Source organism: Chlorocebus sabaeus, chromosome X, assembly GCF_047675955.1.
Source record: "Chlorocebus sabaeus isolate Y175 chromosome X, mChlSab1.0.hap1, whole genome shotgun sequence".
NCBI classification, from domain to species: Eukaryota; Metazoa; Chordata; class Mammalia; order Primates; family Cercopithecidae; genus Chlorocebus; species Chlorocebus sabaeus.
Window position 1 is genome coordinate 91,118,927 of NC_132933.1, and position 70,655 is coordinate 91,189,581.

The following is a 70,655-nucleotide window of genomic DNA, read 5'->3' on the forward strand; positions in this document are numbered from 1 at the left end:
TTTCTGAGAAACTTCTCTGTGTTCTGTTAATTCGCCTCACACAGTTACATCTTTCCTTCAAGAAGCCTTTCGCTAAGGCTGTTCTTGTGGAATTAGCAAAGGGATATTTGGAAGCCCATAGAGGGCTATGGTGAAAAAGGAAGTATCTTCCGTTCAAAACTGTAAAGAAGCTTTCTGAGAAGCTGCCCTGTGTTCTGTTAATTCAACTCACAGAGTTACATCTTTCCCTTCATGAATCCTTTCGCTGAGGCTGTTCTTGTGGAATTGGCAAAGGGATATTTGGAAGCCCATAGAGATCTATGGTGAAAAAGGAAATATCTTCCGTTCAAAACTGGAAAGAAGCTTTCTGAGAAACTGCTCTGCGTTCTGTTAATTCATCTCATAGAGTTACATCTTTCCCTTCATGAATCCTTTCGCTAATGTTGTTCTTGTGGAATTGGCAAAGTGATATTTGGAAGCCCATAGAGGGCTATTGTGAAAAAGGAAATATATTCCGTGCAAAACTGGAAAGAAGCTTTCTGAGAAACTGCTCTGTGTTCTGTTAATTCATCTCACAGAGTTACATCTTTCCCTTCAAGAAGCCTTTCTCTAAGGCTGTTATTGTGGTATTGGCAAAGGGATATTTGGAAGCCCATAGAGGGCTATAGTGAAAAAGGAAATATCTTCCGTTCAAAACTGGAAAAAAGCTTTCTGAGAAACTGCTCTGTGTTCTCTTAATTCATCTCACAGAGTTACATATTTCCCTTCAATAAGCCCTTCCCTAAGGCTGTTCTTGTGGAATTGGCAAAGGGATATTTGGAAGACCATAGAGGACTATGGTGAAAAACGAAATATCTTCCGTTCAAAACTGGAAAGAAGCTTTCTGAGAAACTGCTCTGTGTTCTGTTAATTCAACTCACAGACTTACAGCTTTCCCTTCAAGAAGTCTTTCGCTAAGGCTGTTCTTGTGGAATTGGCAAAGTGATAATTTGACGTCCATGGAGGGATACTGAAAAAATTAAATATCTGGCGTTCAATACTGGAAAGAAGCTGTCTGAGAAACTGCTCTGTGTTCTGTTAATTCATCTCACCGAGTTACATCTTTCCCTTCAAGAAGCCTTTCGCTAAGGCTGTTCTTGTGGAATTGGCAAAGTGATATTTGGAAGCCCATAGAGGGCTATGGTTAAAAAATAATTATCTTCCGTTCAAAACTGGAAAGAAGCTTTCTGAGAAACTGCTCTGTGATCTGTTAATTCATCTCACAGAGTTACATCTTTCCCTTCAAGAAGCCTTTCGCTAAGGCTGTTCTTGTGTAGTTGGCAAAGTGATATTTGGAAGCCCATAGAGGGCTAAGGTGAAAAAGGAAATATCTTCCGTTCAAAACTGGAAAGAAGCTTTCTGAGAAACTGCTCTGTGTTCTGTTAATTCATCTCACAGAGTTACATCTTTCCCTTCAAGAAGCCTTTCGCCAAGGCTGTTCTTGTGGAAATGGCAAAGGGATTTTTGGAAGCCCATAGAGGGCTATGGTGAAAAAGGAAATATCTTCCGTTCAAAACTGGAAAGAAGCTTTCTGAGAAACTGCTCTGCGTTCTGTTAATACATCTCACAGAGTTACATCTTTCCCTTCATGAAACCTTTCGCTAATGTTGTTCTTGTGGAATTGCAAAATGTTATTTGGAAGCCCATAGAGGGCTATGGTGAAAAAAGAAATATCTTCCGTTCAAAACTGGAAAGAAGCTTTCTGAGAAACTGCTCTGTGTTCTGTTAATTCATCTCACAGAGTTACATCTTTCCCTTCAAGAAGCCTTTCGCTAAGGCTGTTATTGTGCTATTGGCAAAGGGATATTTGGAAGCCCATAGAGGGCTATGGTGAAAAAGGAAGTATCTTCCTTTCAAAACTGGAAAGAAGTTTTCTGGGAAACTGCTCTGTGTTCTGTTAATTCAACTCACAGAGTTACATCTTTCCCTTCAAGAAGCCTTTCGCTAAGGCTGTTCTTGTGGAATTGGCAAAGTGATATTTGGAAGTCCTTGGAGGGCTACTGTGAAAAAGGAAATATCTTGCGTTCAACATTGGAAAGAAGCTTTCTGAGAAACTGCTCTGTGTTCTGTTAATTCATCTCACAGAGTTACATCTTTCCCTTCAAGAAGCCTTTCGCTAAGGCTGTTCTTGTTGAATTGGCAAAGTGATATTTGGAAGCCCATATAGGGCTATGGTGAAAAAGGAATTATCTTCCGTTCAAAACTGGAAAGAAGCTTTCTGAGAAAATGCTCTGTGTTCTGTTAATACATCTCACAGAGTTACATCTTTCCCTTCATGAATCCTTTCGCTAATGTTGTTCTTGTGGAACTGGCCAAGTGATATTTGGAAGCCCATAGAGGGCTATGGTGAAAAAGGAAATATCTTCCGTTAAAAACTGGAAAGAGGCTTTCTGAGAAACTGCTCTGTGTTCTGTTAATTCATCTCACTGAGTTACATCTTTCCCTTCAAGAAGCCTTTCGCTAAGGCTGTTCTTGTGGAATTCGCAAAGTGATATTTGGAAGCCCATAGAGAGCTAAGGTGAAAAAGGAAATATCTTCCGTTCAAAACTGGAAAGAAGCTTTCTGAGAAACTGCTCTGTGTTCTGCTAATTCATCTCACAGAGTTACATCTTTCCCTTCTTGAAGCCTTTCGCTAAGGCTGTTCTTGTGGAATTGGCAAAGTGATATTTGGAAGCCCATAGAGGGCTATGGTTAAAAAATAAGTGTCTTCCGTTCAAAACTGGAAAGAAGCTTTCTGAGAAACTGCTCTGTGATCTGTTAATTCATCTCACAGAGTTACATCTTTCCCTTCAAGAAGCCTTTCGCTAAGGCTGTTCTTGTGGAGTTGGCAAAGTGATATTTGGAAGCCCATAGAGGGCTATGGTGAAAAAGGAAATATCTTCCGTTCAAAACTGGAAAGAAGCTTTCTGAGAAACTGCTCTGTGTTCTGTTAATTCATCTCACAGAGTTACATCTTTCCCTTCAAGAAGCCTTTCGCTAAGGCTGTTATTGTGCTATTGGCAAAGGGATATTTGGAAGCCCATAGAGGTCTATGGTGAAAAAGGAAATATCTTCCGTTCAAAACTGGAAAGAAGCTTTCTGAGAAACTGCTCTGTGTTCTGTTAATTCATCTCACAGAGTTACATCTTTCCCTTCAAGAAAACTTTCGCTAAGGCTGTTCTTGTGGAATTGGCAAAGGGATATTTGGAAGCCCATAGAGGGCTATGGTGAAAAAGGAAGTATCTTCCTTTCAAAACTGGAAAGAAGTTTTCTGGGAAACTGCTCTGTGTTCTGTTAATTCAACTCACAGAGTTACATCTTTCCCTTCAAGAAGCCTTTCGCTAAGGCTGTTCTTGTGGAATTGGCAAAGTGATATTTGGAATTCCTTGGAGGGCTACTGTGAAAAAGGAAATATCTTGCGTTCAACATTGGAAATAAGCTTTCTGAGAAACTGCTCTGTGTTCTGTTAATTCATCTCACAGAGTTACATCTTTCCCTTCAAGAAGCCTTTCGCTAAGGCTGTTCTTGTTGAATTGGCAAAGTGATATTTGGAAGCCCATATAGGGCTATGGTGAAAAAGGAATTATCTTCCGTTCAAAACTGGAAAGAAGCTTTCTGAGACGCTGCTCTGTGTTCTGTTAATTCATCTCACAGAGTTACATCTTTCCCTTCAAGAAGCCTTTCGCTAAGGCTGTTCTTGTGGAATTAGCAAAGGGATATTTGGAAGCCCATAGAGGGCTATGGTGAAAAAGGAAATATCTTACGTTCAAAACTGGAAAGACGCTTTCTGAGAAACTGCTCTGCGTTCTGTTAATACATCTCACAGAGTTACATCTTTTCCTTCATGAATCCTTTCGCTAATGTTGTTCTTGTGGAATTGGCAATGTGATATTTGGAAGCCCATAGAGGGCTATGGTGAAAAAGGAAATATCTTCCGTTTAAAACTGGAAAGAATCTTTCTGAGAAACTGCTCTCTGTTCTGTTAATTCATCTCACAGAGTTACATCTTTCCCTTCAAGAAGCCTTTCGCTAAGGCTGTACTTGTGGAATTGTCAAAGTGATATTTGGAAGCCCATAGAGAGCTAAGGTGAAAAACGAAATATCTTCCGTTCAAAATTGGAAAGAAGCTTTCTGAGAAACTGCTCTGTGTTCTCTTAATTCATCTCACAGAGTTACATCTTTCCCTTCAAGAAGCCTTTCGCTAAGGCTGTTCTTGTGGAATTGGCAAAGGGATATTTGAAAGCCCATAGAGGGCTATGGTGAAAAAGGAAATATCTTCCGTTCAAAACTGGAAAGAAGCTTTCTGAGAAACTGCTCTGTGTTCTGTTAATTCATCTCACTGAGTTACATCTTTCCCCTCAAGAAGCCTTTCGCTAAGGCTCTTCTTGTGGAATTGGCAAAGGGATATTTGGAAGCCCATTGAGGGCTATGGAGAAAAAGGAAGTATCTTCCTTTCAAAACTAGAAATAAGTTTTCTGAGAAACTGCTCTGTGTTCCGTTAATTCATCTCACAGAGTTACATCTTTCCCTTCAAGAAGCCTTTCGCTAAGGCTGTTCTTGTGGAATTGGCAAAGTGATATTTGGAAGCCCATAGAGGGCTATGGTGAAAAAGGAAATATCTTCCATTCAAAACTGGAAAGAAGCTTTCAGAGAAACTGCTCTGTGTTCTGTTAATTCATCTCACAGAGTTACATCTTTCCCTTCAAGAAGCCTTTCGCTAACTCTCTTCTTGTGGAGTTGGCAAAGTGATATTTGGAAGCCCATAGAGGGCTATGGTGAAAAAGGAAAAATCTTCCGTTCAAAACTGGAAAGAAGCTTTCTGAGAAACTGCTCTGTGTTCTCTTAATTCATCTCACAGGGTTACATCTTTCCCTTCAAGAAGCCTTTCGCTAATGCTGTTCTTGTGGAATTGGCAAAGAGATATTTGGAAGCCCATAGAGGGCTATGGTTAAAAAATAATTATCTTCCGTTCAAAACTGGAAAGAAGCTTTCTGAGAAACTGCTCTGCGTTCTGTTAATACATCTCACAGAGTTACATCTTTCCATTCATGAATCCTTTCGCTAATGTTGTTCTTGTGGAATTGGCAAAGTGATATTTGGAAACCCATAGAGGGCTATGGTGAAAAAGGAAATATCTTCCGTTCAAAACTGGAAAGAAGCTTTCTGAGAAACTGCTCTGTGTTCTGTTAATTCATCTCACTGAGTTACATCTTTCCCTTCAAGAAGCCTTTCGCTAAGGCTGTTCTTGTGGAATTGGCAAAGTGATATTTGGAAGCCCATAGAGAGCTAAGGTGAAAAAGGAAATATCTTCCGTTCAAAACTGGAAAGAAGCTTTCTGAGAAACTGCTCTGTGTTCTGTTAATTCATCTCACAGAGTTACATCTTTCCCTTTAAGAAACCTTTCGCAAAGGCTGTTCTTGTGGAATTGGCAAAGGGATATTTGGAATCCCATAGAGGGCTATGGTGAAAAAGGAAGTATCTTCCTTTCAAAACTGGAAAGAAGTTTTCTGAGAAACTGCTCTGTGTTCTGTTAATTCATCTCACAGAGTTACATCTTTCCCTTCAAGAAGCCTTTCGCTAAGGCTGTTCTTGTGGAATTGGCAAAGTGATATTTGGAAGCCCATAGAGGGCTATGGTGAAAAAGGAAATATCTTCCGTTCAAAACTGGAAAGAAGCTTTCTGAGAAACTGCTCTGTGTTCTGTTAATTCATCTCACAGAGTTACATTTTTCCCTTCAAGAAGCCTTTCGCTTACGCTGTTCTTGTGGAATTGGCAAAGTGATATTTGGAAGTCCATGGAGGGATACTGTGAAAAAGGAAATATCTTGCGTTCAATACTGGAAAGAAGCTTTCTGAGAAACTGCTCTGTGTTCTGTTAATTCATCTCACAGAGTTACATCTTTCCCTTCAAGAAGCCTTTCGCTAAGTCTGTTCTTGTGGAATTGGCAAAGGGATATTTGGAAGCCCATAGAGGGCTATGGTGAAAAAGGAAATATCTTCCGTTCAAAACTGGAAAGAAGCTTTCTGAGAAACTGCTCTGCGTTCTGTTAATACATCTCACAGAGTTACATCTTTCCCTTCATGAATCCTTTCGCTAATGTTGTTCTTGTGGAACTGGCCAAGTGATATTTGGAAGCCCATAGAGGGCTATGGTGAAAAAGGAAATATCTTCCCTTAAAAACTTGAAAGAGGCTTTCTGAGAAACTGCTCTGTGTTCTGTTAATTCATCTCACTGTGTTACATCTTTCCCTTCAAGAAGCCTTTCGCTAAGGCTGTTCTTGTGGAATTCGCAAAGTGATATTTGGAAGCCCATAGAGGGCTATGGTTAAAAAATAAGTGCCTTCCGTTCAAAACTGGAAAGAAGCTTTCTGAGAAACTGCTCTGTGATCTGTTAATTCATCTCACAGAGTTACATCTTTCCCTTCAAGAAGCCTTTCGCTAAGGCTGTTCTTGTGGAGTTGGCAAAGTGATATTAGGAAGCCCATAGAGGGCTATGGTGAAAAAGGAAATATCTTCCGTTCAAAACTGGAAAGAATCTTTCTGAGAAACTGCTCTGTGTTCTGTTAATTCATCTCACAGAGTTACATCTTTCCCTTCAAGAAGCCTTTCGCCAAGGCTGTTCTTGTGGAAATGGCAAAGGGATTTTTGGAAGCCCATAGAGGGCTATGGTGAAAAAGGAAATATCTTCCGTTCAAAACTGGAAAGAAGCTTTCTGAGAAACTGCTCTGCGTTCTGTTAATACATCTCACAGAGTTACATCTTTCCCTTCATGAATCCTTTCGCTAATGTTGTTCTTGTGGAATTGCAAAATGTTATTTGGAAGCCCATAGAGGGCTATGGTGAAAAAAGAAATATCTTCCGTTCAAAACTGGAAAGAAGCTTTCTGAGAAACTGCTCTGTGTTCTGTTAATTCATCTCACAGAGTTACATCTTTCCCTTCAAGAAGCCTTTCGCTAAGGCTGTTATTGTGCTATTGGCAAAGGGATATTTGGAAGCCCATAGAGGGCTATGGTGAAAAAGGAAATATCTTCCGTTCAAAACTGGAAAGAAGCTTTCTGAGAAACTGCTCTGTGTTCTGTTAATTCATCTCACAGAGTTACATTTTTCCCTTCAAGAAGCCTTTCGCTTACGCTGTTCTTGTGGAATTGGCAAAGTGATATTTGGAAGTCCTTGGAGGGATACTGTGAAAAAGGAAATATCTTGCGTTCAATACTGGAAAGAAGCTTTCTGAGAAACTGCTCTGTGTTCTGTTAATTCATCTCACAGAGTTACATCTTTCCCTTCAAGAAGCCTTTCGCTAAGGCTGTTCTTGTGGAATTGGCAAAGGGATATTTGGAAGCCCATAGAGGGCTATGGTGAAAAAGGAAATATCTTCCGTTCAAAACTGGAAAGAAGCTTTCTGAGAAACTGCTCTGCGTTCTGTTAATACATCTCACAGAGTTACATCTTTCCCTTCATGAATCCTTTCGCTAATGTTGTTCTTGTGGAACTGGCCAAGTGATATTTGGAAGCCCATAGAGGGCTATGGTGAAAAAGGAAATATCTTCCGTTAAAAACTGGAAAGAGGCTTTCTGAGAAACTGCTCTGTGTTCTGTTAATTCATCTCACTGAGTTACATCTTTCCCTTCAAGAAGCCTTTCGCTAAGGCTGTTCTTGTGGAATTCGCAAAGTGATATTTGGAAGCCCATAGAGAGCTAAGGTGAAAAAGGAAATATCTTCCGTTCAAAACTGGAAAGAAGCTTTCTGAGAAACTGCTCTGTGTTCTGTTAATTCATCTCACAGAGTTACATCTTTCCCTTCTTGAAGCCTTTCGCTAAGGCTGTTCTTGTGGAATTGGCAAAGTGATATTTGGAAGCCCATAGAGGGCTATGGTTAAAAAATAAGTGTCTTCCGTTCAAAACTGGAAAGAAGCTTTCTGAGAAACTGCTCTGTGATCTGTTAATTCATCTCACAGAGTTACATCTTTCCCTTCATGAATCCTTTCGCTAATGTTGTTCTTGTGGAATTGCAAAATGTTATTTGGAAGCACATAGAGGGCTATGGTGAAAAAAGAAATATCTTCCGTTCAAAACTGGAAAGAAGGTTTCTGAGAAACTGCTCTGTGTCTGTTAATTCATCTCACAGAGTTACATCTTTCCCTTCAAGAAGCCTTTCCCTAAGGCTGTTATTGTGCTATTGGCAAAGGGATATTTGGAAGCCCATAGAGGGCTATGGTGAAAACGGAAATATCTTCCGTTCAAAACTGGAAAGAAACTTTCTGAGAAACTGCTCTGTGTTCTGTTAATTCATCTCACAGAGTTACATCTTTCCCTTCAAGAAAACTTTCGCTAAGGCTGTTCTTGTGGAATTGGCGAAGGGATATTTGGAAGCCCATAGAGGGCTATGGTGAAAAAGGAAGTATCTTCCTTTCAAAACTGGAAAGAAGTTTTCTGGGAAACTGCTCTGTGTTCTGTTAATTCAACTCACAGAGTTACATCTTTCCCTTCAAGAAGCCTTTCGCTAAGGCTGTTCTTGTGGAATTGGCAAAGTGATATTTGGAAGTCCTTGGAGGGCTACTGTGAAAAAGGAAATATCTTGCGTTCAACATTGGAAATAAGCTTTCTGAGAAACTGCTCTGTGTTCTGTTAATTCATCTCACAGAGTTACATCTTTCCCTTCAAGAAGCCTTTCGCTAAGGCTGTTCTTGTTGAATTGGCAAAGTGATATTTGGAAGCCCATATAGGGCTATGGTGAAAAAGGAATTATCTTCCGTTCAAAACTGGAAAGAAGCTTTCTGAGACGCTGCTCTGTGTTCTGTTAATTCATCTCACAGAGTTACATCTTTCCCTTCAAGAAGCCTTTCGCTAAGGCTGTTCTTGTGGAATTAGCAAAGGGATATTTGGAAGCCCATAGAGGGCTATGGTGAAAAAGGAAATATCTTCCGTTCAAAACTGGAAAGAAGCTTTCTGAGAAACTGCTCTGCGTTCTGTTAATACATCTCACAGAGTTACATCTTTTCCTTCATGAATCCTTTCGCTAATGTTGTTCTTGTGGAATTGGCAAAGTGATATTTGGAAGCCCATAGAGGGCTATGGTGAAAAAGGAAATATCTTCCGTTTAAAACTGGAAAGAATCTTTCTGAGAAACTGCTCTGTGTTCTGTTAATTCATCTCACAGAGTTACATCTTTCCCTTCAAGAAGCATTTCGCTAAGGCTGTTCTTGTGGAATTGTCAAAGTGATATTTGGAAGCCCATAGAGAGCTAAGGTGAAAAACGAAATATCTTCCGTTCAAAACTGGAAAGAAGCTTTCTGAGAAACTGCTCTGTGTTCTGTTAATTCATCTCACAGAGTTACATCTTTCCCTTCAAGAAGCCTTTCGCTAAGGCTGTTCTTGTGGAATTGGCAAAGGGATATTTGGAAGCCCATAAGGGCTATGGTGAAAAAGGAAATATCTTCCGTTCAAAACTGGAAAGAAGCTTTCTGAGAAACTGCTCTGTGTTCTGTTAATTCATCTCACTGAGTTACATCTTTCCCCTCAAGAAGCCTTTCGCTAAGGCTCTTCTTGTGGAATTGGCAAAGGGATATTTGGAAGCCCATTGAGGGCTATGGAGAAAAAGGAAGTATCTTCCTTTCAAAACTAGAAATAAGTTTTCTGAGAAACTGCTCTGTGTTCCGTTAATTCATCTCACAGAGTTACATCTTTCCCTTCAAGAAGCCTTTCGCTAAGGCTGTTCTTGTGGAATTGGCAAAGTGATATTTGGAAGCCCATAGAGGGCTATGGTGAAAAAGGAAATATCTTCCATTCAAAACTGGAAAGAAGCTTTCTGAGAAACTGCTCTGTGTTATGTTAATTCATCTCACAGAGTTACATCTTTCCCTTCAAGAAGCCTTTCGCTAAGGCTGTTCTTGTGGAATTGGCAAAGTGATATTTGGAAGTCCATGGAGGGATACTGTGAAAAAGGAAATACCTTGCGTTCAATACTGGAAAGAAGCTTTCAGAGAAACTGCTCTGTGTTCTGTTAATTCATCTCACAGAGTTACATCTTTCCCTTCAAGAAGCCTTTCGCTAACTCTCTTCTTGTGGAGTTGGCAAAGTAATATTTGGAAGCCCATAGAGGGCTATGGTGAAAAAGGAAAAATCTTCCGTTCAAAACTGGAAAGAAGCTTTCTGAGAAACTGCTCTGTGTTCTCTTAATTCATCTCACAGGGTTACATCTTTCCCTTCAAGAAGCCTTTCGCTAATGCTGTTCTTGTGGAATTGGCAAAGAGATATTTGGAAGCCCATAGAGGGCTATGGTTAAAAAATAATTATCTTCCGTTCAAAACTGGAAAGAAGCTTTCTGAGAAACTGCTCTGCGTTCTGTTAATACATCTCACAGAGTTACATCTTTCCATTCATGAATCCTTTCGCTAATGTTGTTCTTGTGGAATTGGCAAAGTGATATTTGGAAACCCATAGAGGGCTATGGTGAAAAAGGAAATATCTTCCGTTCAAAACTGGAAAGAAGCTTTCTGAGAAACTGCTCTGTGTTCTGTTAATTCATCTCACTGAGTTACATCTTTCCCTTCAAGAAGCCTTTCGCTAAGGCTGTTCTTGTGGAATTGGCAAAGTGATATTTGGAAGCCCATAGAGAGCTAAGGTGAAAAAGGAAATATCTTCCGTTCAAAACTGGAAAGAAGCTTTCTGAGAAACTGCTCTGTGTTCTGTTAATTCATCTCACAGAGTTACATCTTTCCCTTCAAGAAACCTTTCGCAAAGGCTGTTCTTGTGGAATTGGCAAAGGGATATTTGGAATCCCATAGAGGGCTATGGTGAAAAAGGAAGTATCTTCCTTTCAAAACTGGAAAGAAGTTTTCTGAGAAACTGCTCTGTGTTCTGTTAATTCATCTCACAGAGTTACATCTTTCCCTTCAAGAAGCCTTTCGCTAAGGCTGTTCTTGTGGAGTTGGCAAAGTGATATTTGGAAGCCCATAGAGGGCTATGGTGAAAAAGGAAATATCTTCCGTTCAAAACTGGAAAGAAGCTTTCTGAGAAACTGCTCTGTGTTCTGTTAATTCATCTCACAGAGTTACATTTTTCCCTTCAAGAAGCCTTTCGCTTACGCTGTTCTTGTGGAATTGGCAAAGTGATATTTGGAAGTCCATGGAGGGATACTGTGAAAAAGGAAATATCTTGCGTTCAAAACTGGAAAGAATCTTTCTGAGAAACTGCTCTGTGTTCTGTTAATTCATCTCACAGAGTTACATCTTTCCCTTCAAGAAGCCTTTCGCCAAGGCTGTTCTTGTGGAAATGGCAAAGGGATTTTTGGAAGCCCATAGAGGGCTATGGTGAAAAAGGAAATATCTTCCGTTCAAAACTGGAAAGAAGCTTTCTGAGAAACTGCTCTGCGTTCTGTTAATACATCTCACAGAGTTACATCTTTCCCTTCATGAATCCTTTCGCTAATGTTGTTCTTGTGGAATTGCAAAATGTTATTTGGAAGCCCATAGAGGGCTATGGTGAAAAAAGAAATATCTTCCGTTCAAAACTGGAAAGAAGCTTTCTGAGAAACTGCTCTGTGTTCTGTTAATTCATCTCACAGAGTTACATCTTTCCCTTCAAGAAGCCTTTCGCTAAGGCTGTTATTGTGCTATTGGCAAAGGGATATTTGGAAGCCCATAGAGGGCTATGGTGAAAAAGGAAATATCTTCCGTTCAAAACTGGAAAGAAGCTTTCTGAGAAACTGCTCTGTGTTCTGTTAATTCATCTCACAGAGTTACATTTTTCCCTTCAAGAAGCCTTTCGCTTACGCTGTTCTTGTGGAATTGGCAAAGTGATATTTGGAAGTCCTTGGAGGGATACTGTGAAAAAGGAAATATCTTGCGTTCAATACTGGAAAGAAGCTTTCTGAGAAACTGCTCTGTGTTCTGTTAATTCATCTCACAGAGTTACATCTTTCCCTTCAAGAAGCCTTTCGCTAAGGCTGTTCTTGTGGAATTGGCAAAGGGATATTTGGAAGCCCATAGAGGGCTATGGTGAAAAAGGAAATATCTTCCGTTCAAAACTGGAAAGAAGCTTTCTGAGAAACTGCTCTGCGTTCTGTTAATACATCTCACAGAGTTACATCTTTCCCTTCATGAATCCTTTCGCTAATGTTGTTCTTGTGGAACTGGCCAAGTGATATTTGGAAGCCCATAGAGGGCTATGGTGAAAAAGGAAATATCTTCCGTTAAAAACTGGAAAGAGGCTTTCTGAGAAACTGCTCTGTGTTCTGTTAATTCATCTCACTGAGTTACATCTTTCCCTTCAAGAAGCCTTTCGCTAAGGCTGTTCTTGTGGAATTCGCAAAGTGATATTTGGAAGCCCATAGAGAGCTAAGGTGAAAAAGGAAATATCTTCCGTTCAAAACTGGAAAGAAGCTTTCTGAGAAACTGCTCTGTGTTCTGTTAATTCATCTCACAGAGTTACATCTTTCCCTTCTTGAAGCCTTTCGCTAAGGCTGTTCTTGTGGAATTGGCAAAGTGATATTTGGAAGCCCATAGAGGGCTATGGTTAAAAAATAAGTGTCTTCCGTTCAAAACTGGAAAGAAGCTTTCTGAGAAACTGCTCTGTGATCTGTTAATTCATCTCACAGAGTTACATCTTTCCCTTCATGAATCCTTTCGCTAATGTTGTTCTTGTGGAATTGCAAAATGTTATTTGGAAGCACATAGAGGGCTATGGTGAAAAAAGAAATATCTTCCGTTCAAAACTGGAAAGAAGGTTTCTGAGAAACTGCTCTGTGTCTGTTAATTCATCTCACAGAGTTACATCTTTCCCTTCAAGAAGCCTTTCCCTAAGGCTGTTATTGTGCTATTGGCAAAGGGATATTTGGAAGCCCATAGAGGGCTATGGTGAAAACGGAAATATCTTCCGTTCAAAACTGGAAAGAAACTTTCTGAGAAACTGCTCTGTGTTCTGTTAATTCATCTCACAGAGTTACATCTTTCCCTTCAAGAAAACTTTCGCTAAGGCTGTTCTTGTGGAATTGGCGAAGGGATATTTGGAAGCCCATAGAGGGCTATGGTGAAAAAGGAAGTATCTTCCTTTCAAAACTGGAAAGAAGTTTTCTGGGAAACTGCTCTGTGTTCTGTTAATTCAACTCACAGAGTTACATCTTTCCCTTCAAGAAGCCTTTCGCTAAGGCTGTTCTTGTGGAATTGGCAAAGTGATATTTGGAAGTCCTTGGAGGGCTACTGTGAAAAAGGAAATATCTTGCGTTCAACATTGGAAATAAGCTTTCTGAGAAACTGCTCTGTGTTCTGTTAATTCATCTCACAGAGTTACATCTTTCCCTTCAAGAAGCCTTTCGCTAAGGCTGTTCTTGTTGAATTGGCAAAGTGATATTTGGAAGCCCATATAGGGCTATGGTGAAAAAGGAATTATCTTCCGTTCAAAACTGGAAAGAAGCTTTCTGAGACGCTGCTCTGTGTTCTGTTAATTCATCTCACAGAGTTACATCTTTCCCTTCAAGAAGCCTTTCGCTAAGGCTGTTCTTGTGGAATTAGCAAAGGGATATTTGGAAGCCCATAGAGGGCTATGGTGAAAAAGGAAATATCTTCCGTTCAAAACTGGAAAGAAGCTTTCTGAGAAACTGCTCTGCGTTCTGTTAATACATCTCACAGAGTTACATCTTTTCCTTCATGAATCCTTTCGCTAATGTTGTTCTTGTGGAATTGGCAAAGTGATATTTGGAAGCCCATAGAGGGCTATGGTGAAAAAGGAAATATCTTCCGTTTAAAACTGGAAAGAATCTTTCTGAGAAACTGCTCTGTGTTCTGTTAATTCATCTCACAGAGTTACATCTTTCCCTTCAAGAAGCATTTCGCTAAGGCTGTTCTTGTGGAATTGTCAAAGTGATATTTGGAAGCCCATAGAGAGCTAAGGTGAAAAACGAAATATCTTCCGTTCAAAACTGGAAAGAAGCTTTCTGAGAAACTGCTCTGTGTTCTGTTAATTCATCTCACAGAGTTACATCTTTCCCTTCAAGAAGCCTTTCGCTAAGGCTGTTCTTGTGGAATTGGCAAAGGGATATTTGGAAGCCCATAAGGGCTATGGTGAAAAAGGAAATATCTTCCGTTCAAAACTGGAAAGAAGCTTTCTGAGAAACTGCTCTGTGTTCTGTTAATTCATCTCACTGAGTTACATCTTTCCCCTCAAGAAGCCTTTCGCTAAGGCTCTTCTTGTGGAATTGGCAAAGGGATATTTGGAAGCCCATTGAGGGCTATGGAGAAAAAGGAAGTATCTTCCTTTCAAAACTAGAAATAAGTTTTCTGAGAAACTGCTCTGTGTTCCGTTAATTCATCTCACAGAGTTACATCTTTCCCTTCAAGAAGCCTTTCGCTAAGGCTGTTCTTGTGGAATTGGCAAAGTGATATTTGGAAGCCCATAGAGGGCTATGGTGAAAAAGGAAATATCTTCCATTCAAAACTGGAAAGAAGCTTTCTGAGAAACTGCTCTGTGTTATGTTAATTCATCTCACAGAGTTACATCTTTCCCTTCAAGAAGCCTTTCGCTAAGGCTGTTCTTGTGGAATTGGCAAAGTGATATTTGGAAGTCCATGGAGGGATACTGTGAAAAAGGAAATACCTTGCGTTCAATACTGGAAAGAAGCTTTCAGAGAAACTGCTCTGTGTTCTGTTAATTCATCTCACAGAGTTACATCTTTCCCTTCAAGAAGCCTTTCGCTAACTCTCTTCTTGTGGAGTTGGCAAAGTAATATTTGGAAGCCCATAGAGGGCTATGGTGAAAAAGGAAAAATCTTCCGTTCAAAACTGGAAAGAAGCTTTCTGAGAAACTGCTCTGTGTTCTCTTAATTCATCTCACAGGGTTACATCTTTCCCTTCAAGAAGCCTTTCGCTAATGCTGTTCTTGTGGAATTGGCAAAGAGATATTTGGAAGCCCATAGAGGGCTATGGTTAAAAAATAATTATCTTCCGTTCAAAACTGGAAAGAAGCTTTCTGAGAAACTGCTCTGCGTTCTGTTAATACATCTCACAGAGTTACATCTTTCCATTCATGAATCCTTTCGCTAATGTTGTTCTTGTGGAATTGGCAAAGTGATATTTGGAAACCCATAGAGGGCTATGGTGAAAAAGGAAATATCTTCCGTTCAAAACTGGAAAGAAGCTTTCTGAGAAACTGCTCTGTGTTCTGTTAATTCATCTCACTGAGTTACATCTTTCCCTTCAAGAAGCCTTTCGCTAAGGCTGTTCTTGTGGAATTGGCAAAGTGATATTTGGAAGCCCATAGAGAGCTAAGGTGAAAAAGGAAATATCTTCCGTTCAAAACTGGAAAGAAGCTTTCTGAGAAACTGCTCTGTGTTCTGTTAATTCATCTCACAGAGTTACATCTTTCCCTTCAAGAAACCTTTCGCAAAGGCTGTTCTTGTGGAATTGGCAAAGGGATATTTGGAATCCCATAGAGGGCTATGGTGAAAAAGGAAGTATCTTCCTTTCAAAACTGGAAAGAAGTTTTCTGAGAAACTGCTCTGTGTTCTGTTAATTCATCTCACAGAGTTACATCTTTCCCTTCAAGAAGCCTTTCGCTAAGGCTGTTCTTGTGGAGTTGGCAAAGTGATATTTGGAAGCCCATAGAGGGCTATGGTGAAAAAGGAAATATCTTCCGTTCAAAACTGGAAAGAAGCTTTCTGAGAAACTGCTCTGTGTTCTGTTAATTCATCTCACAGAGTTACATTTTTCCCTTCAAGAAGCCTTTCGCTTACGCTGTTCTTGTGGAATTGGCAAAGTGATATTTGGAAGTCCATGGAGGGATACTGTGAAAAAGGAAATATCTTGCGTTCAATACTGGAAAGAAGCTTTCTGAGAAACTGCTCTGTGTTCTGTTAATTCATCTCACAGAGTTACATCTTTCCCTTCAAGAAGCCTTTCGCTAAGGCTGTTCTTGTGGAATTGGCAAAGGGATATTTGGAAGCCCATAGAGGGCTATGGTGAAAAAGGAAATATCTTCCGTTCAAAACTGGAAAGAAGCTTTCTGAGAAACTGCTCTGCGTTCTGTTAATACATCTCACAGAGTTACATCTTTCCCTTCATGAATCCTTTCGCTAATGTTGTTCTTGTGGAACTGGCCAAGTGATATTTGGAAGCCCATAGAGGGCTATGGTGAAAAAGGAAATATCTTCCCTTAAAAACTTGAAAGAGGCTTTCTGAGAAACTGCTCTGTGTTCTGTTAATTCATCTCACTGTGTTACATCTTTCCCTTCAAGAAGCCTTTCGCTAAGGCTGTTCTTGTGGAATTCGCAAAGTGATATTTGGAAGCCCATAGAGAGCTAAGGTGAAAAAGGAAATATCTTCCGTTCAAAACTGGAAAGAAGCTTTCTGAGAAACTGCTCTGTGTTCTGTTAATTCATCTCACAGAGTTACATCTTTCCCTTCTTGAAGCCTTTCGCTAAGGCTGTTCTTGTGGAATTGGCAAAGTGATATTTGGAAGCCCATAGAGGGCTATGGTTAAAAAATAAGTGCCTTCCGTTCAAAACTGGAAAGAAGCTTTCTGAGAAACTGCTCTGTGATCTGTTAATTCATCTCACAGAGTTACATCTTTCCCTTCAAGAAGCCTTTCGCTAAGGCTGTTCTTGTGGAGTTGGCAAAGTGATATTTGGAAGCCCATAGAGGGCTATGGTGAAAATGGAAATATCTTCCGTTCAAAACTGGAAAGAATCTTTCTGAGAAACTGCTCTGTGTTCTGTTAATTCATCTCACAGAGTTACATCTTTCCCTTCAAGAAGCCTTTCGCCAAGGCTGTTCTTGTGGAAATGGCAAAGGGATTTTTGGAAGCCCATAGAGGGCTATGGTGAAAAAGGAAATATCTTCCGTTCAAAACTGGAAAGAAGCTTTCTGAGAAACTGCTCTGCGTTCTGTTAATACATCTCACAGAGTTACATCTTTCCCTTCATGAATCCTTTCGCTAATGTTGTTCTTGTGGAATTGCAAAATGTTATTTGGAAGCCCATAGAGGGCTATGGTGAAAAAAGAAATATCTTCCGTTCAAAACTGGAAAGAAGCTTTCTGAGAAACTGCTCTGTGTTCTGTTAATTCATCTCACAGAGTTACATCTTTCCCTTCAAGAAGCCTTTCGCTAAGGCTGTTATTGTGCTATTGGCAAAGGGATATTTGGAAGCCCATAGAGGGCTATGGTGAAAAAGGAAATATCTTCCGTTCAAAACTGGAAAGAAGCTTTCTGAGAAACTGCTCTGTGTTCTGTTAATTCATCTCACAGAGTTACATTTTTCCCTTCAAGAAGCCTTTCGCTTACGCTGTTCTTGTGGAATTGGCAAAGTGATATTTGGAAGTCCTTGGAGGGATACTGTGAAAAAGGAAATATCTTGCGTTCAATACTGGAAAGAAGCTTTCTGAGAAACTGCTCTGTGTTCTGTTAATTCATCTCACAGAGTTACATCTTTCCCTTCAAGAAGCCTTTCGCTAAGGCTGTTCTTGTGGAATTGGCAAAGGGATATTTGGAAGCCCATAGAGGGCTATGGTGAAAAAGGAAATATCTTCCGTTCAAAACTGGAAAGAAGCTTTCTGAGAAACTGCTCTGCGTTCTGTTAATACATCTCACAGAGTTACATCTTTCCCTTCATGAATCCTTTCGCTAATGTTGTTCTTGTGGAACTGGCCAAGTGATATTTGGAAGCCCATAGAGGGCTATGGTGAAAAAGGAAATATCTTCCGTTAAAAACTGGAAAGAGGCTTTCTGAGAAACTGCTCTGTGTTCTGTTAATTCATCTCACTGAGTTACATCTTTCCCTTCAAGAAGCCTTTCGCTAAGGCTGTTCTTGTGGAATTCGCAAAGTGATATTTGGAAGCCCATAGAGAGCTACTGTGAAAAAGGAAATATCTTCCGTTCAAAACTGGAAAGAAGCTTTCTGAGAAACTGCTCTGTGTTCTGTTAATTCATCTCACAGAGTTACATCTTTCCCTTCTTGAAGCCTTTCGCTAAGGCTGTTCTTGTGGAATTGGCAAAGTGATATTTGGAAGCCCATAGAGGGCTATGGTTAAAAAATAAGTGTCTTCCGTTCAAAACTGGAAAGAAGCTTTCTGAGAAACTGCTCTGTGATCTGTTAATTCATCTCACAGAGTTACATCTTTCCCTTCATGAATCCTTTCGCTAATGTTGTTCTTGTGGAATTGCAAAATGTTATTTGGAAGCACATAGAGGGCTATGGTGAAAAAAGAAATATCTTCCGTTCAAAACTGGAAAGAAGGTTTCTGAGAAACTGCTCTGTGTCTGTTAATTCATCTCACAGAGTTACATCTTTCCCTTCAAGAAGCCTTTCCCTAAGGCTGTTATTGTGCTATTGGCAAAGGGATATTTGGAAGCCCATAGAGGGCTATGGTGAAAAAGGAAATATCTTCCGTTCAAAACTGGAAAGAAGCTTTCTGAGAAACTGCTCTGTGTTCTGTTAATTCATCTCACAGAGTTACATCTTTCCCTTCAAGAAAACTTTCGCTAAGGCTGTTCTTGTGGAATTGGCGAAGGGATATTTGGAAGCCCATAGAGGGCTATGGTGAAAAAGGAAGTATCTTCCTTTCAAAACTGGAAAGAAGTTTTCTGGGAAACTGCTCTGTGTTCTGTTAATTCAACTCACAGAGTTACATCTTTCCCTTCAAGAAGCCTTTCGCTAAGGCTGTTCTTGTGGAATTGGCAAAGTGATATTTGGAAGTCCTTGGAGGGCTACTGTGAAAAAGGAAATATCTTGCGTTCAACATTGGAAATAAGCTTTCTGAGAAACTGCTCTGTGTTCTGTTAATTCATCTCACAGAGTTACATCTTTCCCTTCAAGAAGCCTTTCGCTAAGGCTGTTCTTGTGGAATTGGCAAAGGGATATTTGGAAGCCCATAAGGGCTATGGTGAAAAAGGAAATATCTTCCGTTCAAAACTGGAAAGAAGCTTTCTGAGAAACTGCTCTGTGTTCTGTTAATTCATCTCACTGAGTTACATCTTTCCCCTCAAGAAGCCTTTCGCTAAGGCTCTTCTTGTGGAATTGGCAAAGGGATATTTGGAAGCCCATTGAGGGCTATGGAGAAAAAGGAAGTATCTTCCTTTCAAAACTAGAAATAAGTTTTCTGAGAAACTGCTCTGTGTTCCGTTAATTCATCTCACAGAGTTACATCTTTCCCTTCAAGAAGCCTTTCGCTAAGGCTGTTCTTGTGGAATTGGCAAAGTGATATTTGGAAGCCCATAGAGGGCTATGGTGAAAAAGGAAATATCTTCCATTCAAAACTGGAAAGAAGCTTTCTGAGAAACTGCTCTGTGTTATGTTAATTCATCTCACAGAGTTACATCTTTCCCTTCAAGAAGCCTTTCGCTAAGGCTGTTCTTGTGGAATTGGCAAAGTGATATTTGGAAGTCCATGGAGGGATACTGTGAAAAAGGAAATACCTTGCGTTCAATACTGGAAAGAAGCTTTCAGAGAAACTGCTCTGTGTTCTGTTAATTCATCTCACAGAGTTACATCTTTCCCTTCAAGAAGCCTTTCGCTAACTCTCTTCTTGTGGAGTTGGCAAAGTGATATTTGGAAGCCCATAGAGGGCTATGGTGAAAAAGGAAAAATCTTCCGTTCAAAACTGGAAAGAAGCTTTCTGAGAAACTGCTCTGTGTTCTCTTAATTCATCTCACAGGGTTACATCTTTCCCTTCAAGAAGCCTTTCGCTAATGCTGTTCTTGTGGAATTGGCAAAGAGATATTTGGAAGCCCATAGAGGGCTATGGTTAAAAAATAATTATCTTCCGTTCAAAACTGGAAAGAAGCTTTCTGAGAAACTGCTCTGCGTTCTGTTAATACATCTCACAGAGTTACATCTTTCCATTCATGAATCCTTTCGCTAATGTTGTTCTTGTGGAATTGGCAAAGTGATATTTGGAAACCCATAGAGGGCTATGGTGAAAAAGGAAATATCTTCCGTTCAAAACTGGAAAGAAGCTTTCTGAGAAACTGCTCTGTGTTCTGTTAATTCATCTCACTGAGTTACATCTTTCCCTTCAAGAAGCCTTTCGCTAAGGCTGTTCTTGTGGAATTGGCAAAGTGATATTTGGAAGCCCATAGAGAGCTAAGGTGAAAAAGGAAATATCTTCCGTTCAAAACTGGAAAGAAGCTTTCTGAGAAACTGCTCTGTGTTCTGTTAATTCATCTCACAGAGTTACATCTTTCCCTTCAAGAAACCTTTCGCAAAGGCTGTTCTTGTGGAATTGGCAAAGGGATATTTGGAATCCCATAGAGGGCTATGGTGAAAAAGGAAGTATCTTCCTTTCAAAACTGGAAAGAAGTTTTCTGAGAAACTGCTCTGTGTTCTGTTAATTCATCTCACAGAGTTACATCTTTCCCTTCAAGAAGCCTTTCGCTAAGGCTGTTCTTGTGGAGTTGGCAAAGTGATATTTGGAAGCCCATAGAGGGCTATGGTGAAAAAGGAAATATCTTCCGTTCAAAACTGGAAAGAAGCTTTCTGAGAAACTGCTCTGTGTTCTGTTAATTCATCTCACAGAGTTACATTTTTCCCTTCAAGAAGCCTTTCGCTTACGCTGTTCTTGTGGAATTGGCAAAGTGATATTTGGAAGTCCATGGAGGGATACTGTGAAAAAGGAAATATCTTGCGTTCAATACTGGAAAGAAGCTTTCTGAGAAACTGCTCTGTGTTCTGTTAATTCATCTCACAGAGTTACATCTTTCCCTTCAAGAAGCCTTTCGCTAAGGCTGTTCTTGTGGAATTGGCAAAGGGATATTTGGAAGCCCATAGAGGGCTATGGTGAAAAAGGAAATATCTTCCGTTCAAAACTGGAAAGAAGCTTTCTGAGAAACTGCTCTGCGTTCTGTTAATACATCTCACAGAGTTACATCTTTCCCTTCATGAATCCTTTCGCTAATGTTGTTCTTGTGGAACTGGCCAAGTGATATTTGGAAGCCCATAGAGGGCTATGGTGAAAAAGGAAATATCTTCCCTTAAAAACTTGAAAGAGGCTTTCTGAGAAACTGCTCTGTGTTCTGTTAATTCATCTCACTGTGTTACATCTTTCCCTTCAAGAAGCCTTTCGCTAAGGCTGTTCTTGTGGAATTCGCAAAGTGATATTTGGAAGCCCATAGAGAGCTAAGGTGAAAAAGGAAATATCTTCCGTTCAAAACTGGAAAGAAGCTTTCTGAGAAACTGCTCTGTGTTCTGTTAATTCATCTCACAGAGTTACATCTTTCCCTTCTTGAAGCCTTTCGCTAAGGCTGTTCTTGTGGAATTGGCAAAGTGATATTTGGAAGCCCATAGAGGGCTATGGTTAAAAAATAAGTGCCTTCCGTTCAAAACTGGAAAGAAGCTTTCTGAGAAACTGCTCTGTGATCTGTTAATTCATCTCACAGAGTTACATCTTTCCCTTCAAGAAGCCTTTCGCTAAGGCTGTTCTTGTGGAGTTGGCAAAGTGATATTTGGAAGCCCATAGAGGGCTATGGTGAAAAAGGAAATATCTTCCGTTCAAAACTGGAAAGAATCTTTCTGAGAAACTGCTCTGTGTTCTGTTAATTCATCTCACAGAGTTACATCTTTCCCTTCAAGAAGCCTTTCGCCAAGGCTGTTCTTGTGGAAATGGCAAAGGGATTTTTGGAAGCCCATAGAGGGCTATGGTGAAAAAGGAAATATCTTCCGTTCAAAACTGGAAAGAAGCTTTCTGAGAAACTGCTCTGCGTTCTGTTAATACATCTCACAGAGTTACATCTTTCCCTTCATGAATCCTTTCGCTAATGTTGTTCTTGTGGAATTGCAAAATGTTATTTGGAAGCCCATAGAGGGCTATGGTGAAAAAAGAAATATCTTCCGTTCAAAACTGGAAAGAAGCTTTCTGAGAAACTGCTCTGTGTTCTGTTAATTCATCTCACAGAGTTACATCTTTCCCTTCAAGAAGCCTTTCGCTAAGGCTGTTATTGTGCTATTGGCAAAGGGATATTTGGAAGCCCATAGAGGGCTATGGTGAAAAAGGAAATATCTTCCGTTCAAAACTGGAAAGAAGCTTTCTGAGAAACTGCTCTGTGTTCTGTTAATTCATCTCACAGAGTTACATTTTTCCCTTCAAGAAGCCTTTCGCTTACGCTGTTCTTGTGGAATTGGCAAAGTGATATTTGGAAGTCCTTGGAGGGATACTGTGAAAAAGGAAATATCTTGCGTTCAATACTGGAAAGAAGCTTTCTGAGAAACTGCTCTGTGTTCTGTTAATTCATCTCACAGAGTTACATCTTTCCCTTCAAGAAGCCTTTCGCTAAGGCTGTTCTTGTGGAATTGGCAAAGGGATATTTGGAAGCCCATAGAGGGCTATGGTGAAAAAGGAAATATCTTCCGTTCAAAACTGGAAAGAAGCTTTCTGAGAAACTGCTCTGCGTTCTGTTAATACATCTCACAGAGTTACATCTTTCCCTTCATGAATCCTTTCGCTAATGTTGTTCTTGTGGAACTGGCCAAGTGATATTTGGAAGCCCATAGAGGGCTATGGTGAAAAAGGAAATATCTTCCGTTAAAAACTGGAAAGAGGCTTTCTGAGAAACTGCTCTGTGTTCTGTTAATTCATCTCACTGAGTTACATCTTTCCCTTCAAGAAGCCTTTCGCTAAGGCTGTTCTTGTGGAATTCGCAAAGTGATATTGGGAAGCCCATAGAGAGCTAAGGTGAAAAAGGAAATATCTTCCGTTCAAAACTGGAAAGAAGCTTTCTGAGAAACTGCTCTGTGTTCTGTTAATTCATCTCACAGAGTTACATCTTTCCCTTCTTGAAGCCTTTCGCTAAGGCTGTTCTTGTGGAATTGGCAAAGTGATATTTGGAAGCCCATAGAGGGCTATGGTTAAAAAATAAGTGTCTTCCGTTCAAAACTGGAAAGAAGCTTTCTGAGAAACTGCTCTGTGATCTGTTAATTCATCTCACAGAGTTACATCTTTCCCTTCATGAATCCTTTCGCTAATGTTGTTCTTGTGGAATTGCAAAATGTTATTTGGAAGCACATAGAGGGCTATGGTGAAAAAAGAAATATCTTCCGTTCAAAACTGGAAAGAAGGTTTCTGAGAAACTGCTCTGTGTCTGTTAATTCATCTCACAGAGTTACATCTTTCCCTTCAAGAAGCCTTTCCCTAAGGCTGTTATTGTGCTATTGGCAAAGGGATATTTGGAAGCCCATAGAGGGCTATGGTGAAAAAGGAAATATCTTCCGTTCAAAACTGGAAAGAAGCTTTCTGAGAAACTGCTCTGTGTTCTGTTAATTCATCTCACAGAGTTACATCTTTCCCTTCAAGAAAACTTTCGCTAAGGCTGTTCTTGTGGAATTGGCGAAGGGATATTTGGAAGCCCATAGAGGGCTATGGTGAAAAAGGAAGTATCTTCCTTTCAAAACTGGAAAGAAGTTTTCTGGGAAACTGCTCTGTGTTCTGTTAATTCAACTCACAGAGTTACATCTTTCCCGTCAAGAAGCCTTTCGCTAAGGCTGTTCTTGTGGAATTGGCAAAGTGATATTTGGAAGTCCTTGGAGGGCTACTGTGAAAAAGGAAATATCTTGCGTTCAACATTGGAAATAAGCTTTCTGAGAAACTGCTCTGTGTTCTGTTAATTCATCTCACAGAGTTACATCTTTCCCTTCAAGAAGCCTTTCGCTAAGGCTGTTCTTGTTGAATTGGCAAAGTGATATTTGGAAGCCCATATAGGGCTATGGTGAAAAAGGAATTATCTTCCGTTCAAAACTGGAAAGAAGCTTTCTGAGACGCTGCTCTGTGTTCTGTTAATTCATCTCACAGAGTTACATCTTTCCCTTCAAGAAGCCTTTCGCTAAGGCTGTTCTTGTGGAATTAGCAAAGGGATATTTGAAAGCCCATAGAGGGCTATGGTGAAAAAGGAAATATCTTCCGTTCAAAACTGGAAAGAAGCTTTCTGAGAAACTGCTCTGCATTCTGTTAATACATCTCACAGAGTTACATCTTTTCCTTCATGAATCCTTTCGCTAATGTTGTTCTTGTGGAATTGGCAAAGTGATATTTGGAAGCCCATAGAGGGCTATGGTGAAAAAGGAAATATCTTCCGTTTAAAACTGGAAAGAATCTTTCTGAGAAACTGCTCTGTGTTCTGTTAATTCATCTCACAGAGTTACATCTTTCCCTTCAAGAAGCATTTCGCTAAGGCTGTTCTTGTGGAATTGTCAAAGTGATATTTGGAAGCCCATAGAGAGCTAAGGTGAAAAACGAAATATCTTCCGTTCAAAACTGGAAAGAAGCTTTCTGAGAAACTGCTCTGTGTTCTGTTAATTCATCTCACAGAGTTACATCTTTCCCTTCAAGAAGCCTTTCGCTAAGGCTGTTCTTGTGGAATTGGCAAAGGGATATTTGGAAGCCCATAAGGGCTATGGTGAAAAAGGAAATATCTTCCGTTCAAAACTGGAAAGAAGCTTTCTGAGAAACTGCTCTGTGTTCTGTTAATTCATCTCACTGAGTTACATCTTTCCCCTCAAGAAGCCTTTCGCTAAGGCTCTTCTTGTGGAATTGGCAAAGGGATATTTGGAAGCCCATTGAGGGCTATGGAGAAAAAGGAAGTATCTTCCTTTCAAAACTAGAAATAAGTTTTCTGAGAAACTGCTCTGTGTTCCGTTAATTCATCTCACAGAGTTACATCTTTCCCTTCAAGAAGCCTTTCGCTAAGGCTGTTCTTGTGGAATTGGCAAAGTGATATTTGGAAGCCCATAGAGGGCTATGGTGAAAAAGGAAATATCTTCCATTCAAAACTGGAAAGAAGCTTTCTGAGAAACTGCTCTGTGTTATGTTAATTCATCTCACAGAGTTACATCTTTCCCTTCAAGAAGCCTTTCGCTAAGGCTGTTCTTGTGGAATTGGCAAAGTGATATTTGGAAGTCCATGGAGGGATACTGTGAAAAAGGAAATACCTTGCGTTCAATACTGGAAAGAAGCTTACAGAGAAACTGCTCTGTGTTCTGTTAATTCATCTCACAGAGTTACATCTTTCCCTTCAAGAAGCCTTTCGCTAACTCTCTTCTTGTGGAGTTGGCAAAGTGATATTTGGAAGCCCATAGAGGGCTATGGTGAAAAAGGAAATATCTTCCGTTCAAAACTGGAAAGAAGCTTTCTGAGAGACTGCTCTGCGTTCTGTTAATACATCTCACAGAGTTACATCTTTTCCTTCATGAATCCTTCCGCTAATGTTGTTCTTGTGGAATTGGCAAAGTGATATTTGGAAGCCCATAGAGGGCTATGGTGAAAAAGGAAATATCTTCGGTTTAAAACTGGAAAGAATCTTTCTGAGAAACTGCTCTGTGTTCTGTTAATTCATCTCACAGAGTTACATCTTTCCCTTCAAGAAGCCTTTCGCTAATGCTGTTCTTGTGGAATTGGCAAAGAGATATTTGGAAGCCCATAGAGGGCTATGGTTAAAAAATAATTATCTTCCGTTCCATACTGGAAAGAAGCTTTCTGAGAAACTGCTCTGCGTTCTGTTAATACATCTCACAGAGTTACATCTTTCCATTCATGAATCCTTTCGCTAATGTTGTTCTTGTGGAATTGGCAAAGTGATATTTGGAAACCCATAGAGGGCTATGGTGAAAAAGGAAATATCTTCCGTTCAAAACTGGAAAGAAGCTTTCTGAGAAACTTCTCTGTGTTCTGTTAATTCATCTCACTGAGTTACATCTTTCCCTTCAAGAAGCCTTTCGCTAAGGCTGTTCTTGTGGAATTGGCAAAGTGATATTTGGAAGCCCATAGAGAGCTAAGGTGAAAAAGGAAATATGTTCCGTTCAAAACTGGAAAGAAGCTTTCTGAGAAACTGCTCTGTGTTCTGTTAATTCATCTCACAGAGTTACATCTTTCCCTTCAAGAAACCTTTCGCAAAGGCTGTTCTTGTGGAATTGTCAAAGGGATATTTGGAATCCCATAGAGGGCTATGGTGAAAAAGGTAGTATCTTCCTTTCAAAACTGGAAAGAAGTTTTCTGAGAAACTGCTCTGTGTTCTGTTAATTCATCTCAGAGAGTTACATCTTTCCCTTCAAGAAGCCTTTCGCTAAGGCTGTTCTTGTGGAATTGGCAAAGTGATATTTGGAAGCCCATAGAGGGCTATGGTGAAAAAGGAAATATCTTCCGTTCAAAACTGGAAAGAAGCATTCTGAGAAACTGCTCTGTGTTCTGTTAATTCATCTCACAGAGTTACATTTTTCCCTTCAAGAAGCCTTTCGGTAACGCTGTTCTTGTGGAATTGGCAAAGTGATATTTGGAAGTCCATGGAGGGATAATGTGAAAAAGGAAATATCTTGCGTTCAATACTGGAAAGAAGCTTTCTGAGAAACTGCTCTGTGTTCTGTTAATTCATCTCACAGAGTTACATCTTTCCCTTCAAGAAGCCTTTCGCTAAGGCTGTTCTTGTGGAATTGGCAAAGTGATATTTGGAAGCCCATAGAGGGCTATGGTGAAAAAGGAAATATCTTCCTTTCAAAACTGGAAAGAAGCTTTCTGAGAAACTGCTCTGTTTTCTGTTAATTCATCTCACAGAGTTACATCTTTCCCTTCAAGAATCCTTTCGCTAAGGCTGTTGTTGTGGAATGGGCAAAGCGATATTTGCAAGCCCATAGAGGGCTATGGTAAAAAAGGAAATATCTTCGGTTCAAAATTGGAAAGAAGCTTTCTGAGAAACAGCTCTGTGTTCTGTTAATTCATCTCACAGAGTTACATCTTTCCCCTCAAGAAGCCCTTCACTAAGGCTGTTCTTGTGGAATTGGCAAAGGGATATTTTGAAGCCCTTAGAGGGCTATGGTAAAAAAGGAAGTATCTTCCTTTCAAAACTGGAAAGAAGCTTTCTGAGAAACTGCTCTGTGTTCTGTTAATTCATCTCACAGAGTTACATCTTTCCCTTCAAGAAGCCTTTCGCTAAGGCTGTTCTTGTGGAATTGACAAAGGGATATTTGGAAGCCCATAGAGGGCTATGGCTAAAAAATAAGTATCTTCCGTTCAAAACTGGAAAGAAGCTTTCTGAGAAACTGCTCTGTGATCTGTTAATTCATCTCACAGAGTTACATCTTTCCCTTCAAGAAGCCTTTCGCTAAGGCTGTTCTTGTGGAGTTGGCAAAGTGATATTTGGAAGCCCATAGAGGGCTATGGTGAAAAAGGAAATATCTTCCGTTCAAAACTGGAAAGAAGCTTTCTGAGAAACTGCTCTGTGTTCTGTTAATTCATCTCACAGAGTTACATCTTCCCCTTCAAGAAGCCTTTCGCCAAGGCTGTTCTTGTGGAATTGGCAAAGGGATATTTGGAAGCCCATAGAGGGCTATGGTGAAAAAGGAAATATCTTCCGTTCAAAACTAGAAAGAAGCTTTCTGAGAAACTGCTCTGCGTTCTGTTAATACATCTCACAGAGTTACATCTTTCCCTTCATGAATCCTTTCGCTAATGTTGTTCTTGTGGAATTGCAAAATGTTATTTGGAAGCCCATAGAGGGCTATGGTGAAAAAAGAAATATCTTCCGTTCAAAACTGGAAAGAAGCTTTCTGAGAAACTGCTCTGTGTTCTGTTAATTCATCGCACTGAGTTACATCTTTCCCTTCAAGAAGCCTTTCGCTAAGGCTGTTCTTGTGGAATTGGCAAAGGGATATTTGGAAGCCCATAGAGGGCTATGGTGAAAAAGGAAATATCTTCCGTTCAAAACTGGAAAGAAGCTTTCTGAGAAACTGCTCTGTGTTCTGTTAATTCATCTCACAGAGTTACATCTTTCCCTTCAAGAAACCTTTCGCTAAGGCTTTTCTTGTGGAATTGGCAAAGGGATATTTGGAAGCCTATAGAGGGCTATGGTGAAAAAGGAAGTATCTTCCTTTCAAAACTGGAAAGAAGTTTTCTGAGAAACTGCTCTGTGTTCTGTTAATTCATCTCACAGAGTTACATCTTTCCCTTCAAGAATCCTTTCGCTAATGTTGTTCTTGTGGAATTGGCAAAGTGATATTTGGAAGCCCATAGAGGGCTATGGTGAAAAAGGAAATATCTTCCGTTTAAAACTGGAAAGAATCTTTCTGAGAAACTGCTCTGTGTTCTGTTAATTCATCTCACAGAGTTACATCTTTCCCTTCAAGAAGCCTTTCGCTAAGGCTGTTCTTGTGGAATTGGCAAAGTGATATTTGGAAGCCCATAGAGAGCTAAGGTGAAAAACGAAATATCTTCCGTTCAAAACTGGAAAGAAGCTTTCTGAGAAACTGCTCTGTGTTCTGTTAATTCATCTCACAGAGTTACATCTTTCCCTTCAAGAAGCCTTTCGCTAAGGCTGTTCTTGTGGAATTGGCAAAGGGATATTTGGAAGCCCATAGAGGGCTATGGTGAAAAAGTAAATATCTTCCGTTCAAAACTGGAAAGAAGCTTTCTGAGAAACTGCTCTGTGTTCTGTTAATTCATCTCACTGAGTTACATCTTTCCCCTCAAGAAGCCTTTCGCTAAGGCTCTTCTTGTGGAATTGGCAAAGGGATATTTGGAAGCCCATTGAGGGCTATGGTGAAAAAGGAAGTATCTTCCTTTCAAAACTAGAAATAAGATTTCTGAGAAACTGCTCTGTGTTCTGTTAATTCATCTCACAGAGTTACATCTTTCCCTTCAAGAAGCCTTTCGCTAAGGCTGTTCTTGTGGAATTGGCAAAGTGATATTTGGAAGCCCATAGAGGGCTATGGTGAAAAAGGAAATATCTTCCGTTCAAAACTGGAAAGAAGCTTTCTGAGAAACTGCTCTGTGTTATGTTAATTCATCTCACAGAGTTACATCTTTCTCTTCAAGAAGCCTTTCGCTAAGGCTGTTCTTGTGGAATTTGCAAAGTGATATTTGGAAGTCCATGGAGGGATACTGTGAAAAAGGAAATACCTTGCGTTCAATACTGGAAAGAAGCTTTCAGAGAAACTGCTCTGTGTTCTGTTAATTCATCTCACAGAGTTACATCTTTCCCTTCAAGAAGCCTTTCGCTAAGGCTCTTCTTGTGTAGTTGTCAAAGTGATATTTGGAAGCCCATAGAGGGCTATGGTGAAAAAGGAAATATCTTCCGTTCAAAACTGGAAAGAAGCTTTCTGAGAAACTGCTCTGTGTTCTGTTAATTCATCTCACAGAGTTACATCTTTCCCTTCAAGAAGCCTTTCGCTAAGGCTGTTCTTGTGGAATTGGCAAAGAGATATTTGGAAGCCTATAGAGAGCTATGGTTAAAAAATAATTATCTTCCGTTCAAAACTGGAAAGAAGCTTTCTGAGAAACTGCTCTGCGTTCTTTTAATACATCTCACAGAGTTACATCTTTCCATTCATGAATCCTTTCGCTAATGTTGTTCTTGTGGAATTGGCAAAGTGATATTTGGAAACCCATAGAGGGCTATGGTGAAAAAGGAAATATCTTCCGTTCAAAACTGGAAAGAAGCTTTCTGAGAAACTGCTCTGTGTTCTGTTAATTCATCTCACTGAGTTACATCTTTCCCTTCAAGAAGCCTTTCGCTAAGGCTGTTCTTGTGGAATTGACAAAGGGATATTTGGAAGCCCATAGAGAGCTAAGGTGAAAAAGGAAATATCTTCCGTTCAAAACTGGAAAGAAGCTTTCTGAGAAACTGCTCTGTGTTCTGTTAATTCATCTCACAGAGTTACATCTTTCCCTTCAAGAAACCTTTCGCAAAGGCTGTTCTTGTGGAATTGGCAAAGGGATATTTGGAATCCCATAGAGGGCTATGGTGAAAAAGGAAGTATCTTCCTTTCAAAACTGGAAAGAAGTTTTCTGAGAAACTGCTCTGTGTTCTGTTAATTCATCTCACAGAGTTACATCTTTCCCTTCAAGAAGCCTTTCGCTAAGGCTGTTCTTGTGGAATTGGCAAAGTGATATTTGGAAGCCCATAGAGGGCTACGATGAAAAAGGAAATATCTTCCGTTCAATACTGGAAAGAAGCTTTCTGAGAAACTGCTCTGTGTTCTGTTAATTCATCTCACCGAGTTACATCTTTCCCTTCAAGAAGCCTTTCGCTAAGGCTGTTCTTGTGGAATTGGCAAAGTGATATTTGGAAGCCCATGGAGGGCTATGATGAAAAAAGGAAATATCTTGCATTCAATACTGGAAAGAAGCTTTCTGAGAAACTGCTCTGTGTTCTGTTAATTCATCTCACCGAGTTACATCTTTCCCTTCAAGAAGCCTTTCGCTAAGGCTGTTCTTGTGGAATTGGCAAAGTGATATTTGGAAGCCCATGGAGGGCTATGATGAAAAAAGGAAATATCTTGCATTCAATACTGGAAAGTAGTTTTCTGAGAAACTGCTCTGTGTTCTGTTAATTCATCTCACAGAGTTACATCTTTCCCTTCAAGAAGCCTTTCGCTAAGGCTGTTCTTGTGGAATTGGCAACGTGATATTTGGAAGTCCTTGGAGGGCTACTGTGAAAAAGGAAATATCTTGCGTTCAATATTGGAAAGAAGCTTTCTGAGAAACTGCTCTGTGTTCTGTTAATTCATCTCACAGAGTTACATCTTTCCCTTCAAGAAGCCTTTCGCTAAGTCTGTTCTTGTGGAATTGGCAAAGGGATATTTGGAAGCCCATAGAGGGCTATGGTGAAAAAGGAAATAACTTCCGTTCAAAACTGGAAAGAAGCTTTCTGAGAAACTGCTCTGTGTTCCGTTAATTCATCTCACAGAGTTACATCTTTCCCTTCAAGAACCCTTTCGCTAAGGCTGTTCTTGTGGAATTGGCAAAGTGATATTTGGAAGCCCATAGAGGCCTATGGTGAAAAAGGAAGTATGTTTCGTTCAAAACTGGAAAGTAGCTTTCTGAGAAACTGCTCTGTGTTCTGTTAATTCATCTCACAGAGTTACATCTTTCCCTTCAAGAAGCCTTTCGCTAAGGCTGTTCTTGTGGAATTGGCAAAGGGATATTTGGAAGCCCATAGAGGGCTATGGTGAAAAAGGAATTATCTTCCGTTCAATACTGGAAAGAAGCTTTCTGAGAAACTGCTCTGTGTTCTGTTAATTCATCTCACAGAGTTACATCTTTCCCTTCAAGAAGCCTTTCGCTAAGGCTGTTCTTGTGGAGTTGGCAAGGAGATATTTGGAAGCCCATAGAGGGCTATGGTGAAAAAGGAAATATCTTCCGTTCAAAACTGGAAAGAAGCTTTCTGAGAAACTGCTCTGTGTTCTGTTAATTCATCTCACAGAGTTACATCTTTCCCTTCAAGAGGCCTTTCGCCAAGGCTGTTCTTTTGGAATGGGCAAAGGGATATTTGGAAGCCCTTAGAGGGCTATGGTGAAAAAGGAAATATCTTCCGTTCAAAACTGGAAAGAAGCTTTCTGAGAAACTGCTCTGCGTTCTGTTAATACATCTCACAGAGTTACATCTTTCCCTTAATGAATCCTTTCGCTAAGGCTTTTCTTGTGGAATTGGCAAAGGGATATTTGGAAGCCCATAGAGGGCTATGGTGAAAAAGGAAGTATCTTCCTTTCAAAACTGGAAAGAAGTTTTCTGAGAAACTGCTCTGTGTTCTGTTAATTCATCTCACAGGGTTACATCTTTCCCTTCAAGAAGCCTTTCGCTAAGGCTGTTCTTGTGGAATTGGCAAAGTGATATTTGGATCACCATAGAGGGCTATGGTGAAAATGGAAATATCTTCCTTTCAAAACTGGAAAGAAGCTTTCTGAGAAACTGCTCTGTGTTCTGTTAATTCATCTCACAGAGTTACATCTTTCCCTTCAAGAAGCCTTTCGCTAAGTTGTTCTTGTGGAATTGGCAAAGTGATATTTGGAAGCCCATAGAGGGCAACGGTGAAAAAGGAAATATCTTCCGTTCAAAACCGGATAGAAGCTTTCTGAGAAACTGCTCTGTGTTCTGTTAATTCATCTCACAGAGTTACATCTTTCCCTTCAAGAAGCCTTTCGCCAAGGCTGTTCTTGTGGAATTGGCAAAGGGATATTTGGAAGCCCATAGAGGGCTATGGTGAAAAAGGAAATATCTTCCGTTCAAAACTGGAAAGAAGCTTTCTGAGAAACTGCTCTGCGTTCTGTTAATACATCTCACAGAGTTACATCTTTCCCTTCATGAATCCTTTCGCTAATGTTGTTCTTGTGGAATTGCAAAATGTTATTTGGAAGCCCATAGAGGGCTATGGTGAAAAAGGAAATATCTTCCGTTCAAAACTGGAAAGAAGCTTTCTGAGAAACTGCTCTGTGTTCTGTTAATTCATCTCACTGAGTTACATCTTTCCCTTCAAGAAGCCTTTCGCTAAGGCTGTTCTTGTGGAATTGGCAAAGGGATATTTGGAAGCCCATAGAGAGCTAAGGTGAAAAAGGAAATATCTTCCGTTCAAAACTGGAAAGAAGCTTTCTGAGAAACTGCTCTGTGTTCTGTTAATTCATCTCACAGAGTTACATCTTTCCCTTCAAGAAGCCTTTCGCTAAGGCTGTTCTTATGGAATTGGCAAAGGGATATTTGGAAGCCCATAGAGGGCTATGGTGAAAAAGGAAATATCTTCCGTTCAAAACTGGAAAGAAGCTTTCTGAGAAACTGCTCTGTGTTCTGTTAATTCATCTCACAGAGTTACATCTTTCCCTTCAAGAAGCCTTTCGCTAAGTTGTTCTTGTGGAATTGGCAAAGTGATATTTGGAAGCCCCTAGAGGGCAACGGTGAAAAAGGAAATATCTTCCGTTCAAAACCGGATAGAAGCTTTCTGAGAAACTGCTCTGTGTTCTGTTAATTCATCTCACAGAGTTACATCTTTCCCTTCAAGAAGCCTTTCGCTAAGGCTGTTCTTGTGGAATTGGCAAAGTGATATTTGGAAACCCACAGAGAGGTAAGGTGAGAAAGGAAATATCTTCCGTTCAAAACTGGAAAGAAGCTTTCTGAGAAACTGCTCTGTGTTCTGTTAATTCATCTCACAGAGTTACATCTTTCCCTTCAAGAAACCTTTCGCAAAGGCTGTTCTTGTGGAATTGGCGAAGGGATATTTGGAATCCCTTAGAGGGCTATGGTGAAAAAGGAAGTATCTTCCTTTCAAAACTGTAAAGAAGTTTTCTGAGAAACTGCTCTGTGTTCTGTTAATTCATCTCACAGAGTTACATCTTTCCATTCAAGAAGCCTTTCGCTAAGGCTGTTCTTGTGGAATTGGCAAAGTGATATTTGGAAGCCCATAGAGGGCTATGGTGAAAAAGGAAATATCTTCCGTTCAAAACTGGAAAGAAGCTTTCTGAGAAACTGCTCTGTGTTCTGTTAATTCATCTCACAGAGTTACATTTTTCCCTTCAAGAAGCCTTTCGCTTACGCTGTTCTTGTGGAATTGGCAAAGTTATATTTGGAAGTCGATGGAGGGATACTGTGAAAAAGGAAATATCTTTCATTCAATACTGGAAAGAAGCTTTCTGAGAAACTGCTCTGTGTTCTGTTAATTCATCTCACAGAGTTACATCTTTCCCTTCAAGAAGCCTTTCGCTAAGGCTGTTCTTGTGGAATTGGCAAAGTGATATTTGGAAGCCCATAGGGGGCTATGGTGAAAAAGGAAATATCTTCCTTTCAAAACTGGAAAGAAGCTTTCTGAGAAACTGCTCTGTTTTCTGTTAATTCATCTCACAGAGTTACATCTTTCCCTTCAAGAAGCCTTTCGCTAAGGCTGTTGTTGTGGAATTGGCAAAGCGATATTTGCAAGCCCATAGAGGGCTATGGTAAAAAAGGAAATATCTTCCGTTCAAAATTGGAAAGAAGCTTTCTGAGAAACAGCTCTGTGTTCTGTTAATTCATATCACAGAGTTACATCTTTCCCTTCAAGAAGCCCTTCACTAAGGCTGTTCTTGTGGAATTGGCAAAGGGATATTTGGAAGCCCTTAGAGGGCTATGGTAAAAAAGGAAGTATCTTCCTTTCAAAACTGGAAAGAAGCTTTCTGAGAAACTGCTCTGTGTTCTGTTAATTCATCTCACAGAGTTACATCTTTCCCTTCAAGACGCCTTTCGCTAAGGCTGTTCTTGTGGAATTGACAAAGGGATATTTGGAACCCCATAGAGGGCTATGGCTAAAAAATAAGTATCTTCCGTTCAAAACTGGAAAGAAGCTTTCTGAGAAACTGCTCTGTGTTCTGTTAATTCAACTCACAGAGTTACATCTTTCCCTTCAAGAAGCCTTTCGCTAAGGCTGTTCTTGTGGAGTTGGCAAAGTGATATTTGGAAGCCCATAGAGGGCTATCTTGAAAAAGGAAATATCTTCCGTTCAAAACTTTAAAGAAGCTTTCTGAGAAACTGCTCTGTGTTCTGTTAATTCATCTCACAGAGTTACATCTTTCCCTTCAAGAAGCCTTTCGATAAGGCTGTTCTTGTGGAATTGGCAAAGGGATATTTGGAAGCCCATAGAGGGTTATGGTGAAAAAGGAAATATCTTCCGTTCAAAACTGGAAAGAAGCTTTCTGAGAAACTGCTCTGCGTTCTGTTAATACATCTCACAGAGTTACATCTTTCCCTTCATGAATCCTTTCGCTAATGTTGTTCTTGTGGAACTGGCCAAGTGATATTTGGAAGCCCATAGAGGGCTATGTTGAAAAAGGAAATAACTTCCGTTCAAAACTGGAAAGAAGCTTTCTGAGAAACTGCTCTGTGTTCCGTTAATTCATCTCACAGAGTTACATCTTTCCCTTCAAGAACCCTTTCGCTAAGGCTGTTCTTGTGGAATTGGCAAAGTGATATTTGGAAGCCCATAGAGGCCTATGGTGAAAAAGGAAGTATGTTCCGTTCAAAACTGGAAAGAAGCTTTCTGAGAAACTGCTCTGTGTTCTGTTAATTCATCTCACTGAGTTACATCTTTCCCTTCAAGAAGCCTTTCGCTAAGGCTGTTCTTGTGGAATTGGCAAAGGGATATTTGGAAGCCCATAGAGGGCTATGGTGGAAAAGGAAGTATCTTCCGTTCAAAACTGGAAAGAAGCTTTCTGAGAAACTGCTCTGTGTTCTGTTAATTCATCTCACAGAGTTACATCTTTCCCTTCTTGAAGCCTTTCGCTAAGGCTGTTCTTGTGGAATTGGCAAAGTGATATTTGGAAGCCCATAGAGGGCTATGGTTAAAAAATAAGTATCTTCCGTTCAAAACTGGAAAGAAGCTTTCTGAGAAACTGCTCTGTGATCTGTTAATTCATCTCACAGAGTTACATCTTTCCCTTCAAGAAACCTTTCGCAAAGGCTGTTCTTGTGGAATTGGCAAAGGGATATTTGGAATCCCATAGAGGGCTATGGTGAAAAAGGAAGTATCTTCCTTTCAAAACTGGAAAGAAGTTTTCTGAGAAACTGCTCTGTGTTCTGTTAATTCATCTCACAGAGTTACATCTTTCCCTTCAAGAAGCCTTTCGCTTAGGCTGTTCTTGTGGAATTGGCAAAGTGATATTTGGAAGTCCATGGAGGGATACTGTGAAAAAGGAAATATGTTGCGTTCAATACTGGAAAGAAGCTTTCTGAGAAACTGCTCTGTGTTCTGTTAATTCATCTCACAGAGTTACATCTTTCCCTTCAAGAAGCCTTTCGCCAAGGCTGTTCTTGTGGAATTGGCAAAGGGATATTTGGAAGCCCATAGAGGGCTATGGTGAAAAAGGAAATATCTTCCGTTCAAAACTGGAAAGAAGCTTTCTGAGAAACTGCTCTGCGTTCTGTTAATACATCTCACAGAGTTACATCTTTCCCTTCATGAATCCTTTCGCTAATGTTGTTCTTGTGGAATTGCAAAGTGATATTTGGAAGCCCATAGAGGGCTATGGTGAAAAAGGAAATTTCTTCCGTTCAAAACTGGAAAGAAGCTTCCTGAGAAACTGCTCTGTGTTCTGTTAATTCATCTCACCGAGTTACATCTTTCCCTTCAAGAAGCCTTTCGCTTAGGCTGTTCTTGTGGAATTGGCAAAGTGATATTTGGAAGTCCATGGAGGGATACTGTGAAAAAGGAAATATGTTGCGTTCAATACTGGAAAGAAGCTTTCTGAGAAACTGCTCTGTGTTCTGTTAATTCATCTCACAGAGTTACATCTTTCCCTTCAAGAAGCCTTTCGCTAAGGCTGTTCTTGTGGAATTGGCAAAGTGATATTTGGAAGCCCATAGAGGGCTATATTGAAAAAGGAAATATCTTACGTTCAAAACTGGAAAGAAGCTTTGTGAGAAACTGCTCTGTGTTCTGTTAATTCATCTCAAAGAGTTATATCTTTCACATCAAGAAGCCTTTCGCTAAGCCTGTTCTTGTTGAATTGGCCAAGGGATATTTGGAAGCCCATAGAGGGATAGGGTGAAAAAGGAATTATCTTCCGTTCAAAACTGGAAAGAAGCTTTCGGAGAAACTGCTCTGTGTTCTGTTAATTCATCTCACAGAGTTACATCTTTCCCTTCAAGAAGCCTTTCGCTAATGCTGTTCTTGTGGAATTAGCAAAGGGATATTTGGAACCCCTTGAGGGCTATGGTGAAAAAGGAAGTATCTTCCGTTCAAAACTGAAGGAAGCTTTCTGAGAAACTGCTCTGTGTTCTGTTAATTCATCTCACAGAATTACATCTTTCCCTTCAAGAAGCCTTTCGCTGAGGCTGTTGTTGTGGAATTGGCAAAGTGATATTTGGAAGCCCATAGAGGGCTATGGTGAAAAAGGAAATATCTTCCTTTCAAAACTGGAAAGAAGCTTTCTGAGAAACTGCTCTGTTTTCTGTTAATTCATCTCACAGAGTTACATGTTTCCCTTCAAGAAGCCTTTCGCTAAGGCTGTTCTTGTGGAATTGGCAAAGGGATATTTGGAAGCCCATAGAGGGCTATGGTAAAAAAGGAAATATCTTCCCTTCAAAACTGGAAAGAAGCTTTCTGAGAAACAGCTCTGTGTTCTGTTAATTCATCTCACAGAGTTACATCTTTCCCTTCAAGAAGCCTTTCACTAATGCTGTTCTTGTGGAATTGGCAAAGGGATATTTGGAAGCCCATAGAGGGCTATGGTAAAAAAGGAATTATCTTCCTTTCAAAACTGGAAAGAAGCTTTCTGAGAAACTGCTCTGTGTTCTGTTAATTCATCTCTCAGAGTTACATCTTTCCCTTCAAGAAGCCTTTCGCTAAGGCTGTTCTTGTGGAATTGACAAAGGGATATTTGGAATCCCATAGAGGGCTATGGCTAAAGAATAAGTATCTTCCGTTCAAAACTGGAAAGAAGCTTTCTGAGAAACTGCTCTGTGTTCTGTTAATTCATCTCACAGAGTTACATCTTTCCCTTCAAGAAGCCTTTCGCTAAGGCTGTTCTTGTGGATTTGGCAAAGGGATATTTGGAAGCCCATAGAGGGCTATCTTGAAAAAGGAAATATCTTCCGTTCAAAACTGGAAAGAAGCTTTCTGAGAAACTGCTCTGTGTTCTGTTAATTCATCTCACAGAGTTACATCTTTCCCTTCAAGAAGCCTTTCGCTAAGGCTGTTCTTGTGGAATTGGCAAAGGGATATTTGGAAGCCCATAGAGGGCTATGGTGAAAAAGGAAATATCTTCCGTTCAAAACTGGAAAGAAACTTTCTGAGAAACTGCTCTGCGTTCTGTTAATACATCTCACAGAGTTACATCTTTCCCTTCATGTATCCTTTCCCTAATGTTGTTCTTGTGGAATTGGCCAAGTGATATTTGGAACCCCATAGAGGGCTATGGTGAAATAGGAAATATCTTCCGTTTAAAACTGGAAAGAGGCTTTCTGAGAAACTGCTCTGTGTTCTGTTAATTCACCTCACTTAGTTACATCTTTCCCTTCAAGAAGCCTTTCGCTAAGGCTGTTCTTGTGGAATTGGCAAAGTGATATTTGGAAACCCATAGACGGCTACGGTGATAAACGAAATATCTTCCGTTCAAAACTGGAAAGAATCTTTCTGAGAAACTGCTCTGTGTTCTGTTAATTCATCTCACAGAGTTACATCTTTCCCTTCAAGAAGCCTTTCGCTAAGGCTGTTCTTGTTGAATTGGCAAAGTGATATTTGGAAACCCCTAGAGGGCTATGGTGAAAAAGGAATTATCTTCCGTTCAAAACTGGAAAGAAGCTTTCTGAGAAACTGCTCTGCGTTCTGTTAATACATCTCACAGAGTTACATCTTTCCCTTCATGAATCCTTTCGCTAATGTTGTTCTTGTGGAATTGGCAAAGTGATATTTGGAAGCCCGTAGAGGGCTATGGTGAAAAAGGAAATATCTTCCGTTCAAAACTGGAAAGAAGCTTTCTGAGAAACTGCTCTGTGTTCTGTTAATTCATCTCAAAGAGTTACAATTTTCCCTTCAAGAAGCCTTTCGCTAAGGCTGTTCTTGTGGAATTGGCAAAGGGATATTTGGAAGCCCATAGAGGGCTATGGTGAAAAAGGAAATATCTTCCGTTCAAAACTGGAAAGAAGCTTTCTGAGAAACTGCTCTGTGTTCTGTTAATTCATCTCCCAGAGTTACATCTTTCCCTTCAATAAACCTTTCGCTAAGGCTTTTCTTGTGGAATTGGCAAAGTGATATTTGGAAGATCATAGAGGGCTACGGTGAAAAAGGAAATATCTTCGGTTCAATACTGGAAAGAAGCTTTCTGAGAATCTGCTCTGTGTTCTGTTAATTCATCTCACAGAGTTACATCTTTCCCTTCAAGAAGCCTTTCGCTAAGGCTGTTCTTGTGGAGTTGGCAAAGTGATATTTGGAAGCCCATAGAGGGCTATTGTGAAAAAGGAAATAACTTCCGTTCAAAACTGGAAAGAAGCTTTCTGAGAAACTGCTCTGTGTTCTGTTAATTCATCTCACAGAGTTACATCTTTCCCTTCAAGAAGCCTTTCGCTAAGGTTGTTCTTATGGAATTGGCAAAGTGATATTTGGAAGCCCATAGAGGGCTATGGTGAAAAAGGAAATATCTTCCGTTCAAAACTGGAAAGAAGCTTTCTGAGAAACTGCTCTGTGTTCTGTTAATTCATCTCACAGAGTTACATCTTTCCCTTCAATAAGCCCTTCGCTAAGGCTGTTCTTGTGGTATTGGCAAAGTGATTTTTGGACGCCCAAAGATTGCTATGGTGATAAAGGAAATATCTTCCGTTCAAAACTGGAAAGAAGCCATCTGAGAAACTGCTCTGTGTTCTGTTAATTCAACTCACAGAGTTACATCTTTCCCTTCAAGAAGCCTTTCGCTAAGGCTGTTCTTGTGGAATTGGCAAAGTGATATTTGGAAGTCCTTGGAGGGCTACTGTGAAAAAGGAAATATATTGCGTTCAATATTGGAAAGAAGCTTTCTGACAAACTGCTCTGTGTTGTGTTAATTCATCTCACAGAGTTACATCTTTCCCTTCAAGAAGCCTTTCGCTAAGGCTCTTCTTGTGGAATTGGCAAAGGGATATTTGGAAGCCCATAGAGGGCTATGGTGCAAAAGGAAATAACTTCCGTTTAAAACTGGAAAGAAGCTTTCTGAGAAACTGCTCTGTGATCCGTTAATTCATCTCACAGAGTTACATCTTTCCCTTCAAGAACCCTTTCGCTAAGGCTGTTCTTGTGGAATTGGCAAAGTGATATTTGGAAGCCCATAGAGGCCTATGGTGAAAAAGGAAGTATGTTCCGTTCAAAACTGGAAAGAAGCTTTCTGACAAACTGCTCTGTGTTCTGTTAATTCATCTCACAGAGTTACGTCTTTCCCTTCAAGAAGCCTTTCGCTTAGGCTGTTCTTGTGGAATTGGCAAAGGGATATTTGGAAGCCCATAGAAGGCTATGGTGAAAAAGGAATTATCTTCCGTTCAATACTGGAAAGAAGCTTTCTGAGAAACTGCTCTGTGATCTGTTAATTCATTTCACAGAGTTACATCTTTCACTTCCAGAAGCCTTTCGCTAAGGCTGTTCTTGTGGAATTGGCAAAGGGATATTTGGAAGCCCATAGAGGGCTATGGTTAAAAAATAAGTATCTTCCGTTCAAAACTGGAAAGAAGCTTTCTGAGAAACTGCTCTGTGATCTGTTAATTCATCTCACAGAGTTACAGCTTTCCCTTCATGAATCCTTTCGCTAATGTTGTTCTTGTGGAATTGGCAAAGTGATATTTGGAAGCCCGTAGAGGGCTATGGTGAAAAAGGAAATATCTTCCGTTCAAAACTGGAAAGAAGCTTTCTGAGAAACTGCTCTGTGTTCTGTTAATTCATCTCAAAGAGTTACATCTTTCCCTTCAAGAAGCCTTTCGCTAAGGCTGTTCTTGTGGAATTGGCAAAGGGATATTTGGAAGCCCATAGAGGGCTATGGTGAAAAAGGAAATATCTTCCGTTCAAAACTGGAAAGAAGCTTTCTGAGAAACTGCTCTGTGTTCTGTTAATTCATCTCACAGAGTTACATCTTTCCCTTCAATAAACCTTTCGCTAAGGCTTTTCTTGTGGAATTGGCAAAGGGATATTTGGAAGCCCATAGAGGGCTACGGTGAAAAAGGAAGTATCTTCCTTTCAAAACTGGAAAGAAACCTTCTGAGAAACTGCTCTGTGTTCTGTTAATTCATCTCACAGAGTTACATCTTTCCCTTCAAGAAGCCTTTCGATAAGGCTGTTCTTGTGGAATTGGCAAAGTGATATTTGGAAGCCCATAGAGGACTATGGTGAAAAAAGAAATATCTTCCGTTCTAAACTGGAAAGAAGCTTTCTGAGAAACTGCTCTGTGTTCTGTTAATTCATCTCACAGAGTTACATCTTTCCCTTCAAGAAGACTTTCCCTAAGGTTGTTCTTGTGGAATTGGCAAAGTGGTATTTGGAAGCCCATAGAGGGCAACGGTGAAAAAGGAAATATCTTCCGTTCAAAACCGGAAAGAAGCTTTCTGAGAAACTTCTCTGTGTTCTGTTAATTCATCTCACAGAGTTACATCTTTCCCTTCAAGAAGCCTTTCGCTAAGGCTGTTCTTGTGGAAATGGCAAAGTGATATTTGGAAGTCCATGGAGGGATACTGTGAAAAAGGAAATACCTTGCGTTCAATACTGGAAAGAAGACTTCTGAGAAACTGCTCTGTGTTCTGTTAATGCCTCTCACAGAGTTACATCTTTCCCTTCAAGACGCCTTTTGCTAAGGCTGTTTTTGTGGAGTTGGCAAAGTGATATTTGGAAGCCCATAGAGGTCTATGGTGAAAAAGGAAATATCTTCCGTTCAAAACTGGAAAGAAGCTTTCTGAGAAACTGCTCTGTGTTCTGTTAATTCATCTCACAGAGTTACATCTTTCCCTTCAAGAAGCCTTTCGCTAGGCTGTTCTTGTGGAATTGGCAAAGGGATATTTGGAAGCCCAAAGAGGGCTATGGTGAAAAAGGAAATATCTTCCGTTCAAAAATGGAAAGAAGCCTTCTGAGAAACTGCTCTGTATTCCGTTAATTCATCTCACTTAGTTACATCTTTCCCTTCAAGAAGCCTTTCCCTAAGGCTGTTCTTGTGGAATTGTCGAAGGGATATTTGGAAGCTCATAGAGGGCTATGGTGAAAAAGGAATTATCTTCCGTTCAAAACTGGAAAGAAGCTTTCTGAGAAACTGCTCTGTGTTCCGTTAATTCATCTCACAGAATTACATCTTTCCCTTCAAGAAGCCTTTCGCTAAGGCAGTTCTTGTGGAATTGGCAAAGGGATATTTGGAAGCACATAGAGGGCTACGGTGAAAAAGGAAATATCTTCCGTTCAAAACTGGAAAGAAGATTTCTGAGAAACTGCTCTGTGTTCTGTTAATTCATCTCACAGAGTTACATCTTTGCCTTCAAGAAGCCTTTCGCTAAGGCTGTTCTTGTGGAATTGGCAAAGGGATATTTGGAAGCCCATAGAGGGCTATTGTGAAAAAGGAAATAACTTCCGTTCAAAACTGGAAAGAAGCTTTCTGAGAAACTGCTCTGTGTTCTGTTAATTCATCTCACAGAGTTACATCTTTCCCTTCAAGAAGCCCTTCGCTAATGCTGTTCTTGTGGAATTGGCAAAGTGATTTTTGGAAGCCCATAGATTGCTATGGTGATAAAGGAAATATCTTCCGTTCAAAACTGGAAAGAAGCCTTCTGAGAAACTGCTCTGTGTTCTGTTAATTCAACTCACAGAGTTACATCTTTCCCTTCAAGAAGCCTTTCGCTAAGGCTGTTCTTGTGGAATTGGCAAAGTGATATTTGGAAGCCCATAGAGGGCTATGGTGAAAAAGGAAATATCTTCCGTTCAAAACTGGAAAGAAGCTTTCTGAGAAACTGCTCTGTGTTCTGTTAATTCATCTCACAGAGTTACATCTTTCCCTTCAAGAAGCCTTTCGCTAAGGCTGTTCTTGTGGAATTGGCAAAGGGATATTTGGAACCCCATAGAGGGCTATGGTGAAAAGGGAAATATCTTCCGTTCAAAACTGGAAAGAAGCTTTCTGAGAAACTGCTCTGTGTTCCGTTAATTCATCTCACAGAGTTACATCTTTCCCTTCAAGAAGCCTTTCGCTAAGGCAGTTCTTGTGGAGTTGGCAAAGTGATATTTGGAAGCCCATGGAGGGCTATGGTGAAAAAGGAAATATCTTCCGTTCAAAACTGGAAGGATGCTTTCTGAGAAACTGCTCTGTGTTCTGTTAATTCATGTCACAGAGTTACATCTTTCCCTTCAAGAAGCCTTTCCCTAAGGCTGTTCTTGTGGAAATGGCAAAGGGATATTTGGAAGCCCATTAAGGGCTATGGTGAAAAAGGAAATATCTTCAGTTCAAAACTGGAAAGAAGCTTTCTGAGAAACTGCTCTGTGTTCTGTTAATTCATCTCCCAGAGTTACATCTTTCCCTTCAAGAAGTCTTTCGCTAAGGCTCTTCTTGTTGAATTGTCAAAGGGATATTTGGAAGCCCATAGAGGGCTACGGTGAAAAAGGAATTATCTTCCGTTCAAAACGGGAAAGAAGCTCTCTGAGAAACTGTTCTGTGTTCTGTTAATTCATCACACAGAGTTACATCTTTCCCTTCAAGAAGCCTCTCGTTAAGGCTGTTCTTGTGGCATTGGCAAAGTGATATTTGGAATCCCATAGAGGGCTATGGTGAAAAAGGAAATATCTTCCGTTGAAAACTGGAAAGAAGCTTTCTGAGAAACTGCTCTGTGTTCTGTTAATTCATCTCACAGAGATACCTCTTTCCCTTCAAGAAGCCTTTCGGTAAGGCTGTTCTTGTGGAATTGGCAAAGGGATATTTGGAAGCCCATAGAGGGCTACGGTGGAAAACGAAATATCTTCCGTTCAAAACTGGAAAGAATCTTTCTGAGAAACTGCTCTGTGTTCTGTTAATTCATCTCACAGAGTTACAGCTTTCCCTTCAAGAAGCCGTTCGCTAAGGCTGTTCTTGTGGAATTGGCAAAGTGATATTTGGAAGTCCATGGAGGGCTACTGTGAAAAAGGAACTATCTTGCGTTCAATATTGGAAAGAAGCTTTCTGAGAAACTGCTCTGTGTTCTGTTAATTCATGTCTAAGAGTTACATCTTTCCCTTCAAGAAGCCTTTCGCTAAGGCTGTTCTTGTGGAATTGGCAAAGGGATATTTGGAAGCCCATAGAGGGCTATGGTGAAAAAGGAAATATCTTCCGTTCAAAACTGGAAAGAAGCTTTCTGAGAAACTGCTCTGTGTTCTGCTAATTCATCTCACAGAGATACCTCTTTCCCTTCAAGAAGCCCTTCGCTAAGGCTGTTCTTGTGGAATTGGCAAAGGGATATTTGGAAGCCCATAGAGGGCTACGGTGGAAAACGAAATATCTTCCGTTCAAAACTGGAAAGAATCTTTCTGAGAAACTGCTCTGTGTTCTGTTAATTCATCTCACAGAGTTACAACTTTCCCTTCAAGAAGCCGTTCGCTAAGGCTGTTCTTGTGGAATTGGCAAAGTGATATTTGGAAGTCCATGGAGGGCTACTGTGAAAAAGGAACTATCTTGCGTTCAATATTCGAAAGAAGCTTTCTGAGAAACTGCTCTGTGTTCTGTTAATTCATGTCTAAGAGTTACATCTTTCCCTTCAAGAAGCCTTTCGCTAAGGCTGTTCTTGTGGAATTGGCAAAGGGATATTTGGAAGCCCATAGAGGGCTATGGTGAAAAAGGAAATATCTTCCGTTCAAAACTGGAAAGAAGCTTTCTGAGAAACTGCTCTGTGTTCTGTTAATTCATCTCACAGAGTTACATCTTTCCCTTCAAGAAGCCTTTCGCTAAGGCTGTTCTTGTGGAATTGGCAAAGGGATATTTGGAAGCCCTTAGAGAGCTATGGTGAAAAGGGAAATATCTTCCGTTCAAAACTGGAAAGAAGCTTTCTGAGAAACTGCTCTGTGTCCTGTTAATTCATCTCATGGAGTTACATCTTTCCCTTCAAGAAGCCTTTCGCTAAGGATGTTCTTGTGGAATTGGCAAAGGGATATTTGGAAGCCCATAGAGGGCTATGGTGAAATAGGAAGTATCTTCCTTTCAAAACTGGAAAGAGGGCTTTCTGAGAAACTGCTCTGTGTTCTGTTAATTCATCTCACAGAGTTACATCTTTCCCTTCAAGAAGCCCTTCACTAAGGCTGTTCTTGTGGAATTGGCAAAGGGATATTTGGAAGCCCATAGAGGGCTATGGTGAAAAAGGAAGTATCTTCCGTTCAAAACTGGAAAGAAGCCTTCTGAGAAACTGCTCGGTGTTCTGTTAATTCATCTCACAGAGTTACATCTTTCCCTTAAAGAAGCCTTTCGCTAAGGCTGTTCTTGTGGAGTTTGCAAAGTGATATTTGGAAGCCCATAGAGGTCTATGGTGAAAAAGGAAATATCTTCCGTTCAAAACTGGAAAGAAGCTTTCTGAGAAACTGCTCTGTGTTCTGTTAATTCATCTCACAGAGTTACATCTTTCCCTTCAAGAAGCCTTTCGCTAGGCTGTTCTTGTGGAATTGGCAAAGGGATATTTGGAAGCCCAAAGAGGGCTATGGTGAAAAAGGAAATATCTTCAGTTCAAAAATGGAAAGAAGCCTTCTGAGAAACTGCTCTGTATTCCGTTAATTCATCTCACTTAGTTACATCTTTCCCTTCAAGAAGCCTTTCGCTAAGGCAGTTCTTGTGGAATTGGCAAAGGGATATTTGGAAGCCCATAGAGGGCTACGGTGAAAAAGGAAATATCTTCCGTTCAAAACTGGAAAGAAGCTTTCTGAGAAACTGCTCTGTGTTCTGTTAATTCATCTCACAGAGTTACATCTTTCCCTTCAAGAAGCCTTTCGCTAAGGCTGTTCTTGTGGAATTGGCAAAGGGATATTTGGAAGCCCATAGAGGGCTATGGTGAAAAAGGAAATATCTTCCGTTCAAAACTGGAAAGAAGCTTTCTGAGAAACTGCTCTGTGTTCTCTTAATTCATCTCACAGAGTTACATCTTTCCCTTCAAGAAGCCCTTCGCTAAGGCTGTTCTTGTGGAATTGGCAAAGTGATAATTGGAAGCCCATAGAGGGCTATGGTGAAAAACGAAATATCTTCCGTTCAAAACTGGAAAGAAGCTTTCTGAGAAACTGCTCTGTGTTCTGTTAATTCAACTCACAGAGTTACATCTTTGCCTTCAAGAAGTCTTTCGCTAAGGTTGTTCTGGTGGAATTGGCAAAGTGATATTTGGAAGTCCATGGAGGGCTACTATGAAAAAGGAAAGATCTTGCGTTCAATATTGGAAAGAAGCTTTCTGAGAAACTACTCTGTGTTCTGTTAATTCATCTCACAGAGTTACATCTTTCCCTTCAAGAAGCCTTTCGCTAAGGTTGTTCTTGTGGAATTGGCAAAGTGATATTTGGAAGCCCATAGAGGGCTATGGTGAAAAAGGAAGTATCTTCCGTTCAAAACTGGAAAGAAGCTTTCTGAGAAACTGCTCTGTGTTCTGTTAATTCATCTCACAGACTTACATCTTTCCGTTCAAGAAGCCCTTCGCTTACGCTGTTCTTGTGGAATTGGCAAAGGGATATTTGGAAGCCCATAGAGGGCTACGGTGAAAAAGGAAATATCTTCGGTTCAATACTGGAAAGAAGCTTTCTGAGAATCTGCTCTGTGTTCTGTTAATTCATCTCACAGGGTTACATCTTTCCCTTCAAGAAGCCTTTCGCTAAGGCAGTTCTTGTGGAGTTGGCAAAGTGATATTTGGAAGCCCTTGGAGGGCTATGGTGAAAAAGGAAATATCTTCCGTTCAAAACTGGAAGGATGCTTTCTGAGAAACTGCTCTGTGTTCCGTTAATTCATGTCACAGAGTTACATCTTTCCCTTCAAGAAGCCTTTCCCTAAGGCTGTTCTTGTGGAAATGGCAAAGGGATATTTGGAAGCCCATTAAGGGCTATGGTGAAAAAGGAAATATCTTCCGTTCAAAACTGGAAAGAAGCTTTCTGAGAAACTGCTCTGTGTTCTGTTGATTCATCTCCCAGAGTTACATCTTTCCCTTCAAGTAGTCTTTCGCTAAGGCTCTTCTTGTTGAATTGTCAAAGGGATATTTGGAAGCCCATAGAGGGCTACGGTGAAAAAGGAATTATCTTCCGTTCAAAACGGGAAAGAAGCTCTCTGAGAAACTGTTCTGTGTTCTGTTAAATCATCACACATAGTTACATCTTTCCCTTCAAGAAGCCTTTCGTTAAGGCTGTTCTTGTGGAATTGGCAAAGGGATATTTGGAAGCCCATAGAGGGCTATGGTGAAAAAGGAAATATCTTCCGTTCAAAAGTGGAAAGAAGCTTTCTGAGAAACTGCTCTGTGTTCTCTTAATTCATCTCACAGAGTTACATCTTTCCCTTCAAGAAGCCCTTCGCTAAGGCTGTTCTTGTGGAATTGGCAAAGTGATAATTGGAAGCCCATAGAGGGCTATGGTGAAAAACGAAATATCTTCCGTTTAAAACTGGAAAGAAGCTTTCTGAGAAACTGCTCTGTGTTCTGTTAATTCAACTCACAGAGTTACATCTTTCCCTTCAAGAAGTCTTTCGCTAAGGTTGTTCTGGTGGAATTGGCAAAGTGATATTTGGAAGTCCATGGAGGGCTACTATGAAAAAGGAAAGATCTTGCGTTCAATATTGGAAAGAAGCTTTCTGAGAAACTACTCTGTGTTCTGTTAATTCATCTCACAGAGTTACATCTTTCCCTTCAAGAAGCCTTGCGCTAAGGCTGTTCTTGTGGAATTGGCAAAGTGATATTTGGAAGCCCATAGAGGGCTATGGTGAAAAAGGAAGTATCTTCCGTTCAAAACTGGAAAGAAGCTTTCTGAGAAACTGCTCTGTGTTCTGTTAATTCATCTCACAGACTTACATCTTTCCGTTCAAGAAGCCCTTCGCTTACGCTGTTCTTGTGGAATTGGCAAAGGGATATTTGGAAGCCCATAGAGGGCTACGGTGAAAAAGGAAATATCTTCGGTTCAATACTGGAAAGAAGCTTTCTGAGAATCTGCTCTGTGTTCTGTTAATTCATCTCACAGAGTTACATCTTTTCCTTCAGGAAGCCTTTCGCTAAGGCTGTTCTTGTGGAGTTGACAAAGGGATATTTGGAAGCCCATAGAGGGCTACGGTGAAAAAGGAAATATCTTCCTTTCAAAACTGGAAAGAAGCTTTCTGAGAAACTGCTCTGTGTTCTGTTAATTCATCTCACAGAGTTACATCTTTCCCTTCAAGAAGCCTTTCGCTAAGGCTGTTCTTGTGGATATGGCAAAGGGATATTTGGAAGCCCATAGAGGGCTATGGCGAAAAAGGAAATATCTTCCGTTCAAAACTGGAAAGAAGCTTTCTGAGAAACTGCTCTGTGTTCTGTTAATTCATCTCACAGAGTTACATCTTTCCCTTCAAGAAGCCTTCCGCTAAGGCTGTTCTTGTGGAATTGGCAAAGGGATATTTGGAAGCCCATAGAGGGCTATTGTGAAAAAGGAAATAACTTCCGTTCAAAAGTGGAAAGAAGCTTTCTGAGAAACTGCTCTGTTTTCTGTTAATTCATCTCACAGGGTTACATCTTTCCCTTCAAGAAGCCTTTCGCTAAGGCAGTTCTTGTGGAGTTGGCAAAGTGATATTTGGAAGCCCATGGAGGGCTATGGTGAAAAAGGAAATATCTTCCGTTCAAAACTGGAAGGATGCTTTCTGAGAAACTGCTCTGTTTTCCGTTAATTCATGTCACAGAGTTACATCTTTCCCTTCAAGAAGCCTTTCCCTAAGGCTGTTCTTGTGGAAATGGCAAAGGGATATTTGGAAGCCCATTAAGGGCTATGGTGAAAAAGGAAATATCTTCCGTTCAAAACTGGAAAGAAGCTTTCTGAGAAACTGCTCTGTGTTCTGTTGATTCATCTCCCAGAGTTACATCTTTCCCTTCAAGTAGTCTTTCGCTAAGGCTCTTCTTGTTGAATTGTCAAAGGGATATTTGGAAGCCCATAGAGGGCTACGGTGAAAAAGGAATTATCTTCCGTTCAAAACGGGAAAGAAGCTCTCTGAGAAACTGTTCTGTGTTCTGTTAAATCATCACACAGAGTTACATCTTTCCCTTCAAGAAGCCTTTCGTTAAGGCTGTTCTTGTGGAATTGGCAAAGGGATATTTGGAAGCCCATAGAGGGCTATGGTGAAAAAGGAAATACCTTCCGTTTAAAACTGGAAAGAAGCTTTCTGAGAAACTGCTCTGTGTTCTGTTAATTCAACTCACAGAGTTACATCTTTCCCTTCAAGAAGTCTTTCGCTAAGGTTGTTCTGGTGGAATTGGCAAAGTGATATTTGGAAGTCCATGGAGGGCTACTATGAAAAAGGAAAGATCTTGCGTTCAATATTGGAAAGAAGCTTTCTGAGAAACTACTCTGTGTTCTGTTAATTCATCTCACAGAGTTACATCTTTCCCTTCAAGAAGCCTTTCGCTAAGGCTGTTCTTGTGGAATTGGCAAAGTGATATTTGGAAGCCCATAGAGGGCTATGGTGAAAAAGGAAGTATCTTCCGTTCAAAACTGGAAAGAAGCTTTCTGAGAAACTGCTCTGTGTTCTGTTAATTCATCTCACAGACTTACATCTTTCCCTTCAAGAAGCCCTTCGCTTAGGCTGTTCTTGTGGAATTGGCAAAGGGATATTTGGAAGCCCATAGAGGGCTATGGTGAAAAAGGAAGTATCTCCCTTTCAAAACTGGAAAGAAGCTTTCTGAGAAACTGCTCTGTGTTCTGTTAATTCATCTCACAGAGTTACATCTTTTCCTTCAAGAAGCCTTTCGCTAAGGCTGTTCTTGTGGAATTGGCAAAGTGATATTTGGAAGCCCATAGAGGGCTACGGTGAAAAAGGAAATATCTTCGGTTCAATACTGGAAAGAAGCTTTCTGAGAATCTGCTCTGTGTTCTGTTAATTCATCTCACAGAGTTACATCTTTTCCTTCAAGAAGCCTTTCGCTAAGGCTGTTCTTGTGGAATTGGCAAAGTGATATTTGGAAGCCCATAGAGGGCTATGGTGAAAAAGGAAATATCTTCCATTCAAAACTGGAAAGAAGCTTTCTGAGAAACTGCTCTGTGTTCTGTTAATTCATCTCACAGAGTTACATCTTTCCCTTCAAGAAGCCTTTCGCTAAGGCTGTTCTTGTGGAATTGGCAAAGGGATATTTGGAAGCCCATAGAGGGCTATTGTGAAAAAGGAAATATCTTCCGTTCAAAACTGGAAAGAAGCTTTCTGAGAAACTGCTCTGTGTTCTGTTAATTCATCTCACAGAGTTACATCTTTCCCTTCAAGAAGCCTTCCGCTAAGGCTGTTCTTGTGGAATTGGCAAAGGGATATTTGGAAGCCCATAGAGGGCTATTGTGAAAAAGGAAATATCTTGCGTTCAAAACTGTAAAGAAGCTTCCTGAGAAACTGCTCTGTGTTCTGTTAATTCATCTCACCGAGTTACATCTTTCCCTTCAAGAAGCCTTTCGCTAAGGCTGTTCTTGTGGAATTGGCAAAGTGATATTTGGAAGCCCAAAGAGGGCTATGGTTAAAAAGGAAATATCTTCCGTTCAAAACTGGAAAGAAGCTTTCTGAGAAACTGCTCTGTGTTCTGTTAATTCATCTCACAGAGTTACATCTTTCCCTTCCAGAAGCCTTTCGCTAAGGCTGTTCTTGTGGAATTGGCAAAGGGATATTTGGAACCCCATAGAGGGCTATGGTGAAAAGGGAAATATCTTCCGTTCAAACCTGTAAAGAAGCTTTCTGAGAAACTGCTCTGTGTTCTGTTAATTCATCTCACGGGGTTACATCTTTCCCTTCAAGAGGCCTTTCGCTTAGGCTGTTCTTGTGGAAATGGCAAAGGGATATTTGGAAGCCCATAGAGGTCTACGGTGAAAAAGGAAATATCTTCCGTTCAAAACTGGAAAGAAGCTTTCTGAGAAACTGCTCTGTGTTCTGTTAATTCATCTCACAGAGTTACATCTTTCCCTTCAAGAAGCCTTTCGCTAGGCTGTTCTTGTGGAATTGGCAAAGGGTTATTTGGAAGCCCAAAGAGGGCTATGGTGAAAAAGGAAATATCTTCCATTCAAAAATGGAAAGAAGCCTTCTGAGAAACTGCTCTGTATTCCGTTAATTCATCTCACTTAGTTACATCTTTCCCTTCAAGAAGCCTTTCCCTAAGGCTGTTCTTGTGCAATTGTCGAAGGGATATTTGGAAGCTCATAGAGGGATATGGTGAAAAAGGAATTATCTTCCGTTCAAAACTGGAAAGAAGCTTTCTGAGAAACTGCTCTGTGTTCCGTTAATTCATCTCACAGAATTACATCTTTCCCTTCAAGAAGCCTTTCGCTAAGGCAGTTCTTGTGGAATTGGCAAGGGGATATTTGGAAGCCCGTAGAGGGCTACGGTGAAAAAGGAAATATCTTCCGTTCAAAACTGGAAAGAAGCTTTCTGAGAAACTGCTCTGTGTTCTCTTAATTCATCTCACAGAGTTACATCTTTCCCTTCAAGAAGCCCTTCGCTAAGGCTGTTCTTGTGCAATTGGCAAAGTGATAATTGGAAGCCCATAGAGTGCTATGGTGAAAAACGAAATATCTTCCGTTCAAAACTGGAAAGAAGCTTTCTGAGAAAGTGCTCTGTGTTCTGTTAATTCAACTCACAGAGTTACATCTTTCCCTTCAAGAAGTCTTTCGCTAAGGTTGTTCTGGTGGAATTGGCAAAGTGATATTTGGAAGTCCATGGAGTGCTACTATTAAAAAGGAAAGATCTTGCGTTCAATATTGGAAAGAAGCTTTCTGAGAAACTACTCTGTGTTCTGTTAATTCATCTCACAGAGTTACATCTTTCCCTTCAAGAAGCCTTTCGCTAAGGCTGTTCTTGTGGAATTGGCAAAGTGATATTTGGAAGCCCTTAGAGGGCTATGGTGAAAAAGGAAGTATCTTCCGTTCACAACTGGAAAGAAGCTTTCTGAGAAACTGCTCTGTGATCTGTTAATTCATCTCACGGAGTTACATCTTTCCCTTCAAGAAGCCTTTCGCTAAGTCTGTTCTTGTGGAATTGGCAAAGTGATATTTGGAAGCCCTTAGAGGGCTATGGTGAAAAAGGAAATATCTTCCTTTCAAAACTGGAAAGAAGCTTTCTGAAAGACTGCTCTGTGTTCTGTTAATTCATCTCACAGAGTTACAACTTTCCCTTCAAGAAGCCTTCCGCTAAGGCTGTTCTTGTGGAATTGGCAAAGGGATATTTGGAAGCCCATAGAGGTCTATTGTGAAAGAGGAAATAACTTCCTTTCAAAACTGGAAAGAAGCTTTCTGAGAAACTGCTCTGTGTTCTGTTAATTCATCTCACAGAGTTACATCTTTCCCTTCAAGAAGCCCTTCGCTAAGGCTGTTCTTGTGGAATTGGCAAAGTGATTTTTGGAAGCCCAGAGATTGCTATGGTGATAAAGGAAATATCTTCCGTTCAAAACTGGAAAGAAACCTTCTGAGAAACTGCTCTGTGTTCTGTTAATTCAACTCACAGAGTTACATCTTTCCCTTCAAGAAGCCTTTCGCTAAGGCTGTTCTTGTGGAATTGGCAAAGTGATATTTGGAAGTCCTTGGAGGGATACTGTGAAAAAGGAAATATCTTGCGTTCAATACTGGAAAGAAGCCTTCTGAGAAACTGCTCTGTGTTCTGTTAATGCATCTCACAGAGTTACATCTTTCCCTTCAAGACGCCTTTTGCTAAGGCTGTTTTTGTGGAATTGGCAAAGTGATATTTGGAAGCCCATAGAGGGCTATCGTGAAAAAGGAAATATCTTCCGTTCAAAACTGTAAAGAAGCTTCCTGAGAAACTGCTCTGTGTTCTGTTAATTCATCTCACCGAGTTACATCTTTCCCTTCAAGAAGCCTTTCGCTAAGGCTGTTCTTGTGGAATTGGCAAAGGGATATTTGGAAGCCCATTGAGGGCTATGGTGGGAAAGGAAATATCTTCCGTTCAAAACTGGAAAGAAGCTTTCAGAGAAACTGCTCTGTGTTCTGTTAATTCATCTCACAGAGCTACATCTTTCCCTTCAAGAAGCCTTTCGCTAAGGCTGTTCTTGTGGAATTGGCAAAGTGATATTTGGAAGTCCATGGAGGGCTACTGTGAAATAGGAAATATCTTGCGTTCAATATTGGAAAGAAGCTTTCTGAGAAACTGCTCTGTGTTCTGTTAATTCATGTCTAAGAGTTACATCTTTCCCTTCAAGAAGCCTTTCGCTAAGGCTGTTCTTCTGGAATTGGCAAAGTGGTATTTGAAAGCCCCTATAGGTGTATGTTGAAAAAGGAAATACCTTCCGTTCAAAACTGGAAAGAAGCTTTCTGAGAAACTGCTCTGTGTTCTGTTAATTCATCTCACAGAGTTACATCTTTCCCTTCAAGAAGCCTTTCGCTAAGGCTGTTCTTGTGGAATTGTCAAAGGGATATTTGGAAGCCCATAGAGGGCTATGGTGAAAAAGGAAATATCTTCCGTTCAAAACTCGAAAGAAGCTTTCTGAGAAACTGCTCTGTGTTCTGTTAATTCATCTCACAGAGTTACATCTTTCCCTTCAAGAAGCCTTTCGCTAAGGTTGTTCTTGTGGAATTGGCAAAGGGATATTTGGAAGCCCATAGAGGGCTACGGTGAAAAAGGAAATATCTTCCGTTCCAAACTGGAAAGAAGCTTTCTGAGAAACTGCTCTGTGTTTTGTTAATTCATCTCACAGAGTTACATCTTTCCCTTCAAGAAGCCTTTCGCTAAGTCTGTTCTTGTGGAATTAGCAAAGGGATATTTGGAAGTCCATAGAGGGCTAAGGTGAAAAAGGAAATATCTTCCGTTAAAAAATGGAAAGTAGTTTTCTGAGAAACTGCTCTGTGTTCTGTTAATTCATCACACAGAGTTACATCTTTCCTTCAAGAAGCCTTTCGGTAAGGCTGTTCTTGTGGAATTGGCAAAGGGATATTTGGAAGCCCATAGAGTTCTATGGTGAAAAAGGAAATATCTTCCGTTCAAAACTGGAAAGAAGCTTTCTGAGAAACTGCTCTGTGTTCTCTTAATTCATCTCACAGAGTTACATCTTTCCCTTCAAGAAGCCTTTCGCTAAGGCTGTTCTTGTGGAATTGGCAAAGTGATAATTGGAAGCCCATAGAGGGCTATGGTGAAAAACGAAATATCTTCCGTTCAAAACTGGAAAGAAGCTTTCTGAGAAACTGCTCTGTGTTCTGTTAATTCAACTCACAGAGTTACATCTTTCCCTTCAAGAAGTCTTTCGCTAAGGTTGTTCTGGTGGAATTGGCAAAGTGATATTTGGAAGTCCATGGAGGGCTACTATGAAAAAGGAAAGATCTTGCGTTCAATATTGGAAAGAAGCTTTCTGAGAAACTACTCTGTGTTCTGTTAATTCATCTCACAGAGTTACATCTTTCCCTTCAAGAAGCCTTTCGCTAAGGCTGTTCTTGTGGAATTGGCAAAGTGATATTTGGAAGCCCATAGAGGGCTATGGTGAAAAAGGAAGTGTCTTCCGTTCAAAAGTGGAAAGAAGCTTTCTGAGAAACTACTCTGTGTTCTGTTAATTCATCTCACAGACATACATCTTTCCCTTCAAGAAGCCCTTCGCTTAGGCTGTTCTTGTGGAATTGGCAAAGGGATATTTGGAAGCCCATAGAGGGCTATGGTGAAAAAGGAAGTATCTCCCTTTCAAAACTGGAAAGAAGCTTTCTGAGAAACTGCTCTGTGTTCTGTTAATTCATCTCACAGAGTTACATCTTTTCCTTCAAGAAGCCTTTCGCTAAGGCTGTTCTTGTGGAATTGGCAAAGGGATATTTGGAAGCCCATAGAGGGCTAGGGTGAAAAAGGAAATATCTTCCGTTCAAAACTGGAAAGAAGCTTTCTGAGAAACTGCTCTGTGTTCTGTTAATTCATCTCACAGAGTTACATCTTTCCCTTCAAGAAGCCTTTCGCTAAGGCTGTTCTTGTGGAATTGACAAAGGGATATTTGGAAGCCCATAGAGGGCTATGGCTAAAAAATAAGTATCTTCCGTTCAAAACTGGAAAGAAGCTTTCTGAGAAACTGCTCTGTGTTCTGTTAATTCATCTCACAGACTTACATCTTTCCCTTCAAGAAGCCTTTCGCTAAGGCTGTTCTTGTGGAATTGGCAAAGTGATATTTGGAAGCCCGTAGAGGGCTACGGTGAAAAAGGAAATATCTTCGGTTCAATACTGGAAAGAAGCTTTCTGAGAATCTGCTCGGTGTTCTGTTAATTCATCTCACTGTGTTACATCTTTTCCTTCAAGAAGCCTTTCGCTAAGGCTGTTCTTGTGGAGTTGGCAAAGTGATATTTGGAAGCCCATAGAGGGCTATGGTGAAAAAGGAAATATCTTCCTTTCAAAACTGGAAAGAAGCTTTCTGAGAAACTGCTCTGTGTTCTGTTAATTCATCTCACAGAGTTACATCTTTCCCTTCAAGAAGCCTTTCGCTAAGGCTGTTCTTGTGGAATTGGCAAAGGGATATTTGGAAGCCCATAGAGGGCTATGGTGAAAAAGGAAATATCTTCCGTTCAAAACTGGAAAGAAGCTTTCTGAGAAACTGCTCTGTGTTCTGTTAATTCATCTCACAGAGTTACATCTTTCCCTTCAAGAAGCCTTCCGCTAAGGCTGTTCTTGTGGAATTGGCAAAGGGATATTTGGAAGCCCATAGAGGGCTATTGTGAAAAAGGAAATATCTTCCGTTCAAAAGTGGAAAGAGGCTTTCTGAGAAACTGCTCTGTGTTCTGTTAATTCATCTCACGGGGTTACATCTTTCCCTTCAAGAAGCCTTTCGCTTAGGCTGTTCTTGTGGAATTGGCAAAGGGATATTTGGAAGCCCATAGAGGGCTATGGTGAAAAAGGAAGTATCTTCCGTTCAAAACTGGAAAGAAGCCTTCTGAGAAACTGCTCTGTGTTCTGTTAATTCATCTCACAGAGTTACATCTTTCCCTTCAAGAAGCCTTTCGCTAAGGCTGTTCTTGTGGAGTTGGCAAAGTGATATTTGGAAGCCCATAGAGGGCTATGGTGAAAAAGGAAATATCTTCCATTCAAAACTGGAAAGAAGCTTTCTGAGAAACTGCTCTGTGCTCCCTTAATTCATCTCACAGAGATACATCTTTCCCTTCAAGAAGCCTTTTGCTAAGGCAGTTCTTGTGGAGTTGGCAAAGTGATATTTGGAAGCCCAAAGAGGGCTATGGTGAAAAAGGAAATATCTTCCGTTCAAAACTGGAAGGATGCTTTCTGAGAAACTGCTCTGTGTTCCGTTAATTCATGTCACAGAGTTACATCTTTCCCTTCAAGAAGCCTTTCCCTAAGGCTGTTCTTGTGGAAATGGCAAAGGGATATTTGGAAGCCCATAGAGGTCTATGGTGAAAAAGGAAATATCTTCCGTTCAAAACTGGAAAGAAGCTTTCTGAGAAACTGCTCTGTGTTCTGTTAATTCATCTCACAGAGTTACATCTTTCCCTTCAAGAAGCCTTTCGCTAGGCTGTTCTTGTGGAATTGGCAAAGGGATATTTGGAAGCCCAAAGAGGGCTATGGTGAAAAAGGAAATATCTTCCGTTCAAAAATTGAAAGAAGCCTTCTGAGAAACTGCTCTGTATTCCGTTAATTCATCTCACTTAGTTACATCTTTCCCTTCAAGAAGCCTTTCCCTAAGGCTGTTCTTGTGCAATTGTCGAAGGGATATTTGGAAGCTCAGAGAGGGCTATGGTGAAAAAGTAATTATCTTCCGTTCAAAACAGGAAAGAAGCTTTCAGAGAAACTGCTCTGTGTTCCGTTAATTCATCTCACAGAATTACATCTTTCCCTTCAAGAAGCCTTTCGCTAAGGCAGTTCTTGTGGAATTGGCAAAGTGATATTTGGAAGTCCATGGAGTGCTACTATGAAAAAGGAAAGATCTTGCGTTCAATATTGGAAAGAAGCTTTCTGAGAAACTACTCTGTGTTCTGTTAATTCATCTCACAGAGTTACATCTTTCCCTTCAAGAAGCCTTTCGCTAAGGCCGTTCTTGTGGAATTGGCAAAGTGATATTTGGAAGCCCATAGAGGGCTATGGTGAAAAAGGAAGTATCTTCCGTTCAAAACTGGAAAGAAGCTTTCTGAGAAACTACTCTGTGTTCTGTTAAATCATCTCACAGACTTACATCTTTCCCTTCAAGAAGCCCTTCGCTTAGGCTGTTCTTGTGGAATTGGCAAAGGGATATTTGGAAGCCCATAGAGGGCTATGGTGAAAAAGGAAGTATCTCCCTTTCAAAACTGGAAAGAAGCTTTCTGAGAAACTGCTCTGTGTTCTGTTAATTCATCTCACAGAGTTACATCTTTCCCTTCAAGAAGCCTTTCGCTAAGGCTGTTCTTGTGGAATTGACAAAGGGATATTTGGAAGCCCATAGAGGGCTATGGCTAAAAAATAAGTATCTTCCGTTCAAAACTGGAAAGAAGCTTTCTGAGAAACTGCTCTGTGTTCTGTTAATTCATCTCACAGACTTACATCTTTCCCTTCAAGAAGCCTTTCACTAAGGCTGTTCTTGTGGATATGGCAAAGGGATATTTGGAAGCCCATAGAGGGCTATCTTGAAAAAGGAAATATCTTCCGTTCAAAACTGGAAAGAAGCTTTCTGAGAAACTGCTCTGTGTTCTGTTAATTCATCTCACAGAGTTACATCTTTCCCTTCAAGAAGCCTTTCGCTAAGGCTGTTCTTGTGGAATTGGCAAAGGTATATTTGGAACCCCATAGAGGGCTATGGTAAAAAAGGAAATATCTTCCGTTCAAAACTGGAAAGAAGCTTTCTGAGAAACTGCTCTGCGTTCTGTTAATACATCTCACAGAGTTACATCTTTCCCTTCATGAATCCTTTCGCTAATGTTGTTCTTGTGGAATTGGCAAAGTGATATTTGGAAGCCCATAGAGGGCTATGGTGAAATAGGAAATATCTTCCGTTTAAAACTGGAAAGAGGCTTTCTGAGAAACTGCTCTGTGTTCTGTTAATTCATCTCACAGAGTTACATCTTTCCCTTCAAGAAGCCTTTCGCTAAGGCTGTTCTTGTGAAATTCGCAAAGTGATATTTGGAAGCCCATAGAGAGCTAAGGTGAAAAAGGAAATATCTTCCGTTCAATACTGGAAAGAAGCTTTCTGAGAAACTGCTCTGTGTTCTGTTAATTCATCTCACAGAGTTACATCTTTCCCTTCAAGAAGCCTTTCGCTAAGGCTGTTCTTGTGGAATTGGCAAAGTGATATTTGGAAGCCCCTAGAGGGCTATGGTGAAAAACGAAATATCTTCCGTTCAAAACTGGAAAGAAGCTTTCTGAGAAACTGCTCTGTGTTCTGTTAATTCATCTCACCGAGTTGCGTCTTACCCTTCAAGAAGCCTTTCGCTAAGGCTGTTCTTGTGGAATTGGCAAAGTGATATTTGGAAGCCCATGGAGGGCTACGATGAAAAAGGAAATGTCTTGCATTCAATACTGGAAAGAAGCTTTCTGAGGAACTGCTCTGTGTTCTGTTAATTCATCTCACAGAGTTACAACTTTCCCTTCAAGAAGCCTTCCGCTAAGGCTGTTCTTGTGGAATTGGCAAAGTGATATTTGGAAGCCCATAGAGGGCTATGGTGAAAAAGGAAATATCTTACGTTCAAAACTGGAAAGAATCTTTCTGAGAAACTGCTGTGTGTTCTGTTAATTCATCTCAAAGAGTTACATCTTTCTCTTCAAGAAGCCTTTCGCGAAGGCTGTTCTTGTTTAATTGGCCAAGGGATATTTGGAAGCCCATAGAGGGCTAGGGTGAAAAAGGAATTATCTTCCGTTCAAAACTGGAAAGAAGCTTTCTGAGAAACTGCTCTGTGTTCTGTTAATGCATCTCACAGAGTTACATCTTTCCCTTCAAGAAGCCTTTCGCTAATGCTGTTCTTGTGGAATTAGCAAAGGGATATTTGGAACCCCTTGAGGGCTATGGTGAAAAAGGAAGTATCTTCCGTTCAAAACAGGAAGGAAGCTTTCTGAGAAACTGCTCTGTGTTCTGTTAATTCATCTCACAGAATTACATCTTTCCCTTCAAGAAGCCTTTCGCTGAGGCTGTTCTTGTGGAATTGGCAAAGTGATATTTGGAAGCCCATAGAGGGCTATGGTGAAAAAGGAAATATCTTCCTTTCAAAACTGGAAAGAAGCTTTCTGAGAAACTGCTCTGTTTTCTGTTAATTCATCTCACAGAGTTACATCTTTTCCTTCAAGAAGACTTTCGCTAAGGCTGTTGTTGTGGAATTGGCAAAGGGATATTTGCAAGCCCATAGAGGGCTATCGTAAAAAAGGAAATATCTTCCGTTCAAAACTGGAAAGAAGCTTTCTGAGAAACAGCTCTTTGTTCTGTTAATTCATCTCACAGAGGTACATCTTTCCCTTCAAGAAGCCTTTCACTAAGGCTGTTCTTGTGGAATTGGCAAAGGGATATTTGGAAGCCCATAGAGGGCTATGGTAAAAAAGGAAGTATCTTCCTTTCAAAACTGGAAAGAAGCTTTCTGAGAAACTGCTCTGTGTTCTGTTAATTCATCTCACAGAGTTACATCTTACCCTTCAAGAAGCCTTTCGCTAAGGCTGTTCTTGTGGAATTGACAAAGGGATATTTGGAAGCCCATAGAGGGCTATGGCTAAAAAATAAGTATCTTCCGTTCAAAACTGGAAAGAAGCTTTCTGAGAAACTGCTCTGTGTTCTGTTAATTCATCTCACAGAGTTACATCTTTCCCTTCAAGAAGCCTTTCACTAAGGCTGTTCTTGTGGATTTGGCAAAGGGATATTTGGAAGCCCATAGAGGGCTATCTTGAAAAAGGAAATATCTTCCGTTCAAAACTGGAAAGAAGCTTTCTGAGAAACTGCTCTGTGTTCTGTTAATTCATCTCACAGAGTTACATCTTTCCCTTCAAGAAGCCTTTCGGTAAGGCTGTTCTTGTGGAATTGGCAAAGGGATATTTGGAAGCCCATAGAGGGCTATGGTGAAAAAGGAAATATCTTCCGTTCAAAACTGGAAAGAAGCTTTCTGAGAAACTGCTCTGCGTTCTGTTAATACATCTCACAGAGTTACATCTTTCCCTTCATGAATCCTTTCGCTAATGTTGTTCTTGTGGAATTGGCAAAGTGATATTTGGAAGCCCATAGACGGCTATGGTGTAAAAGGAAATATCTTCCGTTCAAAACTGGAAAGAAGCTTTCTGAGAAACTGCTCTGTGTTCTGTTAATTCATCTCACAGAGTTACATCTTTCCCTTCAAGAAGCCTTTCGCTAAGGCTGTTCTTGTGGAATTGGCAAAGGGATATTTGGAAGCCCATAGAGGGCTATGGTGAAAAAGGAAATATCTTCCGTTCAAAACTGGAAAGAAGCTTTCTGAGAAACTGCTCTGTGTTCTGTTAATTCATCTCACAGAGTTACATCTTTCCCTTCAAGAAACCTTTCGCTAAGGCTTTTTTTGTGGAATTGGCAAAGGGATATTTGGAAGCCCATAGAGGGCTATGGTGAAAAAGGAAGTAACTTCCTTTCAAAACTGGAAAGAAGTTTTCTGAGAAAGTGCTCTGTGTTCTGTTAATTCATCTCACAGAGTTTCATCTTTCCCTTCAAGAAGCCTTTCGCTAAGGCTGTTCTTGTGGAATTGGCAAAGTAATATTTGGAAGCCCATAGAGGGCTATGGTGAAAAAAGAAATATCTTCCGTTCAAAACTGGAAAGAAGCTTTCAGAGAAACTGCTCTGTGTTCTGTTAATTCATCTCACAGAGTTACATCTTTCCCTTCAAGAAGCCTTTCGCTAAGGTTGTTCTTGTAGAATTGCAAAGTGATATTTGGAAGCCCATAGAGGGCAACGGTGAAAAAGGAAATATCTTCCGTTCAAAACCGGAAAGAAGCTTTCTGAGAAACTGCTCTGTGTTCTGTTAATTCATCTCACAGAGTTACATCTTTCCCTTCAAGAAGCCTTTCGCTAAGGCTGTTCTTGTGGAATTGGCAAAGTGATATTTGGAAGTCCATGGAGGGATACTGTGAAAAAGGAAATACCTTGCGTTCAATACTGGAAATAAGACTTCTGAGAAACTGCTCTGTGTTCTGTTAATGCCTCTCACAGAGTTACATCTTTCCCTTCAAGACGCCTTTTGCTAAGGCTGTTCTTGTGGAATTGGCAAAGGCATATTTGGAAGCCCATAGAGAGCTATGGTGATAAGGGAAATATCTTCCGTTCAAAACTGGAAAGAAGCTTTCTGAGAAACTGCTCTGTGTCCTGTTAATTCATCTCACGGAGTTACATCTTTCCCTTCAAGAAGCCTTTCGCTAAGGCTGTTCTTGTGGAATTGGCAAAGGGATATTTGGAAGCCCATAGAGGGCTATGGTGAAAAAGGAAGTATCTTCCTTTCAAAACTGGAAAGAGGGCTTTCTGAGAAACTGCTCTGTGTTCTGTTAATTCATCTCACAGAGTTACATCTTTCCCTTCAAGAAGCCCTTCACTAAGGCTGTTCTTGTGGAATTGGTAAAGGGATATTTGGAAGCCCATAGAGGGCTATGGTGAAAAAGGAAGTATCTTCCGTTCAAAACTAGAAAGAAGCCTTCTGAGAAACTGCTCTGTGTTCTGTTAATTCATCTCACAGAGTTACATCTTTCCCTTAAAGAAGCCTTTCGCTAAGGCTGTTCTTGTGGAGTTGGCAAAGTGATATTTGGAAGCCCATAGAGGTCTATGGTGAAAAAGGAAATATCTTCCGTTCAAAACTGGAAAGAAGCTTTCTGAGATACTGCTCTGTGTTCTGTTAATTCATCTCACAGAGTTACATCTTTCCCTTCAAGAAGCCTTTCGCTAAGGCTGTTCTTGTGGAATTGGCAAAGGGATATTTGGAACCCCATAGAGGGCTATGGTAAAAAAGGAAATATCTTCCGTTCAAAACTGGAAAGAAGCTTTCTGAGAAACTGCTCTGCGTTCTGTTAATACATCTCACAGAGTTACATCTTTCCCTTCATGAATTCTTTCGCTAATGTTGTTCTTGTGGAATTGGCAAAGTGATATTTGGAAGCCCATAGAGGGCTATGGTGAAATAGGAAATATCTTCCGTTTAAAACTGGAAAGAGGCTTTCTGAGAAACTGCTCTGTGTTCTGTTAATTCATCTCACAGAGTTACATCTTTCCCTTCAAGAAGCCTTTCGCTAAGGCTGTTCTTGTGAAATTCGCAAAGTGATATTTGGAAGCCCATAGAGAGCTAAGGTGAAAAAGGAAATATCTTCCGTTCAATACTGGAAAGAAGCTTTCTGAGAAACTGCTCTGTGTTCTGTTAATTCATCTCACAGAGTTACATCTTTCCCTTCAAGAAGCCTTTCGCTAAGGCTGTTCTTGTGGAATTGGCAAAGTGATATTTGGAAGCCCCTAGAGGGCTATGGTGAAAAAGGAAATATCTTCCGTTCAAAACTGGAAAGAAGCTTTCTGAGAAACTGCTCTGTGTTCTGTTAATTCATCTCACCGAGTTGCGTCTTACCCTTCAAGAAGCCTTTCGCTAAGGCTGTTCTTGTGGAATTGGCAAAGTGATATTTGGAAGCCCATGGAGGGCTACGATGAAAAAGGAAATGTCTTGCATTCAATACTGGAAAGAAGCTTTCTGAGGAACTGCTCTGTGATCTGTTAATTCATCTCACACAGTTACATCTTTCCCTTCAAGAAGCCTTTCGCTAAGTCTGTTCTTGTGGAATTGGCAAAGTGATATTTGGAAGCCCTTAGAGGGCTATGGTGAAAAAGGAAATATCTTCCTTTCAAAACAGGAAAGAAGCTTTCTGAGAAACTGCTCTGTGTTCTGTTAATTCATCTCACAGAGTTACAACTTTCCCTTCAAGAAGCCTTCCGCTAAGGCTGTTCTTGTGGAATTGGCAAAGGGATATTTGGAAGCCCATAGAGGGCTATTGTGAAAAAGGAAATAACTTCCGTTCAAAACTGGAAAGAAGCTTTCTGAGAAACTGCTCTGTGTTCTGTTAATTCATCTCACAGAGTTACATCTTTCCCTTCAAGAAGCCCTTCGCTAAGGCTGTTCTTGTGGAATTGGCAAAGTGATTTTTGGAAGCCCATAGATTGCTATGGTGATAAAGGAAATATCTTCCGTTCAAAACTGGAAAGAAGCCTTCTGAGAAACTGCTCTGTGTTCTGTAAATTCAACTCACAGAGTTACATCTTTCCCTTCAAGACGCCTTTCGCTAAGGCTGTTCTTGTGGAATTGGCAAAGTGATATTTGGAAGTCCTTGGAGGGATACTGTGAAAAAGGAAATATCTTGCGTTCAATACTGGAAAGAAGCCTTCTGAGAAACTGCTCTGTGTTCTGTTAATGCATCTCACAGAGTTACATCTTTCCCTTCAAGACGCCTTTTGCTAAGGCTGTTTTTGTGGAATTGGCAAAGTGATATTTGGAAGCCCATACAGGGCTATGGTGAAAAAGGAAATATCTTCCGTTCAAAACTGGAAAGAAGCTTCCTGAGAAACTGCTCTGTGTTCTGTTAATTCATCTCACCGAGTTACATCTTTCACTTCAAGAAGCCTTTCGCTAAGGCTGTTCTTGTGGAATTTTCAAAGTGATATTTGGAAGCCCATAGAGGGCTATGGTGAAAAAGGAATTATCTTCCGTTCAAAACTAGAAAGAAGCTTTCTGAGAAACTGCTCTGTGTTCTGTTAATTCATCTCACAGAGTTACATCTTTCCCTTCAAGAAGCCTTACGGTAAGGCTGTTCTTGTGGAATTGGCAAAGGGGTATTTGGAAGCCCATAGAGGGTTACGGTGGAAAACGAAATATCTTCCGTTCAGCACTGGAAAGAAGCTTTCTGAGAAACTGCTCTGTGTTCTGTTAATTCATCTCACAGAGTTACATCTTTCCCTTCAAGAAGCCTTTCGCTAAAGCTGTTCTTGTGGAATTGGCAATGGGATATTTGGTAGCCCATAGAGGGCTATGGTGAAAAAGGAATTACCTTCCGTTCAAAACTGGAAAGAAGCTTTCTGAGAAACTGCTCTGTGTTCCGTTAATTCATCTCACAGAATTACATCTTTCCCTTCAATAAGCCCTTCGCTAAGGCTGTTCTTGTGGAATTGGCAAAGGGATATTTGGAAGCCCATAGAGGGCTACGGTGAAAAAGGAAATATCTTCCGTTCAAAACTGGAAAGAAGCTTTCTGAGAAACTGCTCTGTGTTCTGTTAATTCTTCTCACAGAGTTACATCTTTGCCTTCAAGAAGCCTTTCGCTAAGGCTGTTCTTGTGGAATTGGCAAAGGGATATTAGAAAGCCCATAGAGGGCTATGGTGAAAAAGGAAATATCTTCCGTTCAAAACTGGAAAGAAGCTTTCTGAGAAACTGCTCTGTGTTCTCTTAATTCATCTCACAGAGTTACATCTTTCCCTTCAAGAAGCCCTTCGCTAATGCTGTTCTTGTGGAATTGGCAAAGTGATATTTGGAAGCCCATAGAGAGCTATGGTGAAAAACGAAATATCTTCCGTTCAAAACTGGAAAGAAGCTTTCTGAGAAACTGCTCTGTGTTCTGTTAATTCATCTCACAGAGTTACATCTTTCCCTTCAAGAAGCCTTTCGCTAAGGCTATTCTTGTTAAATTGGCAAAGGGATATTTGGAGGCCCTTATAGGGCTATGGTGAAAAAGGAGATATCTTCCGTTCAAAACTGGAAAGAAGCTTTCTGAGAAACTGCTCTGTGTTCTGCTAATTCATCTCACAGAGTTACATCTTTCCCTTCAAGAAGCCTTTCGCTAAGCCTGTTCTTGTGGAATTGGCAAAGGGATATTTGTAAGCCCATAGAGGGCTATGGTGAAAAAGGAAATATCTTCGGTTCGAAACTGGAAAGAAGCTTTCTGAGAAACTGCTCTGTGTTCTGTTAATTCATCTCACAGAGTTACATCTTTCCCTTCAAGAAGCCTTTCCCTAAGGTTGTTCTTGTGGAATTGCCAAAGTGATATTTGGAAGCCCATAGAGGTCTATGGTGAAAAAGGAAATATCTTCCGTTCAAAACTGGAAAGAGGGCTTTCTGAGAAACTGCTCTGTGTTCTGTTAATTCATCTCACAGAGTTACATCTTTCCCTTCAAGAAGCCCTTCACTAAGGCTGTTCTTGTGGAATTGGCAAAGGGATATTTGGAAGCCCATAGAGGGCTATGGTGAAAAAGGAAGTATCTTCCGTTCAAAACTGGAAAGAAGCCTTCTGAGAAACTGCTCGGTGTTCTGTTAATTCATCTCACAGAGTTACATCTTTCCCTTAAAGAAGCCTTTCGCTAAGGCTGTTCTTGTGGAGTTTGCAAAGTGATATTTGGAAGCCCATAGAGGTCTATGGTGAAAAAGGAAATATCTTCCGTTCAAAACTGGAAAGAAGCTTTCTGAGAAACTGCTCTGTGTTCTGTTAATTCATCTCACAGAGTTACATCTTTCCCTTCAAGAAGCCTTTCGCTAGGCTGTTCTTCTGGAATTGGCAAAGGGATATTTGGAAGCCCAAAGAGGGCTATGGTGAAAAAGGAAATATCTTCAGTTCAAAAATGGAAAGAAGCCTTCTGAGAAACTGCTCTGTATTCCGTTAATTCATCTCACTTAGTTACATCTTTCCCTTCAAGAAGCCTTTCCCTAAGGCTGTTCTTGTGGAATTGTCGAAGGGATATTTGGAAGCTCATAGAGAGCTATGGTGAAAAAGGAATTATCTTCCGTTCAAAACTGGAAAGAAGCTTTCTGAGAAACTGCTCTGTGTTCCGTTAATTCATCTCACAGAATTACATCTTTCCCTTCAAGAAGCCTTTCGCTAAGGCAGTTCTTGTGGAATTGGCAAAGGGATATTTGGAAGCCCATAGAGGGCTACGGTGAAAAAGGAAATATCTTCCGTTCAAAACTGGAAAGAAGCTTTCTGAGAAACTGCTCTGTGTTCTGTTAATTCATCTCACAGAGTTACATCTTTCCCTTCAAGAAGCCTTTCGCTAAGGCTGTTCTTGTGGAATTGGCAAAGGGATATTTGGAAGCCCATAGAGGGCTATGGTGAAAAAGGAAATATCTTCCGTTCAAAACTGGAAAGAAGCTTTCTGAGAAACTGCTCTGTGTTCTCTTAATTCATCTCACAGAGTTACATCTTTCCCTTCAAGAAGCCCTTCGCTAAGGCTGTTCTTGTGGAATTGGCAAAGTGATAATTGGAAGCCCATAGAGGGCTATGGTGAAAAACGAAATATCTTCCGTTCAAAACTGGAAAGAAGCTTTCTGAGAAACTGCTCTGTGTTCTGTTAATTCAACTCACAGATTTACATCTTTGCCTTCAAGAAGTCTTTCGCTAAGGTTGTTCTGGTGGAATTGGCAAAGTGATATTTGGAAGTCCATGGAGGGCTACTATGAAAAAGGAAAGATCTTGCGTTCAATATTGGAAAGAAGCTTTCTGAGAAACTACTCTGTGTTCTGTTAATTCATCTCACAGAGTTACATCTTTCCCTTCAAGAAGCCTTTCGCTAAGGTTGTTCTTGTGGAATTGGCAAAGTGATATTTGGAAGCCCATAGAGGGCTATGGTGAAAAAGGAAGTATCTTCCGTTCAAAACTGGAAAGAAGCTTTCTGAGAAACTGCTCTGTGTTCTGTTAATTCATCTCACAGACTTACATCTTTCCGTTCAAGAAGCCCTTCGCTTACGCTGTTCTTGTGGAATTGGCAAAGGGATATTTGGAAGCCCATAGAGGGCTACGGTGAAAAAGGAAATATCTTCGGTTCAATACTGGAAAGAAGCTTTCTGAGAATCTGCTCTGTGTTCTGTTAATTCATCTCACAGGGTTACATCTTTCCCTTCAAGAAGCCTTTCGCTAAGGCAGTTCTTGTGGAGTTGGCAAAGTGATATTTGGAAGCCCTTGGACGGCTATGGTGAAAAAGGAAATATCTTCCGTTCAAAACTGGAAGGATGCTTTCTGAGAAACTGCTCTGTGTTCCGTTAATTCATGTCACAGAGTTCCATCTTTCCCTTCAAGAAGCCTTTCCCTAAGGCTGTTCTTGTGGAAATGGCAAAGGGATATTTGGAAGCCCATTAAGGGCTATGGTGAAAAAGGAAATATCTTCCGTTCAAAACTGGAAAGAAGCTTTCTGAGAAACTGCTCTGTGTTCTGTTGATTCATCTCCCAGAGTTACATCTTTCCCTTCAAGTAGTCTTTCGCTAAGGCTCTTCTTGTTGAATTGTCAAAGGGATATTTGGAAGCCCCTAGAGGGCTACGGTGAAAAAGGAATTATCTTCCGTTCAAAACGGGAAAGAAGCTCTCTGAGAAACTGTTCTGTGTTCTGTTAAATCATCACACATAGTTACATCTTTCCCTTCAAGAAGCCTTTCGTTAAGGCTGTTCTTGTGGAATTGGCAAAGGGATATTTGGAAGCCCATAGAGGGCTATGGTGAAAAAGGAAATATCTTCCGTTCAAAAGTGGAAAGAAGCTTTCTGAGAAACTGCTCTGTGTTCTCTTAATTCATCTCACAGAGTTACATCTTTCCCTTCAAGAAGCCCTTCGCTAAGGCTGTTCTTGTGGAATTGGCAAAGTGATAATTGGAAGCCCATAGAGGGCTATGGTGAAAAACGAAATATCTTCCGTTTAAAAGTGGAAAGAAGCTTTCTGAGAAACTGCTCTGTGTTCTGTTAATTCAACTCACAGAGTTACATCTTTCCCTTCAAGAAGTCTTTCGCTAAGGTTGTTCTGGTGGAATTGGCAAAGTGATATTTGGAAGTCCATGGAGGGCTACTATGAAAAAGGAAAGATCTTGCGTTCAATATTGGAAAGAAGCTTTCTGAGAAACTACTCTGTGTTCTGTTAATTCATCTCACAGAGTTACATCTTTCCCTTCAAGAAGCCTTGCGCTAAGGCTGTTCTTGTGGAATTGGCAAAGTGATATTTGGAAGCCCATAGAGGGCTATGGTGAAAAAGGAAGTATCTTCCGTTCAAAACTGGAAAGAAGCTTTCTGAGAAACTGCTCTGTGTTCTGTTAATTCATCTCACAGACTTACATCTTTCCGTTCAAGAAGCCCTTCGCTTACGCTGTTCTTGTGGAATTGGCAAAGGGATATTTGGAAGCCCATATAGGGCTACGGTGAAAAAGGAAATATCTTCGGTTCAATACTGGAAAGAAGCTTTCTGAGAATCTGCTCTGTGTTCTGTTAATTCATCTCACAGAGTTACATCTTTTCCTTCAGGAAGCCTTTCGCTAAGGCTGTTCTTGTGGAGTTGGCAAAGTGATATTTGGAAGCCCATAGAGGGCTACGGTGAAAAAGGAAATATCTTCCTTTCAAAACTGGAAAGAAGCTTTCTGAGAAACTGCTCTGTGTTCTGTTAATTCATCTCACAGAGTTACATCTTTCCCTTCAAGAAGCCTTTCGCTAAGGCTGTTCTTGTGGATATGGCAAAGGGATATTTGGAAGCCCATAGAGGGCTATGGCGAAAAAGGAAATATCTTCCGTTCAAAACTGGAAAGAAGCTTTCTGAGAAACTGCTCTGTGTTCTGTTAATTCATCTCACAGAGTTACATCTTTCCCTTCAAGAAGCCTTCCGCTAAGGCTGTTCTTGTGGAATTGGCAAAGGGATATTTGGAAGCCCATAGAGGGCTATTGTGAAAAAGGAAATAACTTCCGTTCAAAAGTGGAAAGAAGCTTTCTGAGAAACTGCTCTGTGTTCTGTTAATTCATCTCACAGGGTTACATCTTTCCCTTCAAGAAGCCTTTCGCTAAGGCAGTTCTTGTGGAGTTGGCAAAGTGATATTTGGAAGCCCATGGAGGGCTATGGTGAAAAAGGAAATATCTTCCGTTCAAAACTGGAAGGATGCTTTCTGAGAAACTGCTCTGTTTTCCGTTAATTCATGTCACAGAGTTACATCTTTCCCTTCAAGAAGCCTTTCCCTAAGGCTGTTCTTGTGGAAATGGCAAAGGGATATTTGGAAGCCCATTAAGGGCTATGGTGAAAAAGGAAATATCTTCCGTTCAAAACTGGAAAGAAGCTTTCTGAGAAACTGCTCTGTGTTCTGTTGATTCATCTCCCAGAGTTACATCTTTCCCTTCAAGTAGTCTTTCGCTAAGGCTCTTCTTGTTGAATTGTCAAAGGGATATTTGGAAGCCCATAGAGGGCTACGGTGAAAAAGGAATTATCTTCCGTTCAAAACGGGAAAGAAGCTCTCTGAGAAACTGTTCTGTGTTCTGTTAAATCATCACACAGAGTTACATCTTTCCCTTCAAGAAGCCTTTCGTTAAGGCTGTTCTTGTGGAATTGGCAAAGGGATATTTGGAAGCCCATAGAGGGCTATGGTGAAAAAGGAAATATCTTCCGTTCAAAACTGGAAAGAAGCTTTCTGAGAAACTGCTCTGTGTTCTCTTAATTCATCTCACAGAGTTACATCTTTCCCTTCAAGAAGCCCTTCGCTAAGGCTGTTCTTGTGGAATTGGCAAAGTGATAATTGGAAGCCCATAGAGGGCTATGGTGAAAAACGAAATATCTTCCGTTTAAAACTGGAAAGAAGCTTTCTGAGAAACTGCTCTGTGTTCTGTTAATTCAACTCACAGAGTTACATCTTTCCCTTCAAGAAGTCTTTCGCTAAGGTTGTTCTGGTGGAATTGGCAAAGTGATATTTGGAAGTCCATGGAGGGCTACTATGAAAAAGGAAAGATCTTGCGTTCAATATTGGAAAGAAGCTTTCTGAGAAACTACTCTGTGTTCTGTTAATTCATCTCACAGAGTTACATCTTTCCCTTCAAGAAGCCTTTCGCTAAGGCTGTTCTTGTGGAATTGGCAAAGTGATATTTGGAAGCCCATAGAGGGCTATGGTGAAAAAGGAAGTATCTTCCGTTCAAAACTGGAAAGAAGCTTTCTGAGAAACTGCTCTGTGTTCTGTTAATTCATCTCACAGACTTACATCTTTCCCTTCAAGAAGCCCTTCGCTTAGGCTGTTCTTGTGGAATTGGCAAAGGGATATTTGGAAGCCCATAGAGGGCTATGGTGAAAAAGGAAGTATCTCCCTTTCAAAACTGGAAAGAAGCTTTCTGAGAAACTGCTCTGTGTTCTGTTAATTCATCTCACAGAGTTACATCTTTTCCTTCAAGAAGCCTTTCGCTAAGGCTGTTCTTGTGGAATTGGCAAAGTGATATTTGGAAGCCCATAGAGGGCTACGGTGAAAAAGGAAATATCTTCGGTTCAATACTGGAAAGAAGCTTTCTGAGAATCTGCTCTGTGTTCTGTTAATTCATCTCACAGAGTTACATCTTTTCCTTCAAGAAGCCTTTCGCTAAGGCTGTTCTTGTGGAATTGGCAAAGTGATATTTGGAAGCCCATAGAGGGCTATGGTGAAAAAGGAAATATCTTCCATTCAAAACTGGAAAGAAGCTTTCTGAGAAACTGCTCTGTGTTCTGTTAATTCATCTCACAGAGTTACATCTTTCCCTTCAAGAAGCCTTTCGCTAAGGCTGTTCTTGTGGAATTGGCAAAGGGATATTTGGAAGCCCATAGAGGGCTATTGTGAAAAAGGAAATATCTTCCGTTCAAAACTGGAAAGAAGCTTTCTGAGAAACTGCTCTGTGTTCTGTTAATTCATCTCACAGAGTTACATCTTTCCCTTCAAGAAGCCTTCCGCTAAGGCTGTTCTTGTGGAATTGGCAAAGGGATATTTGGAAGCCCATAGAGGGCTATTGTGAAAAAGGAAATATCTTGCGTTCAATATTGGAAAGAAGCTTTCTGAGAAACTGCTCTGTGTTCTGTTAATTCATCTCACAGAGTTACATCTTTCCCTTCAAGAAGCCTTTCGCTAAGGCTGTTCTTGTGGAATTGGCAAAGTGATATTTGGAAGCCCAAAGAGGGCTATGGTTAAAAAGGAAATATCTTCCGTTCAAAACTGGAAAGAAGCTTTCTGAGAAACTGCTCTGTGTTCTGTTAATTCATCTCACAGAGTTACATCTTTCCCTTCCAGAAGCCTTTCGCTAAGGCTGTTCTTGTGGAATTGGCAAAGGGATATTTGGAACCCCATAGAGGGCTATGGTGAAAAGGGAAATATCTTCCGTTCAAACCTGTAAAGAAGCTTTCTGAGAAACTGCTCTGTGTTCTGTTAATTCATCTCACGGGGTTACATCTTTCCCTTCAAGAGGCCTTTCGCTTAGGCTGTTCTTGTGGAAATGGCAAAGGGATATTTGGAAGCCCATAGAGGTCTACGGTGAAAAAGGAAATATCTTCCGTTCAAAACTGGAAAGAAGCTTTCTGAGAAACTGCTCTGTGTTCTGTTAATTCATCTCACAGAGTTACATCTTTCCCTTCAAGAAGCCTTTCGCTAGGCTGTTCTTGTGGAATTGGCAAAGGGTTATTTGGAAGCCCAAAGAGGGCTATGGTGAAAAAGGAAATATCTTCCATTCAAAAATGGA